This window comes from Excalfactoria chinensis, chromosome 1 (assembly GCF_039878825.1).
Source record: "Excalfactoria chinensis isolate bCotChi1 chromosome 1, bCotChi1.hap2, whole genome shotgun sequence".
NCBI lineage: Eukaryota > Metazoa > Chordata > Aves > Galliformes > Phasianidae > Excalfactoria > Excalfactoria chinensis.
Window position 1 is genome coordinate 83,993,399 of NC_092825.1, and position 60,948 is coordinate 84,054,346.

General features: G+C 42.5%; 2 protein-coding genes across 2 annotated transcripts; both read left to right on the forward strand.

Annotated features, from left to right (window-relative positions):
* Positions 1-9,496: 9,496 nt before the first annotated feature.
* On the forward strand, positions 9,497-31,993 carry CD96 (CD96 molecule). The gene is given in 13 exon segments (XM_072337527.1): positions 9,497-9,551; positions 10,460-10,685; positions 10,687-10,880; positions 13,080-13,216; positions 14,850-14,984; positions 20,656-20,747; positions 21,060-21,199; positions 21,912-21,962; positions 27,520-27,547; positions 29,404-29,493; positions 29,882-29,993; positions 30,447-30,530; positions 31,892-31,993. Coding segments are annotated over 13 exon segments (1,446 nt in total).
* Positions 31,994-38,482: 6,489 nt separating this feature from the next.
* On the forward strand, positions 38,483-60,268 carry PLCXD2 (phosphatidylinositol specific phospholipase C X domain containing 2). Its single transcript, XM_072361114.1, has 4 exons — positions 38,483-38,926; positions 50,284-50,744; positions 51,810-52,051; positions 54,309-60,268. The coding sequence occupies exons 1-4, from the start codon at positions 38,788-38,790 to the stop codon at positions 54,469-54,471; spliced, it is 1,005 nt and encodes a 334-aa protein (XP_072217215.1). The 5' UTR covers positions 38,483-38,787; the 3' UTR covers positions 54,472-60,268.
* Positions 60,269-60,948: the final 680 nt, after the last annotated feature.

Consider the following 60,948-nt stretch of genomic DNA (forward strand, 5'->3'; position numbering starts at 1 on the left):
AGAAACATTAGTGGGGATACACAAACCAGGACCTATGAACATGTATCTAACATGTTCACATGGTTGCGGCTTGTCCCTGGAGCCCAGAAAGCAGGGCAGCGGCCACACTTCTTTACCTATCTCTGGGTTTACAGTGTTGCACATGAAGCTAATGAGATTTGTCACGTAAAAAAAAAAAAAAAGCAACACAGTGACCATCTCTGTTAATAATTGACTTAATGAGGCCCTAACCACTTTTATCCCATCCTGAAGAAGTTAATTGAGGGGATTGTGTTTTTAATCTGCTTTGAGAGCCCTAATCTTATGTTCTAGCACTGCCAAGCCAGAGATTGATTGATTGATTTTGGTCTCTTGGAGCAAAATAACAACCTCCTGAGACAGACATTGGCATTTCCCCAAAGTTTAACTACATGGCACAAGGAACCAGGAAAAAAATACAGTCTCTTTAGTGGTGTTCAAATGTGGGTTGCTACCGATAGATGTCAGCCTCAGAGGCCTGCTGGGGATCTCCTTGCCAGAGGGCCCACCCAGCTACATGAGAAACTGCCCAAGGAGCTGGTCAGGGTGGCATAACCAAATTCAGGTGCGAGAAGGAAAATCCACCCCTACACAGAGAAATTTCCTGGGGAACTGCAGGAAAGAAATAATTTGGAGATGTTGTCAAGAGATCTAATCTCCCAGTTTGTGCCAAAGCAAGATCAAGGACGCTTAAGCTATTTGTTGGTGAATGTTCTTTCAGATAATGGTTTGAAGTGTAAGATAGCTAATGTACTTGTTCTGTTCAGCACTACCCACCGTTCATTTTGAAACAACCAATTACTTCCCTAAAAAACACTACTCATTTCCTGGGGAATATGATGTAGGCACTTTTCTAATCAGGAAAAAATTGGCAGTGAAACATGTTTGTTGCACCCAGTGTTTCCAAACACGTGTAGCATCCACGGCTGGTATCACTAAACATTTATTCTGGTTAAACTGATCATATCCATAGCCTTTCTTTCCCCTCTGGTTTCACATAAAGATTGTTAAGTCTCTCTGCTGTTCAAACCACTGAACTATATATGAATTTTCTTTGAACTTACATTTCTTTTATCATGCACCTTAGCCTCTTCTGCTTCCTGGGAATTACAGTCAGTGCAAAGCAGGAAGGCTGCCAGGGAAGTCCAATATCTGAGGGTGATATGAGATTACAGCCCAAATCTAATAAGGATAGATTAGTTTTATTTCCCATTTAGCCACGAGCATCACTAGTAGAACAAGATATTAAATCAGACTTCTAAAATTGTACCTGTGCTCTGAGCAGCTGGCCAGCTGCACTACTCCCCAGCCCCAGTACTTCTTCTTGAATCCTGAAAGAGCACAGCCAAGGCTTTCTGGAAGCAGTGCAAGCCAAATGCCTCTCTGGAGTTTCCAGGGAAATCATTTAAATGAACCCAAAATGATCTTGAGGCAACACTTGTGTACAAATGTATGGCATGTCTAAAATCTATGGGAGCTTTTCATGATGGTTTTCTTTTTTGATATAACTTTGTGGTGGGCTTTTTTTCCTCCTTGTCAAGCTCTTTGCCATAGCACAACATCTGTTAGGGTAATATGCCACATGAGTCAGTGCAATTTTGAAGGGAAAAAGGATGTCTGGTAATGGCTGCGGCTAGCTTCGTTTACATGATGCTTGCTGCTCTGGCTGCTGTGCAGCTGAGAGGGGGGCAGGGAAGCGTCCTCTGGAGAGTCTGATTCACAAGCCAACTTGTTCAGTTCTGTAATGAGAGTTTTTCCTTATTTGCAATTAAAATGTCAAATACCGTTAGAGGTATTTGATTTGTCACAGCACAACTCTTTAGCTTACTGACTTGAAGGAGAGTCAAGCAAGATGCTGATTTTTATAATCCAATTACAGCAGCAAACTGAAATTAATTTATTGAACTATTTATTTTCCAAGGGGCAGAAGGTGTCTTCAGCCATTTGGAAGACAGGATTTGGAGAAGGCAGGCAGCTTGTCTTGACTTCATGGTGGCTCTGTTTTGGGGATGAATACTGTAGAAAAGTACAGGTGCTATCTGTTGTCTTGGGCGGTGTCCTTCAGCCATCTGAGCCACCACATACTCATTTAAGAAATGGAGGCAATCATGCAGAATAGAATTCAACTGCTCTAGTAGATGATTTTGTGCCCACTGGCATTGTTGTTCAGCCCAATTGTCAGTGCAGCAGCTAGGTCCAGCCTGCTGTCAGAGGGTGAAGAAGTGGTGCTCAGGCCCAGCAGCAGGTCAGGAGCTCAGTACAGGGAGAAGGCACCTTGGAAATGGAAGTGGAAGTGTCACCTAGGTTGGGGGTCCAAGTGACAGGCAGGGTAGAGTGGAAGATCATCAACCTACTTGAGGTTTATAACCACAGCTCCAGACCAAGTGACACCCAGGAATGATTTTCATGATGTGATTCTCTCATCTTCCCTTCAACTTTAGACAATGAAAGTGCTTAATTATTTGGGATGTAGTGTTTTACTGGAACCAGGTTGAAGCAGTACAGGCCGCTCCTAGTATTGTATCTAGAGGTGACAAATTCAGTTGGAAACTGATTATTTATTTTACATGGGCCAATACCCTCTGTAGTGGAAATGTTAAGTCATGGACTGAAACAGTGTTTGAGCATCTGTTGAGAAGGCAGGGCCAACCCAGACCCTCATTTAAGGATTGGCAGGGGGAGGTGAGGGTGTCTTGCTAGAGAACCCTGCCTACCTGAGACCTCTTAAAAGGCAAGCAACTCTTTTTCTTCATTTCTGAATCTGTGGCTGATGCATATGGGCTCATTCTCAGTTGCTGTAGCCAAAGTCTTTGCCACTCTGCTATTATTATCCCGTTATAGCATTGCACCCTTACAAATTAACCAACTAAACTGAAACTAAAAGTTGCAGTTAATTCACTGTTGGTAAAAACTTTGGGAACTTACTTTGAGACAAGCACTATCTGTTGAAAACTAAGATATTTTCACATCATTTCATTGTCTATTTGGCCAAGGAGTGCTCTTGGAGGAGGCTGGCATGCAGTGCACTTTGCTGCACTGACACATCCTCGTAGGCTCCCTAGAGCAGGTTCATATTACACCTTTAAGCACAGAGTGAACAAAAAGGATCTATGTCTGAAGGAGATGAACGTTGCTTTGATTACCATCTGAAAAACATCATTATGCAAAATCATCCAAGAAGTTTCCAATCCTCCTTTTTGGAGGCAGCTATTTGTGTGCTGGATTTATCCTATCCAGCTGTTAATCCTGTTGAGATGCGCAAAGTGGGGAGTACATCTGCCCCATGCTGCCCTTCTGAGCTGCACTCATCTCTGAATTGCCTTCTTTCACTTATATGGGTTTTGAGCTGAGATCTCTTGCTTTGTGAGGCTCCAAGCACCCCAGACATCTAAGGTCAGGCTTCACTGAGGTGCAGTCTCTTCTCTGCAGATGCAGGATCAACATGAAAAATAATCTGTTTTGCTTTTCTCATTCGTACCATTTCTGAAGGGACAAGGAATTAGGATGTTGTTTGCAACTTAATTGATGATGGATGTAATGGGCAAGAGATCTCAATTCCCTGTGATTGCTTCTGACAGGCTGATAGTTTGAGAGTTGTTTATAGGGCTACGGAGATACTGTGTGCACACAAATGCATTAACGTCTCAGGCTTTGATAGCATTCTATTAAAAAAGATCCAGGTTATGGTTCTCAATGTCACTGTAACTTGACCTTTTATTGCTGCAAATTATTTGATTTTTTTGCACATATATCATGAAAAGGCTGCTTCTGCCTTCAGATTGTGGCCACTACTGTATCTGAAGTTCACTTTCACACCTTTAATCTTTTCTATTTGATATATTTCTTCAGCAGTAAATTCTACCCAGGCTGCTGTGTTTAGCTCTGGCCAGACGGCTGTGTGTCTGGGAGATGGTATTTGCATACAGTAGCACAGAGGAATTTAAATTAATCTGGGAACAAAACCCAGCAGAAGCAGTCTGCACAGGATAATGAGCTGTGCAACTCATCTAAGCTCACAGCACTTCTGGTTTCTGAGTGAGTGGTCTGTTGTTTGTCTAAACAACTCCCTGTTTCACGTGGCTCTCAAGGTAAGGCTCCACAGCAGTGATTGTGAAAAGCCCTTTCTCAAGCAGAGTCCTGTCCTCTCTTGCTGGCATGATTCACAAAAGCTTCTCCAAATATAATCTCTGAAGATTCTGCTAGAGTGACCAGGAGATGACTACCCCCTTAGTCTAAAATAAGCAGATATTTCCCAGTACTGATATTGCCTACTATTTTCTAACAAACACCTTTCTAAAGCCATGAGTGCTGTTGTATTTTGTTACACAACCATTTACCTCGTTAGCTTAATTTTAGCAATTTTTAGCAAAATTTGAAGCATGAGATGTACAAGCAAAAAGCCTTAGGTAGTGCTGTGCAAAACTGGGGGAAAGCTGGATTTGTCCTGTAGCTGAGTAAGAGAAAGCAACTGGGAAAAAAAAGGAAAACGGGACTGGTCTTATATGTGCCTTCCATATTATTCTGAGAATAATGACTTCATACAATCTTTAAGTTTTTGGACATGTCTAGCTGGCACTTACATTAATTTTCACTGGTGTGTAGTTTCACAGACAATGTGATTTGTGCTTGTTTTGTTGGATGGCTGTGGGTTTTTTGTATATGTTTTTGCCAGTAACTTGTGCTTTGTACAGTGCAGTTTTTAACAGTTTACAGCAGCTGACCGTCATTGATCAGCAATGACATTAAAGGTCGAGGACTACAGAGAGCTGCGGCTGGAATGGCAGAGAAGGTGATGGAGCTTGTTTTCTTCAATTTATGCCCAAACTTATGTTGTCTTTCTCTGAGACATGAACTGTAAGTTAGGCCTCCTAGTTAAAAACATTAGTGCCGATTTTTGCAATCTCTTTCTTATATCCAGGCAATTGTCACAGAAATAGAGAGCCAGAGATGAGCACCCACAGGAATTCAGCCCAAGACTTCTCTGTGATCCTCTTGCTTTCACAAAGAACACTTTATTGCCTTATCTGAAAGGCTTGGTTAAATACCACACAGTCACAAAGGTATTTTCCCACAGACAGCAAGAAGTGAGGGTTTGCAGGCTCTATTACTTGCCTACCCGTTCGTTTTAACTCACAGCCCTGGGCAAGGCCATTCAAAAGCAAGTTCCCAGCTGACACAGAAGAAAGTAATAGTTACCAGCAGAATGAGCAAAAGGCATAATTAAAGAGCTATTGCCTGGTTGGATTTGCCCAAAATGTCTGTAGGATGTCACAGCAAATGAAATGTTCATTTCATGCCTGCAGTTCTGCTGGAAGGAGCATCCCTGGAGCCAGAGCAGACCATGCTGGAGCAGGCAGGTGGCCAGGGCTGGGATCTCCTTGTTTGCCTTCCTTCCTCTGAGCTGTCAGGCAGGGAGAAGGAATGAACAGTCTGATCAAGTCTTCCAACATCTTTTGGCCAGAAAAATCACTACTGAGGAGGTGTGTGTGCCTTTGCCACACTGTTTAAACAACCCAAATGAATCCAGGGCTGTGTTATGTCAAACAAAATGTACAGACGTGCATAGCCAGGAGAGAAAGGACGAGGAGAGGTAGAAGAGGAAACAAAGAGAGAAATCCCCTCTCCACCGGCTCCTCTTGGTGCCGCATGGAGAATGCCTGCTAGATGCAAAAACAAAACACGGTGACAAAGAGGGAATTTTTGGACTAAGCATCAGATGGGCCTGGAAGGTTAGCTTGCTCTTTAATGAAATTCTGCTTCAAAGTCTCTGCTTCTTTTTCACAGGGGAGCAGCACTTTCTTTAAGCGATGTTTAGAGGACACTAGTCTGCAAGGGTAATCATCCTCGCCTCTGGCAGGAAGAGCTTGTGCACTCACATTTCCGAGAAGGCTCTCTTTGTGAATAATTGAATTTGTCTCTGGAGCACAAGATTTCTTTTTCTGTGGGACTAACTGCAGCTCTGCTTCTTCCTTATGTGCAGCTTACTTTAATTGAGGTAGGAGAAAGGTATTATGGCTGAGTTTTTTGTGAACGTGACTCATAATTGAGGTGATTGCCATGAAAAGAGACATTTATAGTGTTCCAAATGCCTTCTCCAGCAGTAAAAGGATCTGCGGAAAATGATTAGAGGACCTCCCACTGCCACCCTCCTGCCACCCGAAGGAAAAAATTAGTGCCATATGAGGCAGCAGAAGAATCCGTGAGCAGCAGGCAGGGCAGCTCTGTGCTGCATCCAGGGGTGCTCAGAGCCCAGCAATTCCCCCAGGCTGACAGTTCCTTAGCATCTGCCTGCCATGCTGGTTCCCACAAGGAGCAGCCAAGTCCAGCTCAGAAGAAAGGGCTTCTCTCACCGTAATATGTGTTGCTGCAAGCAGAACACTGGGACCAATTGAGGAAAAAATCCATCAAGACTGGAGGTGACTTTTTTTCTTTTCTTTCATCACTGAGGTCAGCAATGATGTTGGGTGGCTGGATTCAGCCAACTCAGTGTGGCACAGCAGTGTATTTTTAAGATATCATTTTAGGCAGGGGAGAACATATTCTAAGGGGAAGATATAGAAATCTAGTAACATAAAGAAGCCACTCAGGGTTTCTTTGGCTATTGAATACATTCCATGACACTTGAACTATCTTGTCAAACTGTGACGCTCATCTCAGATCAATAAAAAGGCTCATCTGAGATTTCTTTGTCCTGCATGTAATGCTAAGTGGTACAAGTCAGCACGAGTTGATCAGCAGGAGAAGCTAAGGTAACTCCACCCATGACTGAGAGTCCAAACCCTAGATTTAAGTCCTATTTTCTTGGACTCTAGTCTCTGAAAATAATATCTGGGTTGTGATCTCCTGTGTGAACCGGAAATCCGAGCAAATACCTTTAACATTTTTACTTATTTCTGTGGCTTCCGAATACAATGGCTTGGATATTCTACTCACCTTCAGCTTCGGGACTTCTAGGTCCTAAGGAACACATGTTTCTAAGTCAAGTTTCTGTATGACAAGTGGAGATTTTATCACCTGATCACATTCCCTTTGCAGCAACCCAAGCATCCATGGCTGCTATCAGTGCAGATCCTTAAGTAGCTGAGTAAAGCAAACAGAAAAGGAAAAGTGCAGCAGCATGACGGCCAGACACCTACCTAGAGGCCTCTCAGTACCTGGCCAGCAGTAGCAGCTGGTCCAGCTGCAGCACATTAGCTTGATTAAACACACTACCAAAGTATCTCATATGCAAAAATTAGGGAAGTGGTATGAATGTTGTCAGCATCCAACAGTGTGTGAAATAAGGAAATGATCAGTGAGTGTACTCTTTTTTTAAAAATTGTTATTATTTTTCCCTGAGCTCTTTGTCCTGCCTGCTGAAACTACGGAGAGAAGGATCCATGTCCAGCATGAGTCAATGTTTGGGAAGGAAGCAGAAAACTGTTGGGAAGAAAATTACATGTGATGGCTGGCAGCTTTCAGAGGTGTTGCTTGAGTACCAGGAAGGGATGCCATAAAGAAAAAGGGCTGACAAAGGTCCTCATCCCCAAGAAATGCCATCAGGAAAGAAATATCAGGACCAAGCTACACCAGCCAAACTGAGCGAGGTATGGTCAACCCATTGAGTTCCTCTATCCTGCAGGAATTAATTAGTGCTCTCCTGTTCCACTGGAAAATATGGTCATGGAAAACTCTCAGTTCACTTAGGTTTAATTTTTTTTCAAAGGCAGTGGGAATTGAGTCTTAAAATTGCATATCTGAGCTATTTTAAAATAACACAAAGGAAATGAAGCAAGGGAAAGAAAAAGCAATATTTTTATGCTACGTACCTTACATTCAACCCTTACCACATTTTCAAGGGAGAACTTAACCCAGTAAACTGTTTACACTGATTTCATCTGAAAAGACAGAGGAAAAAAATAGTCTTGAACACAGGTTTACAGTATATGTAGTGTTACAGCATTAAGATTTCACAACACACACTAATTCTGTCACTGCAACAAAAAACTGAGGCTTCCACATTCAGTGAAGCTTTTCTTTGAAGTCAAGCTGAAGCGATGAGCATGACTGTGCTGCACATCTGCCTGTGTGCACAGGGCAGGCCATTCTGACTTCATTTTCTGAGAAACTACCCAGAACAGCCCAAGAGAACCTGAGTTATTTAACCAAGCTCAGAAAGAGAAGAGGGAACAGTGGTTCTTCCCCATTGCTTGCTTGCTGATCGCACCCCATACTGCGGGTTAGAGTGGTAATGGGACACCCATATTCAGTCCACAGAGCAGGGGCTGGGGAAGGGTGGTATTTTTGGGCTGAAGCAGAAAGCCTTGCTAGTGTGTATTTCTAGAGCAAATCCTGACCACTGGTAGCGATCTTCTGTTCTGTGACAACTTTCTAATAACCTTGGTTATCTCATGCAGCTGATAAGGAGCGAATGGTTTGTGCTGATGAGCAGATTACATTGGTTTATTCAAAACATCTAGCCATTTTTTTTTTTCCCACCAGAATAATCACTGAGTTATCTCACTTGTGTTTAGGACAACGTGTATTCATCTCCCATTGGAAAAGTCAAACTGTGTTTTCAAAGAGCAAAGAAAATTCTCATTCTCACACGCATATCTTTGTGTGCAGGGGGGAGGAAGGGATGAAATACTTCATGGCAAGGACAGGTAGCACAGCTGTAACCCTTCTAACAGACTCCTCCTCTTCCCCACCCAGCTCTATGGGCCAGTTAGAAGGGCTTTAAACCAAAAAGCTGTCTAAGGAAAAAGGGAAAAATCACAAGCCTTTCCACCCCAATGTGCTGACAATCCTGCTTGCAGGAGTACTTACTGCTATCTTGGAAACAGAATCTTGTGGGATGAGCCTTTATCAATTAGGAAAGAAAAAAGCGAAGGTTCCTGCATGTGACTGATATGATAAAATTAATCTCGGTATCTAGCATAGGTTGTTACTGTCTTCAAAGTCAGTCAGACAGACTGCATTTAAACTCAGGAAAAATATTTCACGTGTATATTCATAGGAAATAAAAAGTTCCCAGATGCAAACTAAATAATAGTCTCAAGACATACGAATGGAAGAAAACTCAATACAATACCATTCAAAGAGAAGTAGGACTGGTTTTGTGTTTGTTTTTTTCCTGAGAATGAAGCCCTTGCTGAATTAATTCATACTATTTTCATAGTGAAAGTGACCACCCTCATCCCATTGGTGGAGAATAAATGGAGAATGAAATTTAGTAGTTTCACATGGAGCTCAAATATCAGCTAATGGACAGTACATGAGTTGGCAAACTGAAGTTAACATATCTATATAGCACAGACTATTTGCTTTGACTTGCAAATATTGAGTTAGAAACCCTTTTGCCTGAGAGAGTTCTACTTTGAATAACCTAAAGTGTTAGGCTACTAATACACAATACAAAATAAAATATTGATTCCTCATATGGAATTTTTTTAATTTTAATACAAAATATTAAAGTACTTCTTGCTGTGCCTTGTTTATGCGGTCCTTTGACCACATACTACATCAGTATGAAGTGACAGATGACATGCTGGGTATCTCTTGCCTTCTAGTCTAATCCAAACATTGCTAATTAGGATTTGCTAATGCAAAAGTTTCAGTAAAACCAGTTAGCATTTGTTATAATAGTCCTTTGTCCAGTGGAGCCAGTTTTATGTAGGTAAGTGTAGACAGGCACTTATCCGCTCTTAGTTGTCTTTACCTTTCTACCTCTTCCCACTTCTTGGAAGTGAATTAAAAGATGTTCATGAACGGAGGTTAAAAGGAGACGAAAGTTTGTACCTTAGAGATCATCGAGTCCAACTCCCGGGATTCGAGCCCTCTGTGTAGCACAGCGGCACTTCTCCCCCTTGCGCCACAGGGGGGATTCGAACCTGGGCCCTCTGGTGTTGCAAGCGGCAATTCTACTGCTGCGCCACCAGGGCACACATGCTCTTACTTGTTTCCCTGTCGAAGGGGAGCTGTGGGTGCCCCAAGTGGCTCCCAGTCAAGCAGGAGCAGTAAGGGGACATATCAGGGCAGCAGCAAACAAGTAGTGGAGGCTCAAGTTGAAAGCCCCTTCATTTCACTGACCCATTACTCCTTTACAGGGGACACTGAGGACTGCCAACATGTTCTGTGAAGTTAATTCAGGAAGAACCCATTCATACTGGGGTTGCTCATGTTGACGCTGAGGTGGGTACTGCTTCAGGCCATGCAGGAGCTATTTAACAACACGGAGGTGAAAAAACAGCTTTCTGCTGAAGCAGCACAGGAGCAGGGATCTGCAGTATCTCTCAGCTCTAAATTTTCTCACTGAAAGGGGGTTGTTGTGGTTGTAGGCACGAGCACAGCACCTTCAGAGTTATCTGGGGCTAAGGCACCAAATCATGTTAAAGGCAGTTTAGGAGAAAGCTTTGCTTGAACTTTTACCGTGCTGAAAACTCTTCCATTTGTTTTTAAGGCCAACTCAGAGACATCATTATACATACAGAAGTGGTCCACACTTTTCCAGGCACTGATGTGACCCTGAAGTGCACCTTCCCCAAACCACAGTACATCTACAAAGCACAGGCACAGTGGTCCAAGACCAGTAGCAACGAGCTGTCTGAAATATCTGTCCATCACACCAATTTCGGCATCCATTACTTTGAATTTCTTCAGACTCATTACAGCTGTTCTGTGTCCTTGCAGGAAGTGCTGCCACAGGGACATGAAAAAGACCTTGTGTTCTCCTGGCCCAGACTTCTCATCTGAATGCAACCAGTGGGCTCCACACTTGTGAAATATTACTACCTTCCTTCGCAGGCAGTACGAATGCAGTTTTGCTACTTACCCATATAGGACAAAGGCTGCAAAAGTCCAACTTTTCATCGAGGCAGAAGGTAAGTGGTCATACACACACACAAAAAATGCATTTCTTTTTCATAAAAGGGGAAAGAGGAAGGAGAACCGGTATAGGCAACATTTTGTTGGTCAGTGTCAGTGGTTTGTTTGAGATTTGCAAGGGTGTCACTGAATGCTGTCTCAGGCTCTCGTTAGCTGTTAACCAGCTCATGATTAGGAAACCTTACTTTTTTTGGAGGAATATGAAGTAAGACTGGAATGCACAAACAGTGGTCAGGTGGACAGTGTCTACGTTTGCATTTTGGAGGAGCATGGTGGAGATAAGACTGGGCGTGTGGTCAGAGGTGTGGTGGGATCAAAGCCATCAGCTTTCCAAACAACGTGGTGCCTCTGCTATGTATATGCTGCACTGAGAACTAGGAAGAGAAAACACCATTGTCTGGGTGAGATTGAGAACCGGACTTTGCAAAGCAGAACATCATTTAGGACACCACAGGGCCAGAAACTTGGCTTCTTTCCTCAGAATAAAAGGAAGCTGTAAAACAACATTAAGTAAGCCCTAGGGGAGAATGTGAACAGGGTTGATATTTAAACATGCCTGTAAAGGTGCAAATGGTTTTAAGTAGGGCATGAGTGAATTTGGCTACATATTAAACAACGGTTTTCTCAGCTGAGGAGCAGTGAGGGCAAAGTGTCTGAATTGATAAGAGATGGAGCTGGGCAGAGATGTTGGCTGAACTGGGCAAAGATGTGTCTGTGCTCAAGAGGGACTGGATTTAATGACCCTAGAAGCTTCTTTCCAGCCCGGGTTTCTGTTAGCAAGCTGAGAAAGATTAAACTGATGCAACAAACTTGGCAAGGTTTTGGTTCAGAGTTTCAGAGTTTGGTTCAGAGCCTAGCATGCTCACCTGCTGCTGCTGCATGGGACTGTACCCAGCACACTTTCAAGGGCTGAGAGCAGGGTGTGTGCAAGGAATGTTAGAGGTAGCAGAGGGGAGAAGTGCCCATAGGTGGAGTTCCATCCTTCATGCAGTTTTTCTCCATCCCTTCCCTAATATGATAATAGTGATAATCAAGTGCCGATCTTCCTTCACCCTTGTTTGATGCTGGCATGTTTGATGCTGTAAATGTGGTCTACATTTGTCAAATATGTGCAGTTGCTGTTCATATCTGCAGCACTGTGGATTTTTTAGCCACTGCATTATGTGTTACTGATAACATTTGCTGGAGACAGCTAAAAAAAGTCAGTTTACAGTGCACCTCTTGATGCTTTTCATTTTAAAGTAATCGGGGCTTTTGCAATGAACCTTGCCCACTCAAAAGAAGGCAAAAAGCTTTAATGCAGCCTGTGAGTGGAATGGAGATGGGCAGTCATTATCAGTAAAGTATAGCTCCCAGCTGTGTCAGAGCAAAGTGAATCCAGCACTTTATCTATTCTGCCTCAGACCACAAGCCAGAACTACCAGGAGAGCAAAGTTCAGGAGCGTCCATGCAGGCTGCAGCATAGGAGCTGGCGAGAGATCTTAACATCTGCCCAGGCACTCAAACCATTGCATGACTGTACCACCACTCTTCCTGCTAAGATGTGGGGGTGCAGACAGATCTGACTTCTGGATCACGGATGCGCTCTGCTGGATGCATCACTTCTGACCTCCCACAGGTGGTTTTGAGCCCTGAAGGAGTAGGGGGGGGAGGGTAGGAGGTGCTGAGATACTTTTAAAAATAGACACCACAGTAAAGAGTGAGAAGCTCTGCTCCTGGGGGAAGGCAGGTTTGAGAATAAAAAAGGACCACTTACACTGAAAAATGGAGTTGATCTTAACCCATCTGACATGCTGAACACCTTAACTGATGCAAAGAAAGTCTGCAGAGAAAAGAAAATAGAGGGGTGCGAGATTGATGTGGAGATTTATTGCAGTGGAAAAAAAATCATATGAGAAAAATTGAAGATCAGCTTCAAAAGGAAATGCCTTGGTCCAGCAGTTCAGCAAAGGTTTATGTGAATTTTGGTAAGGTCATGAGTTAGATTAATGAAATTGCATCTGGATATGGATGCAGGGCTTTCGTTAACAAATGTGTCTATGGATAGTGGTGAAAAACTACTCTTCTAATTAAAAACCCTGTTCCTTCATCAGAAGACCAGTCAGCATTAGTTCCTGAATCATAATGAACACCGTGTTTCTGATTTTCCTTCTTGGGCTTTTTGGTTGTTGTTAATATTGTTGCCATGATAAAAGAAGAGCAGCATTACATAAAGGAAGTGCAGTTAAACCAGACTTCAGAAATTCCATGCTTTAAGAACATGACCTCATGAAACCAGTCCAATTATGCTTTGAAATGGACAGTGTTAAGTATGAATATTATTTCATCTCAGGTACAAATTACAGAAGAACATACAGGGTATTTTTGCAGAGAGAAATAGAAACTTAGATGTTACTGTGTCCTGCAGAATCTGTTAAACAAAAGCTATCAATTGTGTTAAAGCACGATTATAATGAAAAAGGCTTAGAGGTGGTTTTGCAACACATATACCACAAACAATAGCTGATAAAAGAAATACAAACAGGGAAAATCCTTTCATAATTGCTTTTAATTTTTTTCAAGAGAGCATGTAGAGCAGGTCTGTGGAAAGTGCCAAAGAATTTAACAAATACAACAACTCAAATATTCTCTGCATGGGATTTCTCAGGGAGTTTTGCTGTAGTGAAGCTCTACTATCTCTGGAAAATACAGTCGCTGCATAGGTTAGTGAGATATTAGGCTTTAATTAAAAAAAAGGAAAAGAAAAAGCTGCTGAAACTCACCACCCACTCCACCCACTACCTCACTGTGCTCACATGCACTATTTGGTCTCTGTAAACATTCAGCGAGCATCTGTGAATGTCAATGGGTGTAGTTTCTTCTGCATGGAGAAATTCAGAGACACACTTTCATACACACTTCCATGTCAGATGCCATTCAGTCAGACTGCCACTCTGCTGCCATCTGTCACACAGCAACAAAATGTAACAGAATATTGGTGAGAAGATTCAACATCTACTGCCATACCACCAGCATCCACCTCTGATGTCATGAGCCAACATAATAATATAGGAGACATTTCTTTCAGAGCAGCCCTTGTATTTAACCACTAACATAAAAACTATGAGCAGTTTACTGTAAGTCTTAACCTTCTAGCATTAACTTCAATATAAATACCAGCAAGCAGAGTGCTTGAGCTTTGCCCTTAAGTTTCTGTGTGTTGTCACTGATGACTTGTAATTGTTGGAGTTTTTCTTTAAGGAGACTTTCAGACACGATAGGTTTCTCAGCCTTCCGTCTTAGGTCATTACCTATTCAGATCTCTTTACAGTGAATTCCGAATTTTAAAGCTCTTTAACATTTTCATAGGGAATGTGTTTGCCCTTAACATGATTTAGTGCAACAAGGTCACTCTACAAAATCAAGCAGCAGAGCAAGGAAAAAAGCAAACAAACAACAACATGAAAGGTCAGCACAATAATGCACGTAGGTCACCAGGAGTCATTCAGAGGACAGCTTGCAAGTATGTACCAAGGCACAGCTGTCTATGATGTGTGACAGATCCCTATCTCAAGGTGACTGGCACACAGGCAGTTAGAAGATGTGACTTCTGGCCCTTATAACTACTTACAAGTACAAAGCAAAGATTGTCTTGGTATTTCTGCTTTGTTTCATGAGTAGGAGATATCCAGCATGACTTTCAGGATTCTGTAGTAAGAAAGCTCTATCTGTTGCAAGGGCCAGGACTTACAAGACACAGCTATTTGCTCCCTAGTTTATTGGTAAAATGATGAAGTTTTGAAGTTCTGAGTGATTTCATCATAAAAAGACAATGTATTTGGGAAAAATAGGTGTTGTAGATGTTTAAGTACATTTCCTCCTTGTTATTCCTCAATATTTTCATGCTGGGAGTAGTGCTGGTCCACAAAAATAGGAGGGAGTGTTTGGTCTTCACGTCTTATGTATGTGAAATGTCACAGGAGTAAAATGGAAAGAAAGAAAAACCTATAACCAAGCAGTCCTCCTATCCTGAGGTGTATGGGAATGGCAGTGCACTCTATGGGTGGAGAGACTACTTGGGTCTGAATAACATTTTTTTGCCATCAAAATCATTGATGATGGCAAGAGGTTTTCTTGCCAAGGCTATAATTTCTGCTTATATACCAGTGTGTCTGAAAAACAAATGTCCAATCCTTCTAAAGTGAATGGGTGTCAAACAGCGGGACTATCGACCATACTTTGACTGTAGTTGCTTATTTGAGGAAGCCCGTGGCTCAGAGATGGCACAGTAATGCAAGGTTAATGCTCAGGATGCAAAGGAAGATTCAACAGGGAAAAGCAGAGAAAAAGTAAACCTCTGTCTTGGAGCTGTCAGTCACTGATGCAAGAGAAATAAAAATAGAAGTTAACTATCTGAGATTTCCTCTTGCGTATGCATGAGTCAAACACAACTTCTACTTATAAAAAAAATCAACATTTGTCAAGCAGCTACAAATGTTACCTGGTAATCATTCAAGTATACTAAGACATTTGAACTCTCCCTGTCCTCTGCCCCTGCTGATTCTCTTTGCCTTGGTTTGAGCATCATTCAAACAAAGCGGTTGCTTTATTTGGCTTATTCTCTGAATTACTGTGTCACGTGTGACTGTGTGTGCACTCCCATCAGCTTCTTAGTACAAGAGGGTAGAGACACAAACAAGAGACAGAAACCATAGCCTTTGCTGTTGGGTTTCTCTGGCCATCCTGTGATGCTCCTGGAAACTGCTGGCTGGTCTCTGACAGTGGTGTTGGGCTATTAGCCTCTAGCAGTGCTCTGAGCATAGGGCTTGCTGGAGCAGCCCTCCGATAGAGCTGGATGCTGAGAGAGATGGATGCTGAGGTGGCCTTCTCAGACCTTGGACTGACAGAGCCCAGATCCCAGAGGTAATGTAGTTGTATGTTCCAAGCCCCTTCATTGAATCTCAGCCCATTCATTGGTAAAACAGGAGCTGGGGAAGAACAAGTGCAAGGATCCCATGAGCTGGGCAGCATGAACACAGCAGAGACAACATAGGTGATTCCTATAGGGTGATATTCTTCAGCATCTGATGTAATGCTAAGTTTTGGCTTTAGGAGAAAAACAATCTTGATAACACACCAATGCTTTAGTTGCTGCTAAGCAGTGCTGTGCAGAACCAAGGATGTTCTAGTTTCTCAGGTCTTTATGCTGTCTTGCCAATTAGGAGGGCTGGGGGGCACAGGGAGCTTAGAGAGAACAGAACCAGAAAAGCTGATCTAAACTGGACAAAGGGATATTCCATGCCATATGACATCATGTGGAAAAAACTATAAAACTGAGGGGGGTTGGTCAGGGAGGGCAGCATTGCTTGGAGACTGGCTAGTCAGTAGGTGGTGAGCTTCTACATCGTGCATCATTTCTTTTGTATATATAATTATCATTACTATTATTTCCCTCTCCCTTTTCTGTCTCAGTAAATACTTTCTATCTCAACTCTCTATCTCAACAAGTTTTACTTCTTTTTTTTCCCCAGTTCTCTCCCCCATTCTGCTGGGAGGAGAGGGAGCGATCAATAGGCTGTGTGGAGTTTAGCTGCCTGCTGGGTTAAGCCACACCAATAAGTCAATCCAGGTATAACCAGTCAGTAACACTAGGTAGAAAAGTGGAAATTAGAAGAAGAGGGAGAAAGATTCCTAGGTGGATTAGCTGTAAAAAAATGTCAGTGAAACTTGAACTCATTACCTCAGGGAGAAAAGTAAAGAACTAAGGTGAGTGACCCTGTGTGGGTTAGCAGGGTTAGTAAAAAAGAAGAAAAGCAAATTATATTAATGGTGGAGAATTATATGAGATTTATGTTGGAAAGTGAAAGAACTGCAGATCTCTTCAGTAATTCAGGGTCTTCACTTTTTTCCAGCCCAATTTTAAGGCTCAGAGAGGGACAGAAACATGATTTATTCAAGGCTTTTGAGACGTGTTCTTACCACAGTTACAGCAGTTCTTACTTAACATTCAACATAGCAGCAAACCAATGGCTAAATCAGAAATGCCAGGAAAATAAAGGCTTATGGTGCCTGATAGCTTGTATCTATACAGTCAGCTCTGCCTGGAACAGAAATATTGCGCAAACAAAATAAAATAATAAAAACACATATTCCATTCCTTGTGATCATCAGAAATGTGCTGCTTTGACACAAAGGTGAAGTTTGGGCTTCTTGGTCAAGCAGGAAGTGTCTGTGGTGTGACACTGATCATACAATGGCCTAGATAATAGAACGTGTGAAGTTGGTTACTCACTATCAACAGACATTTTGAGGGACAGCGGGCAATGGCTAAAGCTTTGGCAGATGGTTTTGATAGGCAAACACCTGGAGGAACCAATAGGTGGAACTGATGACCTGCTGTCAGCTGCGATAGCAGAATGGTTTTAGCTAGCTTTAATAAAGATACCCAGGCATAACTGGAAAGGTAGGGAAATGCATCATAGATACTGTGGTAGTAGCTGCTGATGTATGCTTCCAAACACCTTCTTTGACCTCAAATTGGAGCGTGCATGCTTTTATCTTGCCAGATATGTGGGTGTGTATAGGATTTAATTTGCACTCTTTTTACAAAACAAGGCCATTAAGTCTCATTAGCAGTTGTTACCGTGACCTTCAGTACCCATTTCATTAATATGTTTTGGTTTGCTTTCCAGCCTACCCTGCAATTTCTACTGGCCTATAGGAAGGCTTGGCTGGCACCTTGCAAACGGTGAGCTTGCACAGCAGCTGCAAGTTGCTTAGCTGCTGTCCGCGACTCACATCCCTGCTTCTGAGCAATTCCTGTTCCAATAGCAGTATGCTGCTCCTGTGAGCACAAATGGGAGCTAGCTGAGGGATTCTCCCCGGGGTGGTAATGTCTGACCTTGCATTAGCCCAGGGAAGGCTCCAGTACAGGATGGAGAGGCTGTGAGTGGTCAGTGTTCATGCAGGTGGCTGGAGGTCTATGAAGAGACATGGTGAAAATTTTAGAGCTTTAGCATTGTGTTCAGTTATTTATTTTTAGGTTAGGAAGCAGCTATTTACTCAAGGTATGTGTGATTTTTTTAAAAACAAAAATGAAACAATGGAAATCATGATGTTTATCTAAGGGAATAATATTGCACAGGGAAGGAAAGGTAAGGAACCAGGGACAATGTAGCTAGTCAGCTTTTGAGGAGCAAGCAAGACAGAAAATACAAATCATTTGTGGGTGGTCCTTTCCTTGGGCCTCAATTATACATGGTTTACAGACAGCTAGTCAGAAAATGCCACTGTTTCTTTCCTAAAAGTCAACCATTCCTCTTTTGCAATAATATCTGTCACATTAGGACATAGAAACTACTAGGTCAGAAAACTTATGTTTTATTTTAAGTTTCAAGTAAAAACTTACAACATTTTAATGGCGATGTTCCAATTGTAGAAAGTTTCCAAGGAAATGTTCTCATTGCCATTTTGGATTGCAGACAGTGTGAAGAAACCGGCAAGCTCAGAAAAGTTGATAGGGAACACCTTGGACCACATTAACCATTATCGCTAATTATGAAAAATGAGGGATCTAAACAAAATCTGTTGGGGAAAGAATTAAAACTGATCTCCTTTGGTCTTCTCAGACTTTTCTTCTTTAGGCTATGATTCTTCACCTCTGTGAAAGGTTACAGCAAAAGGTGAATGGAATAGCCTTTTTGAGGCATACATATAGACTCCTGAAGCAGAAGATTTAGACTGCAAGAAAGATTTAGGTTAGATATTGGGAAACACTTTTTCATAGTGAGAGCCTGAAAGCTCTGGGAGATTGAGCAGATCATTTGCCACCATAACTGGGGCTGTGAGGAATAACATATCACCAATCCTGGCTTTTGGCAAGGAACAGTATTTTGGTTGTAACTACCAGCTGCATTTTCTAGTAAAACTTGGCAGTGTTTCATCTCTGACTCTGAGGTGAGCTTCAGCATTGTAGAAATGAGGACTGATTGAGAGATCCCCCTGGAACATTCATTTTGGGCAACAGTTCCTCTGAGTTCTTGCCATCTAGCTCAAGTGGATTCGGTGCAACTCTGACTCACAGCTGGAGATTTGGATTGTTCCCTAGTTACCTACAGTGTCAGTGAGAAAGTGATGGTCTCACCAGGCATAATGTATCACACTACTAGCACAATGCAGCTGGAGTAACCAAATGTCAATGGAGTGACTAGATCCAAGTTTGAGGATCCCTATTTAGTGCTGAACACTTATGTGTATACTGTAGAGAATTTCTTTTATCATCTGCTTCATAACAGCAAAACCTAAACAGAAAGTCTATTGTACGGTGCTGGCTGTACTTAGCACAAAACATATCTGTAGACCTTAAGACTGACTAACAAGCTGCTCTTGTTATGATGCTTTGCTTCCAATTGCCCCCATCCAGGTTGAAGCTACAAGCATCCCAAATTAAGAAATTTCTCCTCAGAAAGATGTCTGCTGACAGGCAGAGCCTTGTATTGTCCCATATCCATGCCTTTTCAGACAAGGCATGCTCAGGCAGTTCTGCAAAACCACTGTAATTTTCCTGGTGGCTTCCTTTCACTTGTGGTGTAGGACACCTTGTTTGCGCTGCCCTGCTAAGCAAAGCAAAGGGGTGTTGTTATCATGGGGCCAGATGATAGGAAATCTTTTGAGAGTGTTTGTCCATTCTTCACCTCCAGACAAACATTCACTCTTTTCTTTCTGTTTTCTACACTTTATTGTCAGGTTTAAATCTATTTTGGATAGCAGATGTCTATTTCTTCAAAGTAAACATCTATAAAAATATTCCGAACTAAAAATAGTTGAACAACAAGAGATTAATGAAAAGGGGAGAAAGCAATTACGTTATGAGTTCAGTGACTATTTACCAATACAGAGTTTCTGTTGGATATTTCCAGTCTCCATGCTGAATGATTGGCTTGTGCTGCCTGCAATTTATCAAACTTGCTTTCAGCTAAAAGTGTATACCACTTCCTTCAGTTGTGAGTGCAAAGGTCTTTGTGCTGCATGAGTAATAGTATGAATGTCTTTGTTTAGAGGGAAAAAGCAATTTTGCTTAGTATCATAAACTGCTAAGTAAATGTAATTGGGAACATCCAATTGAAAAAAAGATCTCCCACCCTTCTAGTATGCATCTCTTCATCCAGCCTTGATTTTGAATCTCTCCAGTCCTTCCCTTCTATTGCTTAAGGAGAAAGTAAGGTGAGTACAAACACAGATTTTTAGAGCAATTGGCATATGACCAGAACTACTGCATCCAAAGCATGTAATTTCTTGTGACTCCCAGAAGCCTCTTACATATGATGCTCTCTAGAAAGGTATCTGATTTTGTGTATTCAGTGTTATCAGTGTGCTGGGCAGCCTTTTTCATGGGATTTATCTCCTTGTCCAACTAACCAAGGTAGGAGTTGCATGGCAATGAGGAAGTGTCTCATTCTTGGCCCTGTGCTGTGACCATTACTAGTGCTAATGTTTCTCCATATGGGTGTTTGTCCCTGAGGTATTGAACTGAAGGATATGGAAGCCCACTATTCAGCCTGGCCGCGGGTAGTGATGAGGGTGACCCTTGACTTTCCTTCAGTTATGACTCCAATCAGAAATATGGCAGGAGAAAAAATACAATCAAGAGGAAGGAAATGCTTCCTTGCCAAGCAGGATGGTAAGTAATTAAGTTTGTCAGAGAGGCTTTGTCTGTTGTGGATGTTGGAAGTCAGCAGTGGCAGACAAGTGAGAAATGCTGGAGGCTAACAATTGGCTTTTACTGCCCTCCAGCCTAACATGAGCTGCATAGTGAGAAAGGTGTTTCCCAAGCCAAGCAGTGTGTGCTACATGGACCAAGAAAAACCTGACAGAGCAGCCTGGAGGTAATAAAACTCATGAACAGGTCAATGACAGAACCATAGAAATGATTAACAGCAAAAGCATTGGTTGCTAAACCACTCCTGCCAATGGCAGCATGTAGATGTCCACCTGGGTTACCACTTTGGACAGCATCTCAGCTAAGAAACTTTCAGCCATATGAGCTTGCTTTTCAGTAACAGCATTTAGCACCATTCTAATTTATAGCTTAAAGTGAGATGAAAGGGATTTGCAGGTTTGCTTTGTGTTTTTATTTGTTTGGTTTTTTTCTTCTCCTGAAATATCTATTGAACAAAAAGACTCACAAGATGGTGAAGGTTGCTATCATCAGATCTGTGCTTGATGGTACAAGGGACACACCAGGTACATATGATGTTGTTGTGTGTATGTCTGTTTTCCTTCCTTCAGAATGAAATACAGAGTATTTCATCACAAGAAATATTTGTTTCCTTTGGTGAGTTTTTCATAGGTAAGACACGTCTGAAGTGTCAAGAACATTATGTGTTACTCAGTGAGTAATCCTGCAGTGTGGCTGGCAAGAAGCGCAGACTGACTTCCTTTAGCACCCTCTTGTGCCTGCCTCATATTCAGGTGTAGATGCACAGTTAAACCTTTCTTTCTTTTCTTCTAATGTATATGCTCTTTGCACATTAACAATATCATTGAACTGCTGGACTCTGAGCAGTCTTTTTAGGTACACCAAGTAAACTGGTAGCTACTTGCACCTGTATTCACTTTTGGCTGTGGATACACCTATCAGTGTGTTTCTCAGCAAAGACTGTTTTGAAAACCAAAGCTCAGTCCCTTTGAAATATGGCTTCAGAGGGATGGAAGATAAATGATCATTTTTCTCCAAAATGACTCATTTCACACAATTTGCAGTTTAGTAGAAATGTACTCAAATGAGAGAGTCATCAATTAAAGAAGTCCACATTCTTGCCTGTGGGCTATACTAAGATAGCTCCACTCTGTATAAAAATGTTAATGTCTTTAGATGTGACATTCTTGGCTGCGTTCTGTGAAGGTGCCATACTAATGCACAGTGTGACACAAACCCCAAACTAAACTTACAGCCTTTTGTTTTGTTTTGTTTTGATTTTAAGCAAACCCTCACTTCTTTTAAGAACTACTTTCATCTTCTTCCCCCCCTCCTCCCTCCAAAAATATATATACCTCTAATGAAGCCTTATCCCAAGCTTTTACCACATTGGCTTCAGCAGGTAGAAAAAATTAGAAAACAAAATAACTTGGGTTATATTAAGGGTGCATCTATAATTTTTAAAGCTATTAGGGAAATGATCTTGCAATAGTAAGGCATCCTTCTGTTTGCATAGGAAGGTATCCTTTTCTGCTGCTATGACTTGAGAGCAAATACAACAAAGAGAGAGTCTGGTGATGTAATCTATCATAGCTAAACCCAAACCTAACTAAGCCTTAGCCTTGAGGAGCACTTCATTATTCCTGATGCTTCAGCTGGCATTTGAATATAGCTCTTCCAGCACTGAGTTGGTAATTAAAAACAACATCCCTACTAATGGTTCAACATTCTGCTTAAGGAAACAACCAACATCCTCAATGCTTCTACCTAATTTAGGAACTGACTGAATGTTTCTTAATTTGTGTAAATTTGGCAAATCTATGTTCTGTCTCCACAAGTTCATCTTATTTTCAACTTATTGCAGATAAATGACCTGTTTTCCCTACACCTCAGGGGAAGTCCTTTGGAGATGGCTTTCCTTGGGTAGCAGGCTTTGTACTGTCCATGATACAGCTATGTTTCAGCAGTGGGTCATGTGAGCATATCAGAGAAATGCTGTGGATAAATGGCAAGGGAAGAAGTATATTTTTCTACATGAGCTTCTTCTTACTTGGGATGTAGATGCTGCTTGGGAAGGACAATATCTCTGCTGTGTTTGGCTGGCTGGTGAACAGCCCTAGGATTATAAGGAACCAAGCTATTTCTCTGCACTTCTTTGAGGACTCAGTAAGCACTTTTCAATGCAGCATCTTTACATTTCCTATCAGACTTGCAGCCTGCAGGATGCCTCATGGATGGACCCATGAAGGGGTCTCACCACCAGGTCATATATGCTATTTCAACCTGCATGCTGATCAGACACATCTGTTTGTATGGGTTGAAACCAGGTAGCTCACTGCTTCTCTTTAGGTGAGGTACATACTGGAGGTTCCAGAGGCTTCAGACCCTTTAGCCCCAAAACCTTCCCAAGGGATTGCATAGCCCTGTTACTTCATTTGCTTCTTGTTTCTTGCCAGACCACCTGGCTGGGTTGTGCACTGGAAGATTACTTGGAATTAAGTGTGATGTATTCTCTCTCTTTTAAGCCCTTGAATGATCCTCTTTTTTAAATATACAGATAAATACATTTTTCGCTCTTAGTAAAGGTGTTTGATTTGTTGTAGACCTTGGAAATTCAGTACTTCCATCAGCTGTCATGACTACCTCAGGTGAGGAAGAATTTTAAAAGCCTTCCTTATTACTCATTCAGAAGAGGTATGATCTCTGTTTGACCTGTACTTAAATGCCATGTACACAGAGCCAGAGGCATACCAGTGAGAGGTCAGCATGCGCTGCACTGGTCGTACCTATAGTGCTTTTGGATGGGAATTTGTGAGCTGTGAAATCATTTAGCAAGAGAGCTAACACAAATCTTGCTAAAGCTCTGTCACACTAGGACAGCATGTAAAATGGCTTGCTGAATATCAAATGTTGTTCTTACACTTTTTATAAAATGGGATAGAAACCCTATAAATCTACCAATAAATTTATCCTATTATGATGGTGAAGTGTCTGTGACAGAAAAGAATTTTAAATCCCCCCCCCCCCTTTTTTTTTTAATTTGACCTGACAGTAGCAAATTGTCCCCATTCATTAATTATGGGGTAAGTGATGCTGCTTTACTAGAGGAAAGATATGGATAATCGCATTAAACTCTTTTCTGCAGCTGAGAGGAAAAGCCACAAGAGTTCGAGAGCACCCAGACCTGCACAGCCGTGGTGTGTTCCCAGGCCCGCTTTTGGAAAGGCTCTGACTAGGCTTAGGAGCACCACCAGCATGTACGTAATCAACCTCACAGCCGTTAAACTGAACTCTATGCTTAAAAACAGAAATCAGGAATGCACAGCCAACTCATGTGAAAGGGTCTGCTTTAATAACCTTAACTGTCACTGATCGCCCGCTGAATTTATGGGGTGTGTTTTGAGCATTTAACCTGCAACCCTGACAGTAGGCTCCTGCCACAAAGTTCTTGTTTAGCCAGTGCCTGCCGCAAGCCCTTTGATCTATACCCATTTGAGGCTTTTTATGATTTATTCATTATATTTTTTAAACACTCTATCGACTAAAAGGGATACTGTTTAATCTTTGTTTCTCTAGAGGACCAGGCTACATCTTCCAGCTCTCTGAATTCCGCCAGTTGAGCAAGCTTGGCTCCCTCTTGTGTGACACAGGGTAATGAATTAGGCTAAAATGATTTACCTGTCACTTCACTGCGAATAAAAAGATGAGAGTCTCTCATTCTGGAGACAAACAGCACATGCAAAATGGCAGCATGGGCAGCACAAGGAAGAGGCAATGCAGTATGACAGCGCTGAACATTGCCTTCCCCTCCATAGCAGCGCAGTGGCAATGCCAAGAGTGAATATAGTCTGCAGTACTTACAGCAGCCTTGTTCTCCAAACAAAATGGATTGCAACAGGCTGACTTTCATGAGCCTGTGAGGTATTGAATGTCCTACTTCACCCATACAATTCCACCCTGTAAAATTCACTTAAAGAAATCTCTGTTATGCTACAGCCATTTTTACCCAAACATGGATGAGCAATGCAGTTGGCAATGTGTCATAGTACTGGCATAAGAAACTGAGCAAAAGACTTGATTCCAACCCAGCATAGTGCTGTTTGGGAGCTGAATCCCTTAAAGCCCTGGGGAATGCAGGGGATATATTTGTGTGCATATATCTGTGTATGTGTGTATACACATATCATGACATGAACACAAATTGCAGTGGCGCTGAAATTAAATCCTGGTTCTTCTTGGTCTGCCTTCCTCAATTCCTAAAGCAGACACCTGGCTGCCAGTGGGTCACTAAGGAAGAATAATTTTGCCTATAAATTGCCTAAGACTATAAATACACAATGCAAATAGAGAGGCCCTCTCTCCATTAGCTGTATATCATCAGTGTCTGAGGAGATACAATGTCAAAGTCATAGTGCAAGGCAGAGCTGAGCTATTTCTCTGCTATAAATAGCCCCAGGGACAGCTGCCTTCTAACCAGCACCCTAGACACGTGGCAGAAGCACTTTGTTGACCGTGGGTTAATGCTGCACGTCTCTGGCTCACTCTTGGTTCCCACACCAGTGCCACTATGGCCCTCTTGGTCAGACCCTTTGGGCTGTAGCTGAGCTTGCTAAATCCAAGCCTGTAAGGAAGGGTGTTGTTTCAGCTCTTGTTAGTCTGCAAGATTTTAAATGAAAACCAAGAGACAGCTGGGAATTAATACAAGGGAACAATGCACAGAAATAGGTGAGAGGAGAAGGGGAGGCAAAACCAGGGCCCTTAAATTCACGGCTTGATCTCCGAGTCCAGAGATGCCCAGGCTAAGATAAAGCTGTATTTCACTTTCTCGGGTTTGTTCAGATAGCGAAATGGTACTTCTCCAAAAATGAGACAGGTGTTAGGAAAGATGGTCTTTTTTTAGTAAATGTGAAATAATCCTCATGGGCAAATAGAAGTCTGCTTGCTAACAACCATCTGTCTGTGTTTGATTATCAGATAAATATTCTGCTCTAGAATACTTACTGCTTCAAAGGAAGATTAAAGGAAACGTTAAATAGGTTGATAGCACCAGACATCACAGGTGTGAACCCTCTGTGCTAACTTCCTCAAAACTTCTCTTTGTTAGTTGGGAAAATGGTCTCGTCCCATTAGAGCAGGTAAAACCCTGTCTAAATTCAGATTTACATGTGTTTGTTTATTGCAGTCAGTTGATACCACGTTGAAAAGAGCCAAAATGCTCGTCGTTTTGAGTTTCAGCTGAAACCCAAAAATGCAGGCTTTAATGCCCTGAAATTAATTCATCCATTTCACTATGCTCTTCTTGCATCTCAAGCATGTGACAGACCTTTAAAACCAGACACAGCTTTCTGTGGTGGTGCCTGAGGGAAGACAAAATCTCAGGTAGTAGTTTACTAGGGATTTATATCTCTAGGGAAGGAAGAGGAAAAATATAAAGAGCAAGCGATGGGATTCTCAACAATTATTGCAAGCATGTGTGTTTTTCAACAGGAGAGGTTATGTTCTGAGCTGCATTAAAAGAGAAGTGACCAGCAGGGAGAGGGAGGTGATTGTCCCTGTCTACTCAGCTCTTGTGATGCCCCACCTGAAGTACTGAGTCCAGGCCTGGGACCCTCAGCGCAAGAAAGATGCAGAGCTCTTGGAACAAGTCCAGAGGAGGCCACTAAGGTGATCAGAGGGCTGGAGCATCTTTCCTATAAAGAAAGGTTGAGGGAACTGGGCCTGTTTAGCTTGGAGAAGAGAAGGCTCTAGGGAGACCTCATTGTGTCCTTCCAGTACTTGAAGGGAGCATATAAACAGGAGGGGGAATGACTATTTACAAAGGGTGGACAGTGATAGTACAAGGGGGGAATAGTTTTAAACTGAGACAGGGGAGGTTTAGGTTAGAGATTAGGAGGAAGTTTTTCACCCAGAGGGTGGTGATGCACTGGAACAGGTTGCCCAAAGGAGGCTGTGGATGCCCCATCCCTGGAGGCATTCAAGGTCAGGCTGGATGCGACTCTGGGCAACCTGGTCTGGTGGTTGGTGATCCTGCACACAGCAGGGGGTTGGAACTGGATGAGCACTGTAGTCCTTTTCAACCCAGGCCATTCTATGATTCTTTGATTTCTACCCTAGAGACAAGAAGCTGTATCAGCACCACAGTGTTCAGAGAGAACAAGACAACAGCATGTGAGTAGATGATACATCTTTGCCTGATTGGACTGTAGCAGGGGAGTTATGAAGATAAAATTACAGGTGCTGCAAAGTGCAAGTGTGGTACGAACTTAGTGTTGGTTTGCATATCTGTATTAATCAGGAGTCTCTTGCAAAAGATGCAGTAACAGGTACTCAAATTCATGTGGCCCTCAGCCTGAAATGCTTTTGCTAAGCACATGACATCTGCTGTGCTTCTGTTCAGTTGCTGCCTGATAGTCATCACATTGCCATCTAAAAATAATTACTAAACACGGCAAAGCTGTGTCCAAGCAGAGACCAAACACTGGGTGGTATAACCTGTACTAGCATTTTAATGCTCCACAGAAGCATTCCCCTGCTGAACTTCACTCAGTTAGAAAACAAAGACTTGAGTCTTCCAATCCATTGAGGATTTGCAGCAATGAGAGAGAAACGAAAAACATTTGAGTATACTGTGTTTATTAAACGTATTTAATTTAATAATATTAAAATAAGGAGAGTTGCTAGGCAAATGCAGAGAGTACTGGGGGTAGTATATGGATGAAATAAATTACTGGAGAAGCTAAATAAAATCATGGAGCAGCAATGAAATCATGAGCTAATGTGGGGCTATAAAGGCTGGCTAATAGAGCACTGGAAAACAGCCTCATTAAGGACTAATGAATGAAAAAAAAAGGTGGGGGTTGACATTTTTTTTCACAGATCTTTCTCTTCAGAAAACCTCTGTTTAGCAGCAGAACGCCAGAAATTAACTTCTTTCTTAACATCTTGGTTTGTGCTTTCAGGACAGGCAGAACCCATCTGTGTGCCATTGTAATTGTATGGCAGACCTCTTCTGGCTGAAGCGCAAATAAAACAGCCACTTTCCTTTTCCTGGAATATATTGTTGGCAGCACAATGGTGCTTCTTTACCAGTATATAACCCACAACCGTGCATTTCAGCCCAAACCTTGTGACAGCACCTCATGCTTCATGATCCCGCTCTTTCACAGCTTGCTTGTTGCAGTTTCATTAAAAGAGGGAAGTTCCATTTGCGAGCAGCTCTATTCTCCCTCTTCCCCATAGCTACACCCTGCCTGGCAGGCAGCAGAGCTGCAGCCCTGGACGGTCCTCAGCAATGGAGCTACAACTGAGAACAGTTTCAGGGCACATAAGGCATTGGAGCACCTGCTGATGCACAGCAATGAGTTTCAGCATGTCTCCCCCCAGGGCCACCAGGCTCCTATAGCAGGGATTACTGCTATTAGTTAAATCCTCTGAGGCTGTAACAGAGACCATTATGTAAATAATCATACGCAGCATTCGTTGGCATGCCGTATAGAGCACTGTGTTATGAGATTTCCATGTCCTCTTTTTTTTTTCTTTTCCTTTTTTATTTTTGCCTTTCCTAAATGACAGGTCTGCCGTGCTTATCCCTGTAGAATTTAATAACTGATAAGCAAGGCAAAAAGGAAATTTAAATTGAATTAACATTAAAAAAAACCCTTAGTGAAATTTTTTGGAGTGCCCTAAAAATGAATTGATTTTTTTCTGATTGTAATTGGGCATTCATACATGCTTGAGTGCATGCATACACATATATATAGCAGGTAGGGATTTATAATGCCTATGTATGAAAATATACATAGATACAGTGTGTGTATATATGCACACATACACGTGTATTAAAAATAATCTGCTATATATATACGTATATATGAGTGCTTAAGCCAGCACCTCATGAGAGAGCAAGATTTTCCTGGCTCTGTCTACTGTTCTACATCATTTAAACAGTGGGATTTTTTTTCTTTGATCTATAAACCAGCAATTATACTAAAGGCTTTCAGGTATCTCTGTTAACCGCATTTGTTGTTTGCATCAGGAAAAAGTGAATGACATAAAATAGCCCCACTTAAGCCTAATGAAGCAGCTGAATAGAGGCTGTTACAATAATTTAATCATGTTTCTCCTTTTATACAGATTTGAATGACTCTACCACTGAATTCCTGCAGAGCCTCAACCACACAACAGGCACCTCTGAGGGTACAACTCTTGAGCACTGTAAGTGTATACCATGTAGTCACGTAGCCACACAATGAAGCTATTGTTTTGGAGGACATGAACACAGGGGTAGCTTGGGAAAATAGAAACCCATCCTTCGGCAGCACTGATCTTAAATGCAGGCAGCTTAGCTGTATTAGGAAAGGGAAAAGTGTCTGTCTATAAAGAGATTAAAGATGATTTTTGTGGTACAGAGATAGTTCTTGATACAGAAGACTGAGGCCTCACTCAGTCATGGCAGAAGACTGGGCTGCTGCTAAGCCACTTAGTATCGTCAGCTTTTTCATTAGCATCAAAGAGGCAAAAGGCTTATCGCTATCCCAGAGTGATGCTCAGATTGGCTTGCTGGAACATCTTAATAGATATTTCCTAATATCCTTTCTTTCTTCTAATGTTCTCTAATTTGATAAAAAAACATATTTCTTTGCCTAGCAGTTGGTGGTAAGCCAAAAATGCAAGTGTCCCACTGACTGCACTTTGACATACAGTCCCTGCAATATGGTTTCCAGTCCTCAGCAAGGTGAATGACGGTAGCTTCTAAACGTAAAATCATAGAATGGCTTGGAAATATTATTTGTTTGTGAAAGTAAGCTACTAAAAATTCTCTGTGCCCATATCTTTGCATGTAGTGTGCCCTTCAACATCACAGACCAGTCTGTTTCATCTACCATATGGAAAAATTTATTTACCACCAGCCCATTGGTCAATAGTACTGCTGAGACATGATCCTATAAATCCTAAGCACTGGGAATGAGGGTTGGGGCTGTGCTGAGACACTGCTGGACTGTGGAGAAACTCACAGGGGAAAAGAGAACATGGCTGGTTTTCTGACAAACCACTTGTCAGGATGTGATTAAATTGCTTTCTGCTGCTGTTGGGTGGCTGAACTCAGCCCACAAACCCAATCAGAACACAAGCCCATGAACTGGGGCAGTGATATTCATCATTTATTGTGGTGAGTCATAAAACCTGGCCCTCCTATATGGGGCTGGGGCTGCTTTGTCCATGGGTCTGGAGAGAACCAGCAAGGCAAAAGAAAGAGGCCCAAACAACTTCACCTCTGGCCAGGTTTGGCTTATCACTGTTTCCTGTGTCCTTTGCAAGCGGTGTGAGGAATACAAAAGGCAGCCACTTCCCCTCACCACTGGTGGTCCTTCTCTTGTTCAGGGAATTACAGACTGACGGGCATAAGGACATAGTGTCAGTACCAAAAAGAGATGTAAGTATTAACTTGGGGAACAAAAAGGGTGGAAAGAAGCAGCACAAACTCCAGTCCAGGTGTTTTTACTTAAGCTACTTCATACACACCAGAAAGCTGTGCTACCATTCAACAAGACCTGCACAGACTAGAGAGTTGGACAGGGAGGATCCTGACAGGGTTTGACAAGAGCAAGTGTAGAGTCTTGAACATGGGGAGGAAAAACCACATGCATCAGTACAGGTTAGGGAATAACTTGCTGGAGAGGAGCTCTGCAGAGAAAGACCTGGGTGTCCTGGTGGACAACAGGTTGGCCACGAGCGAGCAGCATGTCTTCTGACCAAGAATGCCAATGATAACCTGGGGTGCATTGAAAAGAACATGGCCAGTCGGTGAAGGGAGGTGATCCTCCCCCTCTACTCTGCCCTGGTGAGGTCATGTTTAGAATACTGTGTCTGGTTCTGGGCTCCTCAGTTCAAAAAAGACAGAGATCTCCTGGCAGGAGTCCAGGAGAGGGCAACAAAGATGATAAAGTGCCTGGAGCATCTCCTGTATGAGGTAAGGCTGACTAACATGAGTCTGTTCAGCCTGAGGAAAAGAAGACTGAGAGCAAATCTGATAAATGTTTCTAAGTATCCAAAGGGAGATGGGAGGCAAAGAGATGAGGCCAGGCTCTGCTCAGTGATTCATAGCCATAGGACAAGGAGTAATGGCCTAAAACTTGAACATAGTTCTGTACTAACATTAGGAACTACAGATGTTATGAGTGTCAGAGCACTGACACCCAGAGCCCCTCATGTTAAGGGTGTCAGAGCACTGGCACAGGCTCCACAGGCTGTGGAGTCTAGTTCTGTGGAGATACTCAAGACCCATCTGGAAAGCTACGTGGACTTGCTGATCTCTAGCGGACCCTTCTAAGCCCTGCAGTTCTGTGATTCAGTGGCTCTGCAATCTGAGACGATCCATAGCATGCAAGGCCTTTAAGTACACTGATCACTACTTCCATTTTACCATGTGGAGGCTTAAAGCGTAGAGTGGTCTCAGACATTTCATCCATTCTGTGGAATGTCTCTAAAATATACCTCCAAAAAAGAGCTGTGGTGCAGCTTCAGTGTATGCTGTAGGGTATGAGGGAAGAATGCAAGGAATTTTTTTTTTCCAGAGCCTCTCACTTCTTTCTAATTATTTTGTGTGGTTATTGGAAAATACACTTTAATGAAACTGTACTATTTGAGTTATGGATAACATATGTGAAAATAGGCTACCTGATTCTTAATCCCAGTCAGAGAAGCACTGAGTTTGTAATTATTACCGAAGTTTAATTCCCTAGTAAAGCATTCAGAGATCTACTGATAAAAGCAGTATCTAAGAGCCAATTATTTTTAATCTTAATACCACTACTGAAGAGCTTGAACAATCACAGAGATCACAAATAATTTTCTGTCCCAGAAAAATCCTTTAGAAACAGAACATCAAACCCTAAATATCAAAGGCACAAACTGAGTTTAATTTTTTCACTGGTTTGGGACAGGTTCTTACTTTATCTTCTTTATCTTTACCTTGGCCTATAAACTGGCAAAGGAAAAAAGTTATGAGGTTTTAAATATGCCCTCAAAGAGCAATGGGAGCAGAAGAGCTCTGTGAGGGCTCTGAGATGTTCACCAGGACTATGATATTTTTTAAAGCATGGATGAAATACACTTGTGAGGTGGGAACTGGGCAAGCCAAATGGACATCAGGAGGTGCATTGGGGTTATAAAACAGAAACAGGGAAGTAATGTGTGAGAGCTAATGTCAGGTGCTGTTAAACCATGCTGTCTGCTTACTGCATTCTCTGTCCTCCTGTGGACATTTTACAACAACCTTTCACATGGCTTTTGTGTTATGCCATGTTTTGTCTCTCACATTTTGGTCTGAAGAGACTTTCATCTTTCAGGCTGCCACCATAGCCTATAAAGTACACGTCCATGGTGGACTCTGATGGGACTCCTCCATCCTGCCACAAACTGGAAAACCTGTAACATGGCCAGAACTCCTTGTGTAGTGTGTGGGAGAGTGACAATTAAGGAACGCTGTCTTTAAAGCAGTGATTACAAGAGCTGGGTGATAATGACCCATATTAAAATTCAGAGCGCCTAAATGACATTAATGTTGGAAGCTGATCACTCCTGAGCACACTGACTTCATCCCACCTCTCTCTCTATGCATTACACTAACACCATTGTGAGTGTCACAGGGAGATTACATGTGCTTAATTTGAATTGGGTAATCAACTGGGAATTTGCTGTCTTGTTAATGGGAGCAGATTAACACATCATTCCATAAGCCTGCCTAAAGAGTGCTGAAGCTTTCTGTTTTACTAAGTGTATAGAGATGACAGCTTTGCCACACCGTGATTACATGGGGAAACCTTGGCTTAATACAAGCTTTTTGATACCAACACGTGCAAATCTTCCAGTTAATTCTTTTTTACTCTGCCAGTGTTGACTAATATAAATGAACATTTTCCTATCACCGTGAAACCAACCGAACAACAAAAAAATTAGAAAAGACACCAATGCACAAATCAGTAGCTTACACCAAGAGGAAATACCTGTCAGCAGGGGGGTTGCAGCACACGATGGCCGGGAGAAGCAGGTGAGCCCAAACAACATCAGGCAGGCCCAATGGATGTGTTCATAAAGAAGACTGAGATGCCCTTGGTGATGTCACAAGAGTCCGCTTTGGGCTCATTTACAAGTCATTTGTGGACCGGAGACCTAAGGACTGAAACAAGGACACCCAGGATAACTTTATGTGCCAGTCTTTTTGAAAGAGCTGTGCCTTTGAAACAACAATTTCTCTTGAGTCTGCTTTACGGAGTGCTACATTTATGGTACACATCAAAAGGGAAATGAATACAATCGTTTTACTTTTCTTTGTTCTTCATTATATTTTGTCTTTAGCTTCTTCAAGACCCCGGGGGATGTTTCCCAGGTAGCTAACCCTTGTGAAGGGCACAGACAAGACTGACTCCATTCCTTGGCATTGACACTAAAGGTCAAATGACTGCTCCGTGGTTTAGGTCAGATCAGCACTCTGAATAATCTCAGCTGGGCCAGCGGTTGCATGATAATCAATGCAGGGTGCAAGAGATAGAGCAGGAGCACAGCTTTTGGCAGCAGTATGTCCTCGCATTGACTTCAGCAAGCCAAGAAACCGTCCCCACAAGCTGGTTTGAAAAATTATTGTGACCACAGTGGTCTTTCTACAATTAAGGAACAAATAAACTAAAATTAAATCATGTCAAATTTAAAACTGGTACTCTGATCAAGGAATGGGTTTTGCATTATTTACTTCTAAGCACTGGGCACTGAGTAATAGGGCTCAGTGCATGGAATGTCTGGTGCCTTCACATGAATGAATGACTTAACTGGAAAGAACAATCTGTCAGACAGTTAGTGTTTTGGAGAGTTATTTACCTTATAGTACACGGAGTTTTAAGTTCATTGTTAAGGAAAGAACGGCCCCGAAGCCCCCAGCCAGCCGCGGCCGCACCCTGCCGTGCGGCGCTGCGCTCCCAGCGACCAGCAGGTGGCGCCCCAGCACCGCAGCCAGAGGCGGGCAAGGCCCCGATAGGCTCCAAGACGCCACTCTTTCGGTTCTTTCTGTACCTGCAATGAACGTAGAGCAGTTTTTTAACTTCTCTTTGACTTTGTGTTTTCCTTACCAGGATAAGCATGTGTGTATACAGTTGCACAAGGGTAGGAATTCTGTTAGCCCTGGGGGTCTGCAAACAGCCCACCATCGCAATTTAAGTTATCAGATGGTTGCAGAGGGCCATGAGAACGTGAGATAAAAGCTTTTCTTTGAAAGCTAGGTGTTAAAGCAAGGTAAACCACTGTTTAGGAGTGTGGACAGTGATAGGACAAGGGGAAATGGTTTTAAACTGAGACAGGGGAGGTTTAAGTTAGATATTAGGAGGAAGTTTTTCACACGGAGGGTGGTGATGCACTGGAGCAGGTTGCCCAAGGAGGTTGTGGCTGCCCCATCCCTGGAGGCATTCAAGGCCAGGCTGGATGTGGCTCTGGGCAGCCTGGTCTGATGGTTGGCGGCCCTGCACACAGCTGGGGGGTTGAAACTGGATGAGCATTGTGGTCCTTTTCAACCCAGGCCATTCTATGATCTATGATTCTTGTGGGTCTCTTCCAACTGGAAGTCCTCTGCTATCCTATGATTCTAAAAGCTCACTGCTGGGCCCCCAGCAGCTGGGGCAGGGGGTAGGCTGCTGGCCTGGTGCCAGTGTGTGCATCATTAGCTCTTCACTGCTGGTCATTGCCACCTGGGATTTCCTGGGGAAGCAATCCATCTTCATACAGACCCAACAAGTTTTCTCTTGTTCTAACTGCTCAGAAAGCCTTGTCAAGTGTTCCAGCTTCACTTTAATTTATGTGTTTGTTTTAAAAAGCTGTTTACAGGAATTACACTTGCTAACTAGAACAGGGTATTAATTACATTCCGTGATCTTTGTTGGATTTTAAGCCGTTGCTTATCAGAGCAAGCAAACATCAGAAAGATGTGTGTACACAAGCACCAGAAGAAGCAGTGTACGAAGGAGTAGTTCAATTTTATTTATTGTTTGTGTTAGCAGGTAACGCTTCCTGACTCTGCAATTAACTTCCAGCAATAAGCCAAGGAAAGCTTCTAAAAAGCTCTGCGGGGGAATAATGATTAGTTAATCCCATCTAAGCAGATTTTAATGGAAATATTACAAAACCACATTGTATTTAAAATGATTCCTCAAGGACAAGACAAAGCTCGGGGAAGTCACAACAAGTATCATTTGATTTCAGGGAACATTGGATTACGCCTTAGAAACGCCTCTCCCATCTGTTTTCTGGTGTGTGATGTTTCATCCCATGCTTTGAAAAGTACCGGGTTGCCCCAGTACGATTTTCATCAATGGGAGGAACGTTGCTGTTTGCCTGTTGGTTCCATTCCAAGCAGGAGGGCTTCCAAATTAACTCTGGCATTTGACACAGTTTGAAACACCACTCATGTGGCGTACACAAAGCAGTCAATAGCTCAGTGTTGTCAAACAGATGACTCACAGATGCCAGGGCAGGGAGATGAGAGAGAGAGGCAGATACTGCATCTGTACCGACTGACACCCAGAGTGAGTGCCAATGGCAGACAGATAAGTGAAGGAAGACAACGTTAGGGAATAAGCGCTATGTGATAGACATCTAATTCTTTGCAGCGGCCTGAGGAAATACGAGAAGTGCTATCGTAGTCACAGCACATTTCTGACTTGATAAGAAATGGGAAATGAACACCTCTATTCGGTCCACCGCGCTTGAAGAAGAAGTATTCTCAGTGCGAGGATGTCTGCAGAGCTGTGTGATTGAGTGCGTCTGATGGTTTTAAATGTTAAATAATTCCATTAGAGTCAGGGTAGAAATGGTAATGAACAGCTTGGAAGAGTCTGAGCGTACTGACATGAAATGTTGAGCAATTAGCTTCTCCCTGTGCGAGTGAGTCCTGCAGTTCTCATCAGTAGCAAAGTGACCTTTAAAACACACAGACGACACAGAAGCTGTTTCAGTAACTATTTTGATCTATTGTCTGCTGATAAACTGCATGTAAGGATTTGGGATTTACGTGGCACGGTAGATTTGGGGCTAAAATGGAAGATTTTGAAAAGCTTTAACGGAAAGCTTTGTAATAGCAGCAGTGCATCTTGTTGAGTCTGGGGACGTGATATTTGGATATTCATTGTGGGAAGGAGAATGAGGCTAAGGTTACCACAGCACTCGGTGTTATCATCTTGTTTCCCTTTGCTTTAAAGCACCTTGAAACCTCACTGTTCTGACATTGAATTCTATGTATGGCAGCCAACCCAAGAGCCATGTGATATAATGGAAATGCATTTGGAATTAGCTAACGGTGAAAAACATACGCGTATTAGTGCTTAAGTGGCACCAGCCCAATCAGCACATCTAATCTTTTCACTGGGAGGGTTAAGGGCATGGGAGCAGTGATTTGAGCTGCTCAACTGCTGTCCGTGACGTTGGATTGTGCTCTGAGCCGAGGCACGAAGGAACAGCTGAGCTCTTTCGGTAAATCTATATAAGGCATAAGGCTGTATAATGAGTGCGGGAATGGAGGGTACAGCTTGAGCCAGGCCATACTCTGCAGTGTATGTGATGCAGATGTGAGCATTCTAGAAGCATGGAAAAATACAGCTTCTTACTGACCTCAATACAGCTGTAGACAGAACAATATTTTTCCTGCCTGCTTAGGCATTCATCTCTGCAGCCACATGCTTGGTCATGGAGCTTTTGGACAGGCTTAAGTGGTGAGGCCATAGATAATTTGTGGGCTCAGTTTGGGAGGGGGCGGGGGGTAAAGTACCATTAATGCACTTAAGTTCCCTCCCTGTATTATTAATGGACATCATTGCAGGGTTTAGTACGGGTTACAGAACAAAATCATGGAGTTCTGTGGAGATAGAGCGGTTGAGGTTTTGGGGAAAGGATTAGGCAGTGTAATGCCTCTCATCTTTAGAAAGGCACAAGGAGGTTTTTTGGACCGTAAGAAAATTCTTCCAGCAGTTCCTGCCAGCAAGTATCTGCACATCGCAGCAGATGCTCGCAACTGAAGTCTCACCCTGCAGAGCCAATGCATCCCCTTTCCTTGTTAGGATGGCTGCGAGCTGCTGGCATCCTGCAGTCCAAATGCCCTTTGCTGTTGGGGTGCTTAGAAACAATCCTAGCCACAGAAGCCAGGACGCATTATGCCACAGTGTGGGCATGCTGCAACTGGCTGTGAACAAATGAGGTCACTGGGCTGTGGCAGCACTGAAGTAGCTGATGCTGTCACATGCTCCCTTGGTGGCAAAGGGACTTCTAGGAGGCTGTGAAGAGAACAGATCAGAGACTTTAGCCCTCCTCCAGCTGATGTGATGGCTGAGGGCCCCTAAGACCTGCTCATGCAGCAGAGGTTATGACACAAGGCAGTGCAATGAGACTCCTTTTCCCACACCAAAGCACTCCCTGCGGTGCCCTCTAGGGCAAAAGGGAACATCCCCATTTGCACCAGGGGAGGTTCTGGATAAATATTAGGAAACATTTCTTCTTGAACAGAATGGTGAGGCATTGAAATGGGGAAGTGGTGGAGTCACCTTCTTTGGAAGTACTCAAGAAAAGGGTCAGTGTGGCACTGAGGGACATGGTTTAGTGGTATGGCAGTGATGGATCAGCAGTTGGACTTAGATGACCTTAGTGGTCTTTTCCAACCCTTAATGATTCTGTGATTCTATGAGTGTAACTTGTTCCTTTTCAGACTCCTGTCTGTCATATGCACTCCATGTCATTTGAGGAGGAGCAAATGCAGGATAGTTTTCATAAGTACACCAAGGGTGCCATATCAGCAGTCAGCCCTCACCCTTCCGGCTTTAGACTACAACTTCAGTTTTTATGGCTTTCCTAACCACTGTGAAGCACTGCCCACAACAGCCAAGCGGGGAAGATGCACACACAGCATCTGAGCTGCACAGCACAGCACAGTGATACTGAACACAGCCTTCTGCTGGTGCACACAGGGCCATTGCATGTGTGCACAGGCACACACTGAGCAGGCGTACAGCAGCACATTCCCTCACAGTATGGTGACAGAAGGCCTCAGTGCCTGCAGGAAGACACAGCTGGTGCCATCAGCAAGGACAGGCGAGCCAGCTGGCACAGAGAGGTGACATTTCATGTGGCTGCCAACATGGAACCCCCATGCGGTACCACCTGCAGTGCGATGACATTCAGACCTCAGTTGACACGACACAATCTCCAGTTCCAGATTGTGCTGTTAATGCCCCCTGTTCTCTGACACGGGCAAGGCTCTGTGCTGCTTTCATTGACACAGTGGCACAGCAAGAGAAGAAAAGTAGCGACTTTGGTAATTTCACAGGTTTTCTTCAACGCAGAGCAGAGGAGCTGAGGGGAGGCCTGATGGCGGCTGCAGCCCCTTGAGGGGAGCGGAGGGGCAGAGCTGAGCTCTGCTCTGTGTGACAGAGATGGGACCAAAGGAAGTGCCATGGAGCTGTGCAGCTGGGGATGAGGGACAGGGTCTGCACTAGAGGGTGACTGGACATGGTATGGCTGCCCAGAGCTGTGGGCACAGCCTCAAGCTGCTGGAGTTCAAGGGGCATTTGGACACTGCTCCCAGACATGGGGTTTGGATTTGGGGTGATGCTGTGTGGAGCTGGGAGTTGGACTCGGTAAACCTTGTGGGCCTCTTCCAGCTTAGGATATCGTGTGCCGTGGGTCTGTTGTGGGCGCATTTCCTGGGGCTGGGTCATAGGGAGAGACTTAACTTTTCCCTCACAGACAGGCAAGGTAGTGAGAGCAGGGCGGGCAGGGAGACACCTACAGGTATGACGACACGTGTGCCCTGTCGTGCTGTGAGAGCGCAGAAGAACCGCTGCAACGGCAGCGTTCGTGCTTCGCCAATGACTTCCTATGGCAGCCCCACGGACTCTACTCAAGCAAACAGAACGCCCCAGCTCACACCGCTCCGGGTTTCGAGGCCAGGCCCCTGCCCTCTCGACCACACCGTAGACAGGGGAGGGGCAGCCAGCGGGGCGGCCAATAGTCGCGGGGCGGCTGTGACGGCAGTGGGCCGTGCTGTGGCAAGCCGTGCCGGCCGGGCCGCACCTGTTACATAAGGCGGCGGGAGACGGGCGAACGCCCTGTCCCCGGCCGACCCTTTCGGTTGCGGCCCGGCCGGGCTGGGGGCTGCCGGACGGCGATGTTAGTCTGCGAAGTGGCGGCGCCGGACGGGGATGAGCCCGCCGGGCGGTAAGGAGGGCGGCCGGAGGCGGCGCCGGGCGGCGGGAGCCATGGCGGACGGCAACGCGGACTGGATGGGCTCCTTGCCGGCGGCGCTGCGTAGCTATCCGCTTTCCAACCTGGCCATCCCAGGTGAGACGGGACGGGGAACGATACGGGAGGCTGGCTGGTGTTTTCGGAGCCAATGGGGCCCGTGGGATGCCCCTGATGTCGTGTGGGGCGGTCTAAGTAGGACCTGAACTGAAGGCTTGGGCCACGGGCAGCCTAAGCAGGCAGTGGGGCTGACCTTCCATCCCCGGCGGCTGGGGCCATGGAAAGAGCGGTCAGGGTGTTCCTGTAGGTGTTGGCTTTGTGGCCTGTTGGATTGTCTTCCTGCGTTTGACTTTGAGATATTCAGCCTTGTTTAGTAGTAGAACATATAGAAATGCTTTTATTTTTACTCCATTCATTGCTCGTCTTTTCAGGCAAGGTGATCAGTGTCTTGAACATTTCTCAGTTCAAAGCAAGCTGTTGTTCTCAAATAGTTAATAGCTGGGATTTCAGGTATTTGGACCAAATCTTTCTGGTGTTGTGCTGTGTGTTCTTCTGTTAGGATTTTTGTGTTTGGGATTGTACTTGTTAACTTGACCTATAGCAAGCGCGCAGAGGGCCTGTCTTGAGAATCATTGAATCACCAAGGGTGGAAAAGACCTACAAGGTTATCCAGCCCAACCATTTGTCTATCACGTATAGTTCTCTCTAAACCACATCCCTCAGTGCAACATCTAAACATTCCTTTAGCACTTCCAGGGTTGGTGTCTCCACCACCTCCCTGGGCAGCCCATACCAGCACCTGACCACTCTTGGAGAAGAAGTATTTCCTAATGTCCACCCTGCATCTCCCCTGGTGCAGCTTGAGGCAATTTCCTCTAGTCCTATCACACATTGCATGAGAGAAGAGGCTGACCTTCAGCTCAGTACAACCTCCCTTCAGGTAGTTAAAGCCTTGTTTCTCTGCAGAGTAATTCCAGTTTGAAATGGAATGTCTGGTCTTAAGATTAAATGTATTAATGCTGATGATAGCTCTAAATAGCCCTTCCTTCAGTTAATCCCTGAACTATGACTTGTTGCTTTTGCTCCTTGGAAGCTAACCAGGAGTAGCGTGCTAGGAAACTTTTTTTCTGGCTGGGACTCTCATTTAAGTTTAAATTTTGGAAGATAGAATTCTTATAGATGCTGTTACAAGTTTGCTTTGGTGTCTGAGGACTTGTGAGTAAATGTTTATATGAACTCCATCCATTGCAGGAATGGGAGAAAGACTGCTAAAGACACCACTTGAAAGGTCTTCCCTCTTTGTCAGATGAGTTTAATAACGACTTACTCCTAGTTGCTCCTCGTGACTCCAAGATTAAGAAACTGTCGAGCATCATTGCTTTCACTTTAGATAGCTAAACTGACAAATGAGTAAGACAACAGATGCCTCTGAATTTATTTATGAGCACAGCTGAATTTGAATCTAAGTGACAAAAAGAAATATTTAGTGTTGTTCTTAAATCCCAGGAGGGAAGATCTTAAGGTAACTACTGTAAGCAGATGGTTCTGATACTGGCCTCTGGTTGCTAGTGGTAGGCTTCCTGATAGTAGCTTGATTTTCACCACAGTGCATTAACTTGTCAAAACCCTTTAGGTACCTGTCATGTAAAAGGTGTGGTGAGATGCTTCCCTACAAACAAAGGGACTTTCTTTGCTCTAGCAGAGATGCCCAAATGGCATTTAAAGTATGTAGAGAAGGGGAAGTACACTTCCTGTGGAGTACTGCAACACCCACTGCTGTATTTCCTGGAGTAGAAGATTAGAACAATTCAAAATGCAGTTTTAATAGACCATGGCACTTTTTTTTCCCTCACCTAACAGTAGCAAATGCATGGTTGTTTTGTAACTCTGCTAATTTCAACCTTAAGATCATCTAGTTCCAACCCTCACGCTTATAGGCAGGGACACCTCCCTCTAGATCATATTGCTCAAAGTCTGCTCTTGAAAGTCCTGGAGGGAAAGCATCCACAACTTCAGTGGGCAACCTGTTTCAGTGTCTCACTACCCTCATGGTAAAGAATTTCCAATATCTAACCTAAATCTTCACTTTTCCTGTTTAGAACTGCTTCCCCCAGTTTAAGACTGTTTCCCTCCATCCTGTCACTAAATGCCTTTATTAGAAGTCTCTTCGCAGCTTTCCTGTAGCTCCCCTTCAGGTGCTGGAATGCAGCTATAAGGTTTCCTCAGAGCCTTCTCTTCTCCAGACTGAAGAGCTCCAGCTCTCTCAGCCTGTCCTCACAGGATAGGTGTTCCAGCCCTCTGATTATCTTCATGGCCTTCCTCTGGGCTCATTCTAACTACAGTATGTCCTTTGTGTTGTTGACCCCAGACCTGGACACAGTATTCCCAGTGGAGTCTCAGATGAGTAGAGTAGAGGGACAGAATCTCCTTGCTTGACCTGGTGGTCACGCTTCTCTTGATGCAACCTAGGACACGGTTGGCCTTCTGGGCTGCAAGCGAACACTGACAGCTCCTGTTGAGTCTTTCATCAACCAGCACTCTGAATTTCTTCCCCTCAGGGCTGCTCTCAAGCCATTCTCTGCCCAGCCTGTATCTCTGTGATTGCCTTGACCCAAGTGCAGGACCTTGCACTTGGCCATGTTGAATGTTATGAGGCTGGCATGGGCCCAGCTCACAAGCTTGTTCAGGTCCCTCTGCATAGCATCCCTTCCCTCTAGCTTGTCAACTGCACCACTCAGCTTGGTGTCATCTGCAAACTTGCTGAGGGTGCGCTTGATCACACTGTCCATGTCACCTACAAAGATGTTAAATACTACTGGTCCCAGCAGTGGTGAATAGAGCGAGGAGAATAGAAAAGAAGGTGTAATGGGTAGATGCTTTAGGATTATATTTTCTTATTTTTAATTATAGTCCAGCAGTTCTTCTGCTGAAGTGAACTTTTGGTTGACAAAACAACCTTTATGGGATCTGGGGTGATGTTACTAGCAGTATGCAAGGAAAGGGTTATACAAAACAGTTTGCTGTTGGGACATCTGTTTACGGATGCTGAATATTAATTACAGCCTGTGGTACCTTCAAGAAATCTGAAAGGTGGCTGCCAGCTTAAATGAGAAACACTTTGAACTGTGTGTAATAGCTGTATGCATCTATGACAGGTGTAGCTTGCTCTTGTCTGTCTCTTGTGGTGTTTGCTTTCACCACTGGAATGATGGAATCAGCTGAGGGTTTCTGCGTAGAGTTCTTTATCCGCTGCAAACCGTTCTGCTTTTGGAGCTGCATGTTTTTGCTGACCTTAAAGGTAGCTGTGGCCTCTGGGATTCCTTTTGAACCAAAGCCATTCAATTTCCCTGACTGTGTTGTGAAACATGCTACCTGAGGAAGAGAGCAAGTTGTTTCTTTATTTGCCCAATCCTAAGAAGCAACTAGGGGAAAATGGTTTCAAATGAAAAGAGGGCAGATTTAGATTGCTCGTGTGGAAAAAGTTTTTTACAGTAAGGGTGGTGAGGCACTGGGACAGGTCTTAAGATTACATAGGGATCCTATGTATCCCCTAACTAGGGATAGGGATCCTAGGCCCTTTCTTGCAGGAGCATCAAGAATAATTGTAGGTGCTACTTTTATATCCAGCTCAGCCAGCCAAATGCTTGTCTCCTGCTTTAGTTCCTCCATTCCTTTTATTTCACATCCTTTTAGAATAAGTAAAGGACAAATTTTGGCCTATACCTGCTCATCCAAGGGTGAATAAGTGCCTTCAGCAAGCCAACTTGATGGAAAATTTCTCTGGAAAGAACAGATCAAATGGCTGTATCTTAAGAAACAGCTGGTACTGGGGAAAAATTAAACTTGGGTGAGGATAAACTTCAATCCCAGCTAATTTTAGTTGAAGTGTTTGGAGAAGAAAGCTTACTAAAAAGTGTTTTTTTTACTTTAGCGCTTTTACTTTAGCGCTTTGAATTGTGGTATTAAAGTCAATTCACAGTGATGCTTGTCCTAGATGGTAAGGTTTCTTTCTCAGCAGTGACAGGAAAGCTGTGTTGTTGGATTAACGTCATGTGTTTAAGGCTGATTCAAAACACTAAAAATTTAAATTATTCAGATAGGAGTGTATACAGAGCTGTAGGTAATGCTTGGCAGGGCGTGCTGCTGGATTGGGTTTGTGAGCAGTCTGCCTCTCAGGAGAGAAATAGGGCAGCTCTGTAGTAATTGTTTCTGACAGGGCACAGAGCCTTTTTGTCATTGCTCTGGGATCCCAGCTGGTATATTAGCACTTCCTGTGGGTGTATGTGATAGCATAGCCAGGGTGTCATCTTAAAGCAATGCAGAGCAATTAAGATGTGGCTCAGTTCCTGTCTGCGCCAGGTTGAGTGACTGGTAGAGAATTGCCTGTAGGATGCTGGGCTGTAGGTTGCTAGAGCTGAGTTTCAAATGTTCAGAAGCATTTTGTTAACATAGAAAATAACCTTGGCTCAAATGTGGTTAAATTAGGACTGTATTGGAAAGCTGAATTGGTTATTGAGGTGTCTTTTCCTGTTTTCACTGATATCTGGGGAGAGGTGTGTCCTTGGCTTCCTGAAACAGGTGAGGTTCATCTGCTACTCCAAGTTACTGCTCAAGTGAAGCTGCTTAACTCTCCCTACCACATGCAATTTCTTAAGTAACTGTTTTTGTAACTTCTAATTGAATTAATTTCCATAGTTTGTTCATGGGAGTATCAGTATGACTGTGGCTGAAGCTTTTGTTACTATGCGTCCCTGTTTCCACCTCCTGATAAGATTGCCCCATAACCCTTATAGAGGAGCCTAATGGTTTTGAACTGATTGATTGGAGTCCTATGAAATGATCAGCCCTGGAAAACAGACCTTGAGACAGATGTGTGGAGTGCCTGATTTGGTGGGGTCTCACATGGATGCTGACATCAATTCAGCCATGGGTTCCAGCCACTTATGCTGTTCTGAGTGGTTAGCGAAAGTCCTGTGGGCACTCTGTGTTTAGTAGGCCGAGCTGAAACTCAGGTGTTTACAGAAGATGAAGCAGCAGCCCTGTCCATATGAAAACTGGCCATTAGCTTCTCCTAAGATGCGATGTTTTTCCATCTTTGATGTCTTGACCCTGAGGCAAGTGGTTGATCTTGCTAATGCAACAGTCATCTTGTTGCTATGTTCTCCGGTTTGTGTGTCATGTGGACATGCCTTCTGTGAGGAAAAGCAGTGGCTTTTGGGTCTGCATTTTTTTTTTCCCCAAGTAGTACTTCTAACTAAAGATGTTGAATTGGCTAAAATGGCCATCTGTTGAGTTAAAGCTCAAAGAGAAGAAAATGTAAGGTTAAAGATTGATTCACAGAGCTTTATTTTCCTTTCCAGTTTAATTGGCTTCTACCAGTCAATGAGGGCATAACCATTAGCGGAACATCTGCATAAATACGGTGTTGGACGTGATTTGTAAATGCATGCTTTTCAGGATTAACCTGTTCAGTAATAACAAGTGACTTTATTACCTCAGTCTTCTATCTCGTATAGCAGGCAGCTAATTGTAACTGTCATTTGAGAGAAGTTTTACTCCTAACAGAGAAAAACAGTTTCTCCTTCAATAATAATGTTTGTTTCTCCCCTTCAGTACTATGTGGAAGTCTTTCTTGCTGTCCTGGGAAGATTTTGAAAGGGCTGCATAATGAAAATGTGAATAATTCAGAAGGAGAATGAGAGCTCTTGATCTTCACATTTCTGACTAGTCACAGAAAAGGAATATGGGAACCTAAATTGAATTTTTTTCTGTTCAGAGCAAGAGCATCCATTCGGGCTTTGAAATGTTGGACAGGCACTGTCACTTTCTGCTTTCCCTCTACAGGGAAATAATAAAGTAAATGCAAAGTCATGGTTGAATTGCACAAAAATTAATGGAGAGAACTCCATCCAAATGGATAATCTAATCCAAATGGATTTCTTCCTGCTTGAAGGAAAAGCAGACTAATATGATATTAAGTTTGAGACAGTTTCACACAGACTTCTCTTGCATTATTTGTTACCCTCTAAGCCTGCCTACCACCCCAAAAGGGCTGGGGAGAAGTCACAGTAATCCTCTGACAGGGAGAGGAAGTTTTCCTAAGAGGATTTGATCTCTACTAGGCTCTCTCCTCTCTAATGAAACTGTGTTGATAATACGTAAAGAATTCTTTTAGAATTGTATTGAAATATTAATGTGTTTACCTAAACAGCTTGAGGTTAATAACTTTCAGTAGCATGCTTGTTATTCCTGCCTCTTGTCCTTTGGTTTGGCAAGTGAAAATGAACTATTCAATTTGTTTTTCATCAGTGAAGAGCTTTTAAGAAGTTAATCTTTTGATTAGAAAATCTGGATTGTTAATGACCTAAATCCTGAGGACTTCCAGGCTCCACCAGGCACATGTTTATCCCGTTTTCCCTCAATTCTGGCACATGTGGGGCATTTGGTTTAGAAGAACACTTGTGGGCTTTAATTTGCTAGCGTTTGCATCCTGTGCTTTTAGAACTTGGTTGCTGTCCTAAGTGTCCTGCCTACGTAATGTTTGCTACTCTGTCATCTGTGGTGCTTTGTAATGTATAGGGAATGTACTTTGTGTAGTGAGCAATGCTTGCTCTAAGAAGTCTTGGCGTCAGCTACAGCTAGAGTGATTCTTTGCCCATAAATGACCCTTTAATGTCTTTATTGGATTGGTACAAGTGTGTTGACCTTGCCTCTTAGGAATCTTTAACATTACACGAGGGGTTTTTCTAGCATTTTTTTCATCATGTTAATATTATTTCATGTGGACATCAAAACAAATTACTCTGATTCAGTTAAACTCAATGAAGATGTGCTCTCCTGTGTTTTTGCTTTCATTATTGTTTCTTGGCTAGCCAGCTTTTTGCTGGTGTCTTTACCTGCTGCATCTGGTTAGTCCCCAGCCTTGCAACCAGGGGAACTACTGACTCAACTGTAAGAATGCTTGTATTGGGGAAAAAAAGTTGTTTTCAAGTGATTGTCAGCTTGCACGTAGTGCGGTCTTTCATGGAATATCTGTGTTTTATGTGCTACATTCATACTTCAAACATCCCCCAAAGGTATATTAGCAAGCCATGGGTTTGTAAGGTGATGCCAGTTCCTTTCCCTGCACTACATCTGTACGTGCAGACATAGTGATAAAAGAAGATCACACAAAGAGATTTAACCAGTAATTGTTGAAATCAAGGCCTAATAACGTTATGTTAATGTAATTGTGCTACACTATGGGTTAATTAGGCTGTGACCAAGTAGCATGACAAATACAGACACTGGAAAGTTAAGACTTTGCTGCAGATGTGCTGATAAAAGGCTGCTTTCTAACAATTAGCACAAACACTTCAGCAAAAAAAAAAGCCATCCTGAACACTGAAATACAAACTATTTAACATACAAATTGAATTGCATAGCGATCTATTTAACATACAATTAACTTGGGAAATTAGTGTAATGAGAATAAAACGGGGTTTAAAGATATGAATGAAAGTTAATCTATAGTTGCATTTACTAGGATAAAATTGAGAGGGCTATCCATCACTTAATAATTTAGTGTCTGAGACGTCTCTTAATACTTGAATCTTCCCATCTCTGTGAGATGAAAGAAATGAAACTAGAGCAGAGCAGCCATCCTCTCTTAATCTGTTGTTAGGAGCTGCCACCAGTTTTACAAACGCTTTCTTACTTAAGCCTGCTTCTGTTACTTAAGCTTTGGTTTCTGGAATGTGTGAGCACAGCATTGGTACTGTGTCACTGCAACTCCACCTGAGGAACTGTAGTCTGAACGTTAATTCATTGTCACATGCATTGATTCCTCTTGAGTCATGTCAGTGTACAGCAAGTGTGTGGATATGCCCTTGAGGTAATTTGAAGTAGGGGACCTAGCCTCTCTTCCCCTAAAGGACAACTGTGGATGAGCTTTCAAAGCCAGCTCTGCTTTCCCTTCTGACTTCTCAATCTAAGATTATGCTCAATCAGGAACCAACCTGGCTCATGTCATGGCTACAGAATGGCTGGGTCTTCCGTGGGGCTCAGGTGTAGAGAGGAGAGCAAGGGATTAATTTGACATCACGATGCAATCAGCTTAGCGTGTGGTTTAACATCACAGCTAAGCTATATTAAAAGTCAGTGTCTGAGCTGGGAACATAATATAGTGATCTTAAATCAGAGAGGGGCTTGATGGATGATGTGAATCCTCACCTATCTCTTAGCTCTCATCCCAGCATCCCAGTAATGTTGCTTGAGGTTTTTGGTTCTCTTTTTTTCTTACTGAAGTAAAAGCATTCAGACGTGGTCTGGATGCTTCTCACAGTTGGTGGCTGGTCCTCTGTAAGTGGCACTAAGAAATATGGGTGCACTCCTGCTGTGTATTACTGTTCAGGTGATGCTACCCTGCGCTGTAAGGGAGGTAGTCCTCTGCTGAAACGGAGCTTGTTTTTCAGATGCTCTAGTGCAGATTCTACTTGATTCTATGTATGTTTGTGTTGACTTCATTGTAAATGAGAAGCATCTCTTCTGAGATTCTTCAGTTAATGCAGTGCAGGATTTTTAAGCAACTTCTCTATCTAGAAGCATGTCACACAGTTCGAGTTCCTTAAATAGCTGCCCTGTGGAGGAGTCCAGTTCTTTAAGCATGTGTTGAAAAAGCTTCACTCTGCATTAGCTTTTCTTGTTGTTTTCGACAGCTCTAAATAGAACTTGTTTTGCAGTACTGCAAGGGGAAATTTGCTTTTTGTACCTCCCCATGTGCCTCAATATGGCCATCTGCAGTGGAAGGAAGCTTTTGTAACTGTGAAATACATTATCAGACTTAAGAAAACAAACTGTTTCTTGGCTTGGATTTGTGTAGGCAAATCCTTAAAAGTTGTCAACAATATATTTGATGCCAGATGAAGTTGTTGTTCTGTTTGTTTCTAAGTCATGTATCAGTGTGTCACTGTGTGAGGGACCATTGCAGCAAGTCACTTTTCTAGACAGGGTTCTTTGCACGGTCTTGGTTGTAATGAAAAGAAAATATTTCTTATTGTCCTAACAGAGATTTAAAGGAAGACATTGAAATGAATTGAGAAGTTTAAAAAAAAAGTAAAAAAATGACTGACTTACTAAGAGGCAAATGAAGCCTGCTTTGCAAATACTGCGAAGGACTGAAAGGCTCATTGTGCTTTATAGGGAGGTGTGTAAAACTTCAGTGCCCGTGAATTGCAGCTTCCTTTATGAGGAAGGCTTAGTAGGGCACCTTTTGGGGTGTCTTCATTAGATGATTGATCATGTATTAGTAAGGAGTTTACATATTAGGGGGTGGAAGAAGCACTCCTGAACTGACAGCTGCTTCTTGATGTGGTTTGTTGTGACAGCTTTTAAAAAACAGCTTTTTGTTACTTGTCACTGGTTTTTCTTCATGACTGAAGGGAAAGCCACATAAGAGACATGCTTTTGTAAAGACCAGAAAGTAAAGACAAGGAGTTGATCAGGAATTAAGTGTTCTTTTATAGACCCTGGAAACAAAACTTTACAAGAACTTTCAAACTAGTTGAAGTTCATGCAGAGAAGAGTACATTTAAGCTTGTTGTGAACCGGTGCTTGGTCTTTCCTTCCATCTGGGTTTAAAAATCCCTGACAAAGTAATCCAGTTGAGATCATAATCTTATTTACATCTCTGACCTTGCATGGCAAGAAATGTGTGAGCCTTCAGGTGAGCACTTGTAAACAAAAGGCTTGGATAAAGGGAGGCTATGGACTCAGCTTTTGTCTTAGTCTAAAACTCCCATTAGGATTCCTTTAAAGAGTTTCAGAGCGAGGTGGAGAAGAAAAAATTGGAAAGATAAAGGCATAGGAGTGAGGAGAAGGTGAAAGAGGGCCATGCAGGAATGGAAGGGGCAGATGCAGGCAGTGAGGCATGCTGTGACTGTAGCCCTTGGATAGCTGGAGGAAGAGCTTCTTGTGGTGAGCAGGGAGTGAAGATGCCTTTCCTGTACTTCAGTTCTGGGCTTGCAGGGTGCAGGTGGGGTTTATCTCTATAGAAAAGCTGCTGTCCTGAAGATGAACAGGAAATAGAAGTGTCTTGAGCTCCTGTAATATTTTCTAGATGGAGTTTCACAGAGGAAATTGCAGCTTATTGGTCAGAATGCAGATGACTGGTGCAAATAGTTGGAAATGCCCAGTCTGTGGCAGGTGCCAATCTACCAGTCCTTAGCTTTGACTGTCCCAGTACCAAGGGAACAGATTTCACTGGTTAATGATAGCTCTTCGCTGACTTAACTCAGCTAGGGATACTTCTTTTGTCTTGCAAGCTCTTATTTTGGAGGGGTTTATTACTTCTGAGTTTTTTTTTTTTAATTGTGTATTGGATTACAGAGCTTTTCTCTAGTAAGCAAAAAATTCTTATTGCAGTTGCAATTTCTTTGCCAAGGTGCATATTACATTCACGGAGCATGTGCTGATAGTTCTTACTGTGGATCTTCCTTTTGAATTCTGTATTTGTTGTATCTGAGGTTACTGGAAGTCACTGCTAGAATGAAGAGAAATAGATGAGCTTGTTCAGCAGTGTCTAACACCAGTTTAATAGGAGACTCCAACTTGATTGAAAGAAAATCTCGGGCTTAATGGGTGTTACCTTGAACTCAATTGTTTTCACCCCTGAGTCCAGCCAGTCTTCAACCACTCTCCAAACTACTGATTATTTATTTACCATTTAGGGCTAAATGCATTTGGGCATTCGAGTGAAGCACAGGCATGTTAACATCCCTCTGTCTATCACATGAATGAAGATATCTGTTCCAGAAGCTCTGAAATTGGTAATGATTAATTGGGTTTACCAAGTAGAATGAAAATTAAATCTGTGATTTTCGTTCAGTGAAATTGAAGTCCCATCTTAAACCAGTGATCCATCAGGCTCTAGGGAAGCTTTGGAGGTAGCCTGACAGCTTGTAGATGGAAAATGGAGCTAGGATGGAAGACTTCCTTTCCCACTGGTATTTGCCTTGTGGTTGCAATTTTTGCAGTGCTTTGATATTCATACAAGAACTCAGCTCAGACTCCAAGAACAGTAGTTTCTTACAATCAGGTTGGAAAGGACCTATAAGATCACCTAGTCCAGCTGTCCTCCCATTACCATTTCTACCAGAAGCCACTAAACCAGATCTCTTAGCTCCTCATCCAGTCACCTCTTGAACGCTGCCAGAGGCAGTGACTCCACCACCTCCCTGGGCAGGCCATTCCAGTGCCTGACCACTCTCTGAGAGAATAAGATTTTTCTTATGTCTTTGTTTCTGTACGGTTAAAGGAAAAAGGGAAAATACAGTGTAAAAAGATTGTCCAAAAGAGAGCTGTTTGCAACTCTTTTCCTGCCCTGCTATGCATGTATGGTCCTTGTTACTTGATAGGTGTATGTGCTGAAGAGAGTCCAAGTTCTTCAAAAACTAACTATTCTTACCTTTATTTTCTAGGATCACATGATTCTTTCAGCTACTGGGTTGATGAGAAATCTCCTGTGGGACCAGACCAAGCCACTGCCATCAAACGCTTGGCCAGAATTTCTTTGGTTAAAAAGATAATGAAGAAATGGTCAGTAACTCAAAATCTGACTTTCAAAGAGCAGTTGGAAGGTGGGATCCGCTATTTTGATCTCCGTGTATCTTCCAAGCCTGGGGAAATAGGACAGGAAATTTACTTCATACATGGATTGTTTGGCATCAAAGTATGGGATGGACTAATGGAGATTAACACTTTTCTTGAGCAACACCCCAAAGAAGTCATCTTCTTGGATTTCAATCACTTCTATGCCATGGATGACAGCCATCACTTCTTCTTGATCAACAGGATTCGCTCGGCATTTGGATCCAAACTTTGTTGCGTTGAGTGTGTAGAATATGTGACGTTACAGTACATGTGGGACAAGAAGCATCAGGTGGAGGAAGGATGATCCATATTTATTTTTTTTTTCATGTTCAAAGGTTTAGATTTAAATAGAAAAGCTGGGTAGGATTCCCTCTGAAGTATTGGCCCAGGGACACTGCTGGTGGCTATATAAACTTGCTGAGGACTCATGAAATAATTAGGTGACAGTGTTCTCAGTCTTGTGTTCCTTACCAATGTTCTTCTCTTCTGAGAGAGCATGTTATGCGACTTTTACTGAGGATATGATAAAATGTAATAATTTTGGTGTATTTAAAGTATGTATGGTCCATCGTGACTAAGAGAAGCTATGGAACTTCTAGCTTCTTTACAACCATCCGCATTTACAGTGGCAGGACTAAATGCCTTTTGCCAGCAGACTGAGAGAACAGGATAGCATTTGAGTGACTGTGTGTAATTCTTAAACTACAAGTTAAGTGAGATATTGAGGATTTCCTCTGAACTGGCACTATTGGTGCTTCATCTTACAAGTCCGGTAGGGTCCAAAAAAGAATCATTTGTAAGATTTGTTTATAACAGTCATGCATCTTTGTACTACCCTCTTACAGAGAGCTGCCTTACAAGGCATAATAAAACGCTGATTTCTGGTTTAGAGAAGGTTTTGCTGAAAGTCTGACTTTAACAGCGTTTTGCTCGCCTCTCACTGAATGTTAATAAAATGCTGGGTAGCCCAGTGTGCTTTAGCCATTAAGCAGAAGTTACATATGAGATGTCAAGATAGCTAAAATCCTTCACTCATTATGTTCTCTGACAGTGCTCTGAAATTGTTTTGTATTTTTTTAAGCAGAGTACTTGGAATTGACATTTCATTATGCTCCTGGCCATTCTTTCATTTTTAAACTGATGACCTTTAAAACCTGAAGCAATCGTGTCCTCACATCTAACAAAAATGATGTCTGTCCTTTGTTAGTATATTTCTTGACAGTCATGACTCATGAGTAATTTCTTTGCTTTCTCACTGCTGTGCTAGCTCTAGGAGTAATGCATAAGCCAGTACACTGTCCTGTTTCTAAACAATAGTTAGTAACTATCTTCTCCTTTTTCTTGTTTCTGTTAGGTTCTTATTTTCTACCACTACCCCTTGTATCGAGAATTTCCCTTTCTATGGCCGGGGAATAAAATGCCAGCACCATGGGCTAATACGACCAACGTGCACAAACTCTTACAGTTCCTGGAGACCACTCTTGAGGAACGAAGTCGTTATGGAACTTTTCATGTTTCTCAAGCAATTCTCACTCCTCGAGTGAAAACTATCGCCCGACATCTGGTCCGTGGTCTAAAAAACACGCTTGTTCATAGGTAAGGACTTGTCTTGATTTCTCAGTTCTTTACTTAGTGTTCCATGTTGAAATGACACTGAGTAAGCAAAAAACTGTAATGTTTGCCTAAATGTAAGACTTGCTGACTGATCTTTTAGTAAGTGTGTACTCCTACGTCATTACTGTTGCTGGGTTGAGAAATTTTTGGTCATTAAAAATCAATGGTTATTGAAAATAGAGAAGTAATGAGGCATAAGCATATGTATGTTTTGTGGTAATTGGAGCTCTTGGAGTGTGATCCCACAAAACATGGGCTTGTTTGCCAAAACTCACTGAGAGTTTAACAGTCCCAGTGAAGTCCAGTCCTGGTTCATTGTCAGTCTGATGTCTCTAAGAGATCGTCTGGCTATAATGTTATTAAATTCTGAATTAACTTGTGTAGTTAGGCACAACTGCCTTAATTGGCTCTGTGACTCCTGCTGTGATCATCTCCATAACTGTTCTTAGTGTTAAACAGTGAGATGTGCGTGCACACATCTATAGCAGCTGGTTTGTGCTTACATCTTGGGAGAATCGTTAGTCATCTTATAATAATAAGTTTGAATCAAAAATGAATGCAACTTTCTTTAAAAGCCTTTCTAAAAAGAGCAAGTACGGTTGTTCAACAATCACAGAAGTTGCCTATAGAAATGTGAAAGTTCCAGGTGAAGTGTAAATGGTGTAAGTTCTTGTTTAGGAGCATTAAGTAAGAGATCATTAAATGCAAAACACGTTTGAGAATGTAGTCAGGTATCCTCTTTGGGCTTGCTCTTTGCCTTTCCTGGTGTGTGATCAACATCAAACACTAGATGGTGCTCAGGTGCTTTAGGACTGGTGCCTACTGCCCCTAGTTGCGTAAATGTAAATGTGTGTAGTTGGTAGGGATACTTAACAGAAAGCACAGATCTAACTTATGCCTCTGTAGTGTATACTTTATGTACTCTTGTATTGGGGTTCAAGTTAGCGAGATAATACTTTCTGTTTTCGAACTAGTAAAGATAATTAAAACAATGAAATAAACAAGCAGTTCCGTTTCAAGTAATTTCTGGTACAGACCTGGGTTTTGAGCCTGGGAACCCTGCTCAGCTTCATTCTGCCCCATCCCATCATTATGTACCCATTGGAACTGTGGAAACCTAAAATAGAGGCCAAAGCATGATCGCTTCTGTGCATTTATACATGCTATCTGATCTGTATGCACAAATCTGTCTCTGCAGTTATGTCTGCTTTCTCATATGGAAATTCTGCCCTGAGCATGAATATTTAAGCATTCTGGAGCTCCTGTTAGAGGAGAAATGTATGGTGTTCACACTCAGCTGACTAAAGTCTGTGTCTCCCCTTGGTACGAACAGCACTTGTTCCTCCTCTTCTCCCTCTTTTTCTTGACAAGTTTCTTTTTCTGGAGCAAGAGCTGTGGAAGATCTTTATGGTTTTTTTCTTCCCTATCCTGTTAGCCAATCTGCGTATCTATATTCTCATTGAATACATGCACACTGTGGCCCTAATTAATTCTAATGCATTTATTCATTTTTCTGTGCTGAAAATTGAGACTTGCATACTAAAGTTCAAAAGAACATGTCCAAACTTCTGACTTGCTGTCTGTCCAAGAAATGACTGAAACTTCTCCCCACTGAGAGCTGAAACAACAACTGGCACACCTTGTGGTTCTCTAGTTACAGCAACGTATGGTGGGACGCTTAGCCCTCACAGTGCTGAGGGCTGCATCCAGCTCTGGTTTCCCTCCACCCCTTGCTCTGGGTGGCTGTAATGTGTTTAGTAGTAGAAGTGCCATGTGTGCTGCCCACAACTGCTTCTTTCCTGCCTGCCCTAAGGGCAGAGATGGGCTTAGAGTCATCTTATGCCAGGTGGAGCTTTGCCTGTGTTCCAGTCTGAGATGTGAAGCTTTTAGTTCATCATGTACTTGTTCAAAACCGAGCCAGGATGAAAACCATTGTAATGCAGCATTTCATCCTGAAGCATAATCTTCTAGGTGAAAATTGATTTCTTTTTCACAGATTTCACTTTGTGTACCTGTTAGTTGGGTTTGACTGACCAGTGTTTTTGTTTGACATCTCACAAACTGCTTGCTATGTTAAGCAGTTCTCCTTTCACTCTGGTAGCATCTTTGGGTGGCAGCTGGGACCCGATCACAGATGAGAACATAATTTGCAAGCAGCAGGCTGTCTTTGAAGTAAGCAGAGTACCTATAGGGGAGAATATCTTAAATGCTTAATTTTCTTTCTTTCTCTTTTGTCTAGGAACCTGCCCATGATCTTGAATTGGGTGAAAGCACAGAAACCAGGTGTTATGGGTGTTAATATCATTACATCTGACTTTGTGGAGCTGGTTGATTTTGCTGCTACAGTAATTGCATTAAATGACCTCCTTCTGGAAGAGGATGACTCTTCAAGTAAATCCTGATTGCTGCGTCCCACTTGTACTTATCAGTGAAGATCTTTCAGCTATGCTAAACTTTTAAGTGAAACCTACTGTAATCAATTAATTTAAAACTAAGTTTTCTAGAGGAAATGTGGTTTAAAAATTAAATTGTATACAGGAGGTTCTTCTCTCCAAGGGCTCTGTGGATCTGAGTGGAACACAGAGTACCAGCTGAGTGCTGCTGCTGCATGTCTTTGAGGCTACATGTTTGACTAAGTTATGCACACATCTGCTGCAGCACACAGTGTTGTTTGCCTGCCAACAAGAGGCTGGCCTCTGAAAAAGATGTACCCAGTTACTGTACATATCTCCTTGGTGACTAGACTCACCGTGTCTCTGTGCGTCCTGCTTTTTTTGACTCAAGGATTCAAATCAAGGATCAGTGCTGATCTCTTTGTAGCAGTTTTACCATTGCAGCCAAGACTTTCTTTTTTTGGCCACATCAGGCCTAGCTGATCTCAGCTGGATGCTGCTCTTGTATTCATCACACTATTTTAGACACTACCTCTGACTTAACTGGGAGAGGAAAAATAAGACAACTGATAATCCCTGTTTGGGGAGAAGCAGTTGCTACACTCTTAGTATCTTAAGTATCCTTTGGACTCCAGATGTGAAGACATGGCACATACTGCCTCCGGTGTCCAAACTCTCTTCCTTTAGTTGTCCAAACTGAAGTAAATATTTTACTTTAGTTCTTTACTGTGGCCATGTTTTAACGCATCTTTCTTTTGACATTAATTCAGAGAATATTCCAGTCCTTAAGTTGTCAGTATTGTAACTCTCCATTCTGAATTCTTGTTGCGAGACGATTAAACAAAACAAAGAACAATGACCTTTCTTTGATTTGCTGGTCACTTTTTTTATCCATCAAGTTTTGTGGGGAAAGTCTCTCACTGAGATAGAAGGACCTATGAAAGGACGCAGGCAAAGTGCAAATTTGCATGGTACTCAAAACAGTACTGATAGGGACTGCTCCAAACTGAGTGAGATACTCGATCTGAGTTTCACAGTATGACAGTGAATTCCAAAACTGGACTCAAATGCTATGCTTGCAGTCAGAATTCCCACAGTGATGTGGAGGGAATTTCCTCAGCCTTTACCCATGTGTGACAAAGTAAGACTCACAAGGGCTAGCAGGCATCAGTGCTGAGTTTAGTCAGAGTCATTTTTTTTGATGCACAACAAATGTGACTGTGTGCTTGAGCCAGAGACATCACGTTGATATTTCTGAGCACGTAATTGAGCTGACAGTGGCCCTGTGATCTGTTTATCTTGGGTTAAAAAACAACACAACTGACTGGTGAGCAGATACTTAATGATTCTCTTCCTAGACCAGCTGTTGGTGTATTAATTATTCGGTGATTATTAACTTGTATTAATCTATTCATAAGAGAATGGATCATCTTTATGGGTGTTTTATTCAAAAGAAAAATGAGTTTCTGGATTTATTATTTATCTTTATTCTTTGTCTGCTGCTGTGATGTGACAGCACAGAAAAATCTCAAACCATTTTGTTTGTTGGTCACAACTTTGAACTCAGGACTTTAGATAAAGGTTTGCAAGCCTTCCACATGATCTTTGGCCAAGTTCTGAGCAGGCTGTGATCTGATTTATCTTATCTACTTGTTGCGTGGTTTTAGTTTGAGTTCTTTGCATGTCTTTTAAACTGAATTAAGCTGAATCTTTTTTCTTTGGGGGTTGGGGAGGTTCTGTCTCTGTCTTTCTCTTCTCCTGTTGAGCTCTTTAGGGCTAAGTAAATAAAGCAGTCCTGGGGAAGCGAAGCTCAACTTTCTAGTTTAAAGTTTTGTTTGACAGCTCCAGCAGCAGATTTTTATTGCTGTTTTCTTGTTAGTTAAACTCTTAGGACTTGTTCTGATCAGTGCTGTTTTGTTTGCAGAGTTATTTAAAACACCTGTTTTATCTTCTGCTGAGTTTTGTTTATGTGTTTTTGGCATGGCCAAATCCAGAACTCCATAATAGTATTAAATGTGCAAATTCTGTTTCAGCGGTTTTCTAGCTACAGATTGTCTTAGAGCAGAAAAACTGACATTAGGTGCTGATGTGGCAGAAATAGAATACATTGGCAGTGTTCTCTACAGAGCTAGAAGACAAGAGAAGGTGAAATAAGTATCTTTGCATTTGACCCTTCATATGTTTTGCACTGTATATATCTACCTCAAAAGAGATTTATTCAGGCTTATCTAATATATGTATTGTGTGTACAGAGTAATGGCTGTGTTGTTAGTCTTTCTGTTTTATTTATTTGAATAGAGATGTGATGATTGCAACTCAGGGTTTTGGTTAAGTATTTTTTTTAGTATGGACTCGAGTTTTTTTTTTTACTTGTTGTTGGCTCTAACCCCTTGAAATGGGACAAAACAGTGCAAGGTATTAAGAGCACTGTTAGCAGAAGGATAAGAAATGGAAAATAGCTTTAGGATTAATTATGAAGTAGGAGGAGAAACTCTTCTGTAAACCTAGCACCTCTGAAGAAGCTCATGTTGTTTCAAAGCAGTGCTTGGTGTTCTACCTCTGTGAGGAACCTGACTTCCTCAGTAGGAAGCTGACTGACAGGTCCTGCTACAGGACATCTCCTGGACAGTACTAATGTTAAGAACTGATTTTAGGGTAATTCCAAACTGCGCTGAGCAGCAAGAACTGACTTTTTCCTGTTGCACATCATATCCCATAATGAAGCCGCTCATGTAGTGGGCTTGTTTCTCTTCGCCCCACAGCATATCCAGATATCCTCACACACTGTGAAAATGTCTCCAACATGGCCTTTGAGCTGTGGACTCTTATTTTTCCAGCAGTATAGAAATGACAAGGAAGAGGTGACCTGGGCAAGAAATGAGGGTGAGGGAAGTAAGGCAGTAGGCTGCATCTGCATCCCACATGTGAGGTGTGGCAGTGCTTAGTCAGGTTTGTGGCAGCAGTAGGAAGCAGGTCTGGTGAGTGCTGGTGGTGGGCACTGCTCATACCGAGAAACTCAACTGAGTCTTGCTTTGAGTGGGCTGCAGCTGGGTCAGGTGTGGAACAGCAAGCAGGCAGCGAGGCGTTGTGTGACCTTAAGGGAAATGAAGATTGGCATTAGTGAAGGAGAAGGTTAAGGGATCTGTGTGGTTGATGCAGGCCTGCATCTGTTGAGCATAATCATAGCTTTACTTGCATCTTCTTAAAGCAATAGGATTTGCTTTTAAACAGTTAAGTTGAAAACTCTCCGTGGGTAATGGAGAACTTGGTCATTTTGTAGATGCTGGGAGAGAAAAAGCCTGCGTACTAATAGCTGCTCGAGGCAAAATATTTGACATATGTGTTCTCGAGTAATTACTTATATGGTATGTTATCAGTATGTTATCATAGACTGTTTACTTTATTTACTGTTTCATGGCTGCCACTTCTCTACCTTGTGTGCGGATGTGGAGTGCTGAGCACACTGGTGGTGTGCCCATGCTCCTGGCACTGAGTGCTGCCATGTACAGCCCTCAGGCACACCTGGGGCTCACAGACCTCTGTGCTCATCCTGGTGGTGAGCAGCAGAGAGAAGAGTATTATGGTGATGTAGTGTCATTGTAGGGAATTGTTGGGAATTGTAGTGTCTTACCATATGCTTGTAAGTGAAAGCTAAGAATTGTAACTAACTTGATTTTCAGACTATCAGTCACTTAGCTCCCTTTCTTGTTTGTTTTTGTTTGGTGAGCTGAGAGCTGGGTTTTTTGTTTGCTTTTTTTGTTGCTTCTTCATTTGAAAACAAAAGGCAAATTCCTATTATCCAGGTATCTTGCAGGTGCTTTGCCATGATGGTGAAAATCACTGCTGGAGAAAGTGGTGATGAGGGATGTTTTAGGGGTGTGGCGGTCAGTGATGCATGTCCGATTGGGGATGTTCAGAGCAGGATAGCAGCCTCTTCATAATCAACATTTCTACTAAACTGACATTTTAGGGAAGAAAGGAGCAACTGTGAAAAATGGGATCATCTGCTTCTGACACCTGTTTTGTACTGTGTTGGTACTGAGGTGTTACGTTGATGTTTGGGAGGCACGCATGCTGTAATGATGGAGTTTTTAGAGCAGAGGCTTTGAAGTAGGGTGTCTGCCAAGGTACTTATCTATTGTTCTGGTCAGGTTAAGCCTTGGAAATATTTTCCTTGTGTACCCACCTTAGATGTCAGAGTTCATATGTACAGAGTTCATTGTATAATTAGCAGTTCTCATTTTAGAGTTTTCAAATAAATATGGGGGATGGTGATTCTGATTTATAGTATATTAAACATGAAAGTCAGCTGACAGAGCACAAGAGACTCGATGATTACTTGAATATGAAATATTTGTTAAGAGTTCACATGCACTTTCATTAAGACTTTCAGGTAGACAAAGTATATTGTTGTTACCATCCTTAAAACTCAAGGACTGCTTCTTGGGACAAAATGTAGGCTGAGTTTGTGGTGGCTACTTTGAATGCAGGAGAATTGTTCAGTGTGAAGACCTGAACTAACCCAAAACTGTATTCAGATCTCATATTTTATGGAGATGTAGTCCTTTTAGCAGAGAAAGAGACAATTTCTTGCTCTTCCAGGTATATGATGAAAGTTCTTCCACTGTCTAGTAGCCAGAGTGTATACTGACAAAGTAGTGGAAACCTGCTGGGTGCCGATGTTTCTAAGAACCCTAATTCAATTTATTGATGGAAGGCACTATGGTAGGTTCACTGTATGGTGTGGTTCACTGTATTTGAACTGGCCTCCATTTGTTAGTTATTTTACAGATAACTGCTCTTGGCTTTTAAGAAGTCTGTGTTTGGACCAAGGGGAACGCGCATACGTGCGTGTTGTCGAAACACAAATGTTGCTCAGTTGAAACGTTTTCAAACTCAAGTTAGTTTTATTTGAATGCAGGTTTGAAAAGCTGTTCTGCAGTAGTGAAATGCTGCACCTGCTGTCACTGGGAGGTGTAAGTGCAATAGATCTGTTTTGACTTGAGCTGGTAGAAGAACCCAAGCCTATACTGGAGAGCGAATAGATTTTATGCTATCGATGTGTATGTTGGGCTAATGTGGTTAAGAATGTAGCATTCTACTTAGTGATAAGTAGATACGTGATAAGATTATGAGCACTTTGGTTTAGATTGTTAAACCAGTCTCTATTTTACATTTTAAAGTCAGGCCCACTGCATGTCAGTGTCACTGAATAAGTATGTACGTGTAAGCATTTTCTTTTTCTACAAGTCTTTAATCTTGTAAACAAGTATTAGCTCTTAATTGCATTGTCTGGAATAGTACTGTCAGTTTAGTTGTTTGCTGAATCAAATTATATTTTATATTATTTATATTATAATTATTTACATATTGTGTTGTTCAGTGATACGTTGCTGCTGTTACACTTTGTAGACCTGTGATAATTTACTGACTGTATCTCTTGAATTCAGCCATAATGTATTCTTAATTCTTAGGGGGGGGGGAAAAAATACTTTCTATATCAAAGTAAATTTGACTCTTCAGTTTTTCTCAATGTCAAATTGTAATTGAATTTTTTTGTTTATACCCTCGATGGGAGGGGTTAAGGGAAGCCAGGTAAAGAAGAATGGCTTGCAATTCATATTTCGTGCAATTTCTCTTCTTTCTTTTGGCCATTCATGCTTTATGATTCTGTGCGATTCAGTTTTGTGATACCAGGATGCCTCACTTGAACTGCAGATAAACTTGGTGTTGACATCTGTTTGTTTCTGCTTTATTCTGCATCTATATCATTGGGGTTTTTAATCCTGAAAATAAAAATATCATGTGAGATAATCCCTCTGTGTTTTCTGTACTGCTGACTGGTAATGAAAATTGCATTGAGTCGCTTGCATTGATTGGGCTTGGTTCCTTTTTTTCTAATTCAGAATGGTTCCAGTGTCTCACCACCCTCACAATAAAGAATTTCTTCCTTTTTATTTTATTGTTAAAGGCAGGTAGATGTCTTTGTCCAGCATCCATTGCCATTAATTATACAGGTGATGAAGCTGTATGGTAACGTTCTATTGGAAAGTGCAATACTGATAATGATTCCTGAAGCCCAGGTGAATGTTGGATGCTGGTAACCCAGTGGGATCAATGGGACTCTTCTTTATGGTTACTTTCAGCTTGCTTGTTTCACGAATGGAGGGGGCGGGAAGGGTGTGGGTGGCACCAGTTCCCTTTTCTTTGGACAGTTGACTGGTAGCTGGTAAGTACTGTGTTGGTGGATCCTGAAGTCCTAGAGGTAGACATCAGAGTACAGTGCCTAATCATTACTGTTCCTACCTGTACTCTTACACCTTGCAATATGTTATGTGCCAGACAAGATTAGCAGAGACTCCAGTTTAATAACCTGTCTGAAATGTGCTATAGGAACAGGGTGTCCTACTTGTTTTCTAAGGAAGATTGATAATGTGCTTTTAAATAAATTAAGGACTGGCTAACTAGCTTGCTTTGTGGCTTTAA

Bases quoted from the DNA above. Each gene is read 5' to 3' on its own strand.
- PLCXD2 (XM_072361114.1), top strand. From the start codon at position 38,788: ATGAGCCCGCCGGGCGGTAAGGAGGGCGGCCGGAGGCGGCGCCGGGCG. The intron at 38,927-50,283 runs GTGAGACGGGAC...TTTATTTTCTAG, and splicing joins TTCCAACCTGGCCATCCCAG to GATCACATGATTCTTTCAGC. The intron at 52,052-54,308 runs GTAAGGACTTGT...TCTTTTGTCTAG, and splicing joins AAAAACACGCTTGTTCATAG to GAACCTGCCCATGATCTTGA.